Below are 68,602 nucleotides of genomic sequence, written 5' to 3'. Positions count from 1 at the left end.
AGGGTTATTATTGAGATATGATTTGTATTCACAGTCATTTTTATTTTTGATATTTAGCTTGACTTGTTTTCTCCTTTGGTTGGCTTTTCTTTTATGTAGTTCTTCCCTTTGCAGACTTTCACCGTTGTTTTTCATTTCCTCCTCGTGGAATATTTTGCTAAGAATGTTCTGTAGTGCGGGCTTTCATGCTGTAAATTCTTTTAGCTTTTGTTTATCAAGGAATATTTTTTATTTTATTGTCAAATTTGAAGGTTAATTTTGCTAGATATAAGATTCTTGGTTGGCATCCATTATCTTTTAGAGCTTGGTATATGTTTTTCCAGGATCACCTGGCTTTGAGTGTCTGAGTTGAAAAATCTACTGGGATGAGTTGGTGTTCCCTTATAGGTAATCTGATTTTTCTCTTATGACCTTTAAAATTCTTTCCTTGTTCTGTATGCTAGGCATTTTCATTATAATGTGTCTTGGTGTAGATCTGTTGTAATTTTGTACATTTGGTGTCTTATAGGCCTCTTGTATTTGATATTTCAACTCATTCTTTATACTTGGGAAATTTTCTGATATTATTTCATTGAAGAGATTCTATATTCCTTTGGTTTGAATCTCTGAACCTTCCTCTATCCCAATAAATCTTAAATTTGGTCTTTTGATGATATCACATAATTCTTAGATGTTCTGTTCATGGTTTCTTACTATCTTTACTATGAGGTCAACTTTATTTTCAAGATTGTATATTTTGTCTTCATTGTCTGAGGTTCTGTCTTCCAAGTGGTCTAGTCTATTGGTTATGCTGTCCATTGAGTTTTTTAATTGGCTTATTGTTTCTTTCATTTCAAGGATTTCTGGTTTTTTTTTTTTCCCCACTATCTCTATTTCTTTCTTCAAGTAATCTCTTGCAACCTGTATTTACTCTCAACTCTTGTTGGTGTGATCAATGGTTGCCTGAATTTGTTCTCATCTTTTTGTTGGAGTGATCAATTTTTGCCTGTATCTGCTCACTTAGGTCATTCTTTATTTCCCAGATCATTTTAGTTATGTGTATTCTGAACTCCTTCTCTGACATTTCATCTACTTCACTATGTATGAATTCTGTTGTTGTACTGTCTTGGTTTGTTTGGGGCACTTGTTTTTTCATGATGTCTATGTGTCTTCCTCTCTTGCATTGTAGATCTGAGGTATTACAGCTTCTTCCCTATTGTTTTATAGTGTGCCTTCAGGTTACCAGTACTTTTAAGGGAGAGATCAATATTATAGCACTCTATGTACGAAACATTAAGCCATATATCAGTTAGCTTCTAGTTTTACATTTACAGTTTTGTCACTATAAATAGAAATGATGAGTTTGGTTATATTCAACCATATAATCAATAGGCTTGTGTAATGTTTTACAGTTTCTGATGGTGGAAGGGAGGATGGGGGCGTTGGCTGAGATGTTTATGCGGTAGGATGTGAGAATATGGAGGTATTAGATTATATGACTAGTGAGAGGATAATCATAGGAAGTTGACTGTTAGTATGAGAAATAAGAGATAGGCAACCCTGTGCAAGACTCTCTGTTACCTCAGCAACAGGATATCTTTTAGCACCGCTAGTAGAGAAACCTCTGATGTAGCCAGGCCATAGGGACCTTGGCGATGTCTTACCAGGTCCTTATTTTTGTCTCTTGATAGAAATGGCAATATTCCAGTTTCTTGGTGGTGGCAGCCTCAAACCTGTATCTATCTATCTATCTATCTATCTATCTCTCTATCTTTCTTTAAAGAGAGAGGGGGAGAGAGAGAGAATTTTAATATTTATTTATTTAGTTTTTGGTGGACACAACATCTTTGTATGTGGTGCGGAGGATCGAACCCGGGCCGCACGCATGCCACACGCATGCCAGACGAGCGCGCTACCGCTTGAGCCACATCCCCAGCCCCGCCTGTATATTTCTTGATGATAGACTATGGAGCCACGCTTTGGTAAATAAGGAACCTCAGCGTGGGGTGGCTCTCAGTGTGGGCATGGGGTGGTTCTGCCCTGGATCTCTGGTCCGAGGGTGTGGGGCAGTTGGGTGGACTCTGCCTCCGGAACTCTAGGCCACAGTGACACGGACATTTCAAAAATTAGTACTTTAATTTTATTAATTTTCTTAGAAAATTCAAGGACCTTAAAATAACTTCAGTTGCATTGATTTTTGTATTGCTGTTTTCAGGTAGACTGTTTTCCTATATTTTAAATCCACAGGCCATTATTGTTGTTTTTAAAGTCTATGTGTTCACTAACATTTTCCTTCATTATTTACTCTATGTATTATTATTCTCCTTTTTGCATTTTTGGCAGTTCTTCTCTTTCATTACCTTTACAGCATCATTCTGTTGTTCTGTGGAGTTACATTGTTCCGTTGCAGAGTCAGCTCTAAGTCTTTTATTCTCTTTAAGAAAATGTGTCCTCACATCCCAACCTACCCTCACTGCTTTTATGTTTTTGTCTTTGCTTTTGGTATTGAACAGTTTTACTATGATGGTCCTAGGTATGGATTTTTTTATTCTTCCTGCTTGGGGTTGTAAAATTCTTTGGATTTATGATTTGATGTCTTTTTTCATTTTTGGAAAAAAATTCAGGCATGATCTCTAATAATACTGCTTTCATCCCGTTCTTCCCCTCCTTTCCTACTCAGTTGCATTCACCCTTAACCATTTATATCTTAATTTTACTTTTTCTGTTTTATTGCTGTACGCTTTTTTTTTTTTAAATCTTCAGGTTTAGTCTGAATTCTTTTTCTATTGACCTATCTTCTAATTCAGTGAACTTCCTTTCAACTGTGTAATCTATTTTTAGCTTATCTATTATAATTCTTCATCTTGTATGTTTTCTTGAGCATATTAATTATAGTTACTTGGAAGTTATGGTAATTGAGGAGGGACGGCAATTGAATCTAGGGGCACTCTATTTACATCCCCAGTCCTTTTTATTTATTTTTTTTTAAATTTTAGACAGGAGCTTGCTAAATTCTCAAGGATGGCCTCAAACTTGTGTTCCTCCTGCCTCAGCCTCCCAAGTTGCAGGGATTATAGTCATGTGCCTCTGTGACTGACATGTTTAGTAATTTTTAATACAGTTTCAGTTTCTCTTTTTCTCTTGACTTTCAGTCATTGCTTTTCTAATATGGTAGATATATTTTTTTCCTGAACATCTGACCTTATGAATGCAAAACTGAGTTGATATTAGTTTTTTTTTTTTTTAACTGGGAACTGAATCCAGGGGTGCTTAACTCTTTAAGTTCTACTATCTTATAGCTCTCCGACTTATAATAAGATATCTCTATCTCTATTTTTGCATCTATAAAAGTATATGTAATTTTGGTAGTATAGTATTTGGCCTGGTAAAAGTTTATTCTAGCCAAAATCAGAAGTTGCCACAATATTTTCCATGCCAAAATCTCCCATTGGAGTGAAGCAGTCACCTATCTAAGTGACTATTCTTCAACTATCATTTCCATTCTTTCTCTTTTTTGGGGGGTGAGGTGGGGTCAGGGTTATTACTTTTATAGCAATAACAAACGCATATACTATATTTTAGCATCTTGCATGAGGACTTTTTGGAAAGCTTTAACCTCTATGGCTTAAAACTAATTGTAGTACCTGTATAACTTAAAATTTTATCCAAACTATTAGTAGAAATAGTCCTATAGCTCTCAATTTGCACATGAACACTTCTTACTAACTGAACTACAAAATACTTACGCTGACAGTAAAGCAAAAAATATAAACAAAGCAATACTTCTTTTTCCTCTTTGCTGCCTGTCATAAATTGGATTTAAGATATATTTTTCTAACCTCTGAGTTTTGATTGCATCTTGTTAGCCCGATTGGAAGTTTTTAATAAATGAAAATGACATTTACTGTACTTAAAATGATATTTACTGTTAAATCTGTGTGTTTAGCAGATTTGCTATCTACTTCAAACATTCCTGATTATTAAAGTGGTGGTGTCTTAGATGGATGCTTGGATATTGGGACTCTTCCAATATGGTGCAAGACACTCTTAAATAAGTCTGTGCCGATGAATTGGAAGAATAATTGTACCAAATTTACCAAAGAGCAACTGAAAATTCTCATTAACACCTTCAACCAAGAGCCTTACTCAGGTTGTGCTACCAAACAAACTTGCTTTGGAAATCAACACTGAAGGGTCAAGAATACAGGTTTGATTTCAAAATTGAAGAGCTAGGCACTGATCCAGAAAAGACCAGAAACTTTAGAATCAAGCCAAGTTCCAGGCATGAGATCACAGTAAGAATACATTCAAAGTCAAGCCAGATGTTGTCAAACCACATACATCTCCTTTCAGGTACACAACTCTCTTCCAGGCATTCAGGAACAACCTCTACCCTGGAATTAATTTCAAAGAACAACCTGCTAGGGAAATTGGAGTTCCTAAGTCAAGAGTACAAATTTGGTTTTAAAATAGGTCTAGATTCTGTGTGCAGAGAAAGAGAACCTGATGAATCCTTAGAACATGGCCAGGGACAAGGTATAGAAGGCACAAAAAAAGGGCACCAACTTGAACCCTTTTGATCTAGTCACTTCCCTAAAGCCCATCCACCTCTGAATATTGCCACACTGGGGACCCAGCCTTTAACACATGAGCCTTTGGAGGACATTCCAGAACCAAACTACAATGGTAATATTTTTGGTCGTAACCAATTTCCTTTATAAATTGAAGAACACATTACTAGAAATAGGGGAGAATTAGGTCTGAGTCTTCATGATGTAAACATTGCCAAATATGCCTTATTCTGTGTCCTCTCAATTCTTGTTAATGGTTGGTCTCTGTGGAGTTTTTTTTTTTTTTTTTTTTTTTTTTTTTTTTTTAAGGTGTTACAAGACAGGAAAGAGCGAGGCTGACTCACCAACAAAAAGCTGCAAGTCAAGCAGCTTGCATTTGGAAAAACCTATGTGAAAAAGAAGAGTAACTTTTTCCAGTCTAGAAACAGAACACAACTCTGAATTCAATTTGGCTAAGACATCCTGCCACCTGCAGCAGTGGCCCACTGATGGAGGGTCAGCAGTCATCAACGTAGGAGCCTAGAGACACTCAGAACTTCTATGGAGGGGAGGTCTGAGAGTAGAAACTGGCACCACCTGTCACTTCTCTTTCTCTGAACCATTGGTTCAGGTACTCTTTTTTTCTAAGTCCAATGTTTGTTTACCTGGGGCCAGTTCAGGGCTAGCCCTTTACTTCTTAGTGTAAGTCTTTTCCCTTTTCCTCTGAGACGAGGGAGTTGTTCGTTTCTGCAGCATCACGGTACCTGTGAAAGGTGGAGGCAACCTTTTCTAATGTCTCCATTCTTGTGGTTTTTCACCCTGGCTGAATTTTAGGGTCATAGGGACTTTTGAAAAGACACCAATTTCCAATATTCATTCCGCCACATTTTGATTCAGTGGTATAAGATACAACTCTTGGCATCAGTATGTTTTGTAATATGTCCAGGGAGATAGAGTGTGCAGCCACAATCAAGAATCATTGCCCTATTTCTGATTAACTAGAACAAGGATTAGCAGCACACTTTTCTGTAAAGGGCTAGATAACTATTTTAGATTTTATGGACAATTACTCCACTCTGCCATTATATCACAAAAGCAAATGAATGAGTGTTGCTGTGGTCCAATAATATACTATTTACAAAAACATATTGTGGTCTGGATTTGGTTTGTGGGCTATAGTTGGCCCACCCTTGAATTAAACCAACACAACATAAATAATACCTTGAATATCTACAATAGAATCAGGGTCATGCTTCAGGAGTCTCACTAGTAAGTTCTAAATTCTAACAATGACAAATAGTTTGATTTCTCTGATCTTCAGCATTTGAAACTAGCTAGCTGCTCGGCATAGGCTTAGATATGATATGTAATTTGTCTTCAAGTTACTTGAAGTAACTTGAACTGCACCATTAAGAACTTCCTTTCTACCAGAATCCCCACTATTAACCTCATTGTGGCAAGTTCATGTTGGAGACAGTAACCTCTGAGCAACAGCCCTTGCCTATGGATTGCCACATGCTACAATATTTAGCCAAAAGCCATGTTCACATGCAATTTTGCTCCCAATTCTTGGTCTCCTTCCCCCATTTGGCAGAAGGTGCATGTTGGAAGACAATTCTCCATGGATTTTCTGTGTTCTTGTCTTGCCTGTGAAGCATGAACTGCCTTTTGTTCTGGACTGTATTTTCAAGAATGTTTGCATAGTGAACATCCTTGGGAGATATGGATAGTGTCCCAAAGGAAATAGACGCCTCTGGAGCAAAAAGTCATAATTCTTACTCTTCAGTCTAATAAACATACTTAGCAAAAGAAGACATGTTAATGTCCATAATGAAAGATTATTGTTCCCCCAAGTTTCAAGTTGGTCTCCTAGTACAAACCACTGTGTCGTATAGAATCTACCTGGGCCCATCCATGCTGTCCTGGATTTGATTTTTGGTCAAGATATCTGAGTGAAAACAACTCGGGCTTAGTTTCACCACTGTTCCCACAGATTTTAAATCCCAACCAGATTGATCCAGTTTGTTGACAGGAGCCCAGAATTGGCAGGGAAAAAACCCCCATGATTTCAGGGTTTTAGTGTGGAAGGGGTGATTTATAGACAAGTTCAGGAAAACTTGGCCTAAAGATGAAGAGAATGGTATTACTGTGAAATCCCAGAAAGATCAAAGTTAGTGCCTCAGAGTATTGTTGAGTCAGAAAAAAGAGACATATGCACTTCAGGTTCTTAAGCAATAGTGCTGCCTTATAATGGAACAAGCCTATATCTAGGGCTATAGGTTAAAAACAAGATTATTAGATTAAAGACTGAGCTGATGTCATAAGACTTTTGGGGTGGGAGGCCTAATTATGGCCAGTAGGATATCAAAGAAATGATGTTACATCACATGTAAGATAAAGTTATAAAAGAATGAGGCATCCATCTTGGGCTCTCTGTTGCTTATATAATCACTTGCTGTGGTACAAAACATTGTGAATAGTCGTATGAGGAGGCCTGCGTGCCAACAACTATGGGAATGAGCCAGAAAGTGGATCAGTAATCGTCATTTGAGACTTGAGATGATTATGGCCTTGGCTGACACCTTTATTGAAGCCTCAGAAACCTAAACCAGGGCGTCATAACTTACCAGATTTCCAACTCTCAGAAGTGTTGATGTTTATGCTGTCAATTTTGAGAGTAACTTGTTATGCAGAAATAGGTAACTAATGAAAACAGACAACAGTGCAATCACCAGTCATGTCAACTGAAAAAAATAACAATGTTTGAAAATCAGAACCTCAGGTGGTCCCTCTCTAGTCCAATCTGTATCTCTTGGACTCCAGATGGAAAAGTTTGTTTTTATGAGCTCTGGTGATTATATTAGATTAGGTCTTTAATCCAGGATAATATCTTTAAGGTTCATAGTCTTGATTACATCTGTAAAGTCCCCTTTGCCAAGTGTGCAACACACCCACAGGTTCCAGGGATTAGGACATGAACACTTTTCAGGGCACGACATTTTTCATTCTGCCTACCATATGCATGTATGTCTAAACGATATACTAATTACATTTTATACAACTAAATACCTTTTATGAATGTTCCCACTTGAGTATTCTGTTCAATATCTTTGTGCAATTAATTCATGTTGATGAATATTTCAATTTTCACTGATATAATCTACTACTTATCTATACATTGGCCGGTGAATTTTAGGTTGTCTCCAGTCAGTACTGCTCATTATAAACAATGTTGCTATAAACATTTCTGTACACAACTAGTACCAATAGCTATAAGTGGAGCTTCTAGATTATGTAGTATAATTATCTTTCACTTTACTCTTGATAGTGACAAATTGTTTCCCACAAAGACTGTGCTAGTTTACACTCTCACCAGCAGTCCTGTAAGAGTTCCTATTGCTCCACATCTTTACTAATACTTGGGATTAAAAGACTTCTTTGTTTTGCTAGTCTAAAAGGGTCTAAAGTGATATTGCTTTACAATTTCTTTCTTTCTTTTGGTATTGGAGATGTAACTTAGGAGTACTCTACCTCTGAGCTACATCCCCAGCCATTTTTATTTTTTTGAGACAGGTTCTCTCTTGCTAAATTGCAAGGCTGGACTGGAATTTGTGATCCTCCTGAGTTGCTAGGATTAGAGGCATCTACCACTATGCCTGCCTTGACTTGCATTTTCCTAATGAATTATATGGTTGTGATTTTCATATATTTTTTAGCCTTTTATATATTTTTCTCTATTGTCATTTAAGCATTTTTATAATGTATTTCTATTTTTTCATTTGTTGATTTGTAAGAATTCTTTATTATGGCTATTAAAATCTATGTGCAAACATCTTTTATGAATTATCTCTACTTTTTTAATGGTGCTTTTTTTCTAATTGATTTTTAAAATTTATTTATTCTAATTTGTTATATATGACAGCAGAATACATTTCAATTCATAGTACACATGTAAAGCACAAGTTTTCATGTTTCTGGTTGTACACAAATTGGAGTCACACCATTCTTGTCTTCATACATGTACTTAGGGTAATGGAGTCCATCTCATTCCGCTGTCTTTCCTCCCTCTACACCCTCCCATTCCCTCCCTCCCCTTTGCCCTAACTAAAGTTCCTCCATTCCTCCCATGCTCCCCAACATCCCCATTATGGATTAGCATCCTCACATCAGAGAAGACAAAACTGTTTCATTTTAACGTAGCTGGATTTATTGATCTTTTCCATTAGGGCCTGTGCTTTTTGTTATTGTTTGTTTTATAGAAATACTTTCTTCCGGAGGGCTGGGGTTGTGGTAGAGTGCTTGTCTAGCATGTATGAGGCACTGGGTTTGATTCTGAATACTGCAAAAAGTCCATGAACAACTTATAAAAATATTTAAAAAAGAGAAATACTTTCTTCCATGTAGTCATAAACATTTTCCTATGTTTCTTACAAAACTTAAAATTCAGCCTTTCTTATTTACTCCTTAATCCATTTTAGTAGGCATTTGTATATGAAGTGAGGTAGAAATCCAATTTCATTTTCAATATGTGTATTTTTTTAAAAGTTGGATCTAGAATGCCCTCAAAGGTTTATGTATTAAAGGCATGGCCCCCAAAGCAGCAATGTTCAGAGGTGGGGATGTGGGGAAGTGATTGGATCATAAGGGCTTTGACCTCATCAGTGGATCAATCCAGTGAGGGATATATAATTTGATGGCATTGAGGGATCATAGAAACTGTAGGAGGTGGGATCTAGTTAGAGGAAGTGGGTCACTGGGGGTGTGCCCTGGAGGGGTATATCTTGTCTGAGTCCCTTTGCTCACATTCTCTCTGCTTCCAGGCTACAATGAGGTGTACCAGCAAGATGATCTGCTCTCCATGCTTAGAATGAATGGACCCAGCCAACCATGGGCTGCAACCTTTGAAACTATGAGCTAAATAAATCTTTCCTCCTGTAAAAATTTTTTCTTCAGGTATCTTGTCCAGTTATGAAAAAGCTGACTCATTCTCTTTCTCTCTCACACACTCATATAAACATGTGTGTGTGAGAGATATATATATATACACATATGTATCTAAAATTACTTGTACCTGTACTAGTTAGAGAATATTCTATTTGATCTGCTGCCTCAGATGTGTTTCCATATATGTACATATTTATTTATTATTTTTTCTCTATCTTTAGGCCAAACTATCAGTTGTTGTTGTTTAATAATATATATTGGACATTTAACTAGTTCAAGCTCTTTCACTTACTATTTTGGAGTATCTTATATGTTCTTGGCCATTTGTTCTTGTTCCATGAAAAGCCCTTTTGGGATTTAGGATGGAATTGTACTATATTGGTGTGTTCATGATACTGAGTCTTCCTACTCATTAACATGGAATAAGTCTCTGTCTATTCAGTCTTAAAATACCCTTTAGTCAAATTTTAAATATTTATATGCATATTAGTTTTGTTCATACTAGATTTATTCCACAATGTCTTGTTTGTGCTATTATAAGTGGTATTATTACATACTTTTTTCTTCCATATTGATGTAATTGTCCTGTAATTTTCTTTTCTTACATGATCCTTATCTGGTTTTATTATTAAGGTTATTCTTGCTTGATACAATTATTTTGGGAAAGAATTAACCTTTTCTTGGGTTTACAGTTCAACTATATTGGTGTCATAAAAATACACATGATTTTTGAATATTGTTGTTACAACCACTTTCCTAAACTGCCATTCTTGCTCATATTTTTATGTATGTATTCTTGTAGTTTTCTTGGCAAAACTATCATATTATCTGTTAACATAATATTAACACTGTTAGTATTTGTGTGTGTGTATGTGTGTGTGTTGGTGGTCCTGGAAATAGAACTCATGTATACCAAGGAAGCACTCTACCACTAAGCTGTATCCCCTGACCCAAATTGTCAATTCTGCTCATGCTCTCCCTCTCCTTTTTCTCTCTAGGACTTCCTTTAAAAACACTGTACAGTTAGTTTTATTTTGTGGTGCTAGGCAAGTGCTCTATCACTAAGCCATAGCCCTACCCTATTTTACATTTTGATGCAAGGGGGAATATGAAGAATCACAAGATCCTACAATTTCAGGATTGTGAGTTTTGGGAAGGGACAAGCACATAATAGCTACACTCACTATTTCTTATGAGTGTAATCTGTGATGTAGGCACTTGAAAGCAACTATACTTTTCTTAAAATCAACTAGTTCAGAACTTGGACTCTGCTAGGGTGGGTTGATCACTGATTAATATTATAGGCTTTAAATACTGCATGTAATTGTTCACATATAAGGGCCTCTCTACTATTTCAGCTTACCCCTGCCAGGTGAACTTCTGTGCATGAGACTAACAGACTCAAAATCATGGTCATATTCAGGCATGTTAAAGAATATTTTTTTTCAGGTGTATTTTAAATAGTAAAACACTGCAGGATCTTCTGCCCAACATGAAAACTGGAATGTACCAGTACCTTTAAGGTCTAAATGGGCATCTTCTTTCCCCCAGCCTTTCTCTCTGCCTCCTTCATCCTACCCTTTTCTGTTTATTATGTTGCCTTTTATTATTATTGCAATTTTTTTTATCAAATTAACAGACATTTTAAATTTAGATTTACTGATGAGAATGCATAGTTTTCACAAATCTGGAATACCATGGTGTCCAATGATGAATAGCATGCAGGGAAGGCAAATCCATATCCAGAGTATCATTTTTTTTCCAGTAAAGAAAAAATGCTGTCCTTTTCATGATGGAAGTGAATCAGTGTAATCAATCTACTACCAGAAAGCTATCTGATCACCACAGGGAATGGTGCCTTATAGGAGGCTCAGTGTTGAATTTTTGCTCATTAGTAGTCTTGGACAGACAGGTCAGCCTTGGTGAGTAGAAGTCCATGTTGTTGAACTCATGCTTTACTTCAATCCCTGCATCACAGCCACTTGTTCACGATCACAGTGGGTGAAATCAGGGCCTTGGAAAGAGGACAAAAGCTAGCCACAGAATGGGTATTCTATTCACTTTATCATTAGTCTTCCTCTGCTTTTGTGAGCATTTACATGTGACACAAATATTTTCATGTCTTTTGCCTATTAAGAGATGTATTCACATACCTCCTCCCCAGATATCTTTGTCACCAATTTCTAATCATGGCCCTTTCCAATTCTGGACCCTCCAGCCAAACTCTAAGGATCACAGCTATGAAATATAATTGTATATGTGGCCATTTCCTCTTCCAAGAAAAGCCAACAGCCCGGTGCATTACTCCAAGCTTCACTGGAAGGATAGCCCTTCACCAGATGTTTTTCAGGGATGTTGTGGAGAGAGGTTATAGTTCTCCAGCTGACCAATTTGGGGTAGTGCCTGCAGAACCATCTGTAAGCCAGGCTCTAGTAATTTCCTCTGTCAGCAGATCACAGGGAGTTGCCCATAGGAGCAGGTAGGGAGAGAGAAGGCAGGAGTGAGGAAAATGGGCCATTTGAATACATCTTCATGTAACTTTCTTCAGCCTTCAGGATCTACTCGGTCTAATCATGGGTATGTCACTTCCATTTGATGATGGAGTGTTGCTGTACATGCCATGGTTTGGTGGGCAGCTCAGTTCCCAGTAGCAGGCCAAGAACTCTCTCTTAAAACAAGTTATTTATGGCATGACCAGTCTTGCTACAAAATTACCGGTTTCAGTCTTACAGGCCTGAAACTGGAACTCACCTGTAGGGGCCTGCCAAAGGCATTGTACAGCATTCCTATCTGACAATGACATTCCACCACTAGATCTGCTAGATCACAAGGCCTAATTGGCAGAGCAGCTTGTATGCAGCCTGAACAAGTTACAAAGCCTTTTCTTATTCTGGTCCCAACTCAAAGCTGATAACTTTTTGGTCACTTAGTAAATGAGCTGGAGTAACATACCCAAATAAGCATTTGTTGCCTCCAAATAACAATAAGATCCACTAAATGTGGATCTCTCTTTATTGGTTGTAGGCACATTTAATGCAACAATTTATCTCTCACATTAAAAGGGATGTTTTAAAATGCCCCAAACCACTGGATCCTATTAATTTCACTGAGGTGGAAGGTCCCTGAAGTGTATTTAGATTTCCTACCTTATTTTACTAGTAAGTCTATTGCATTTACTATTTCTTGATCACTTGGTTCAGTCAGTATCATGTCATCAATGCAATGATTAGTATAGTATCTTGTGGATAGGGAAGGTGATCGATATCCCTGAAAACTAAATTATGACATACGGCTGGAGAGTAGATAATACCCAAGGTAGGACAGTGAAGGTGTATAGCTGGCCCTGTTGGCTGAATGCAAACTACCTCTGGTGGGCTTTTATGCATAGGTATGGTGAACAAGGCATTTTCCAGATCAATATTGTGTAGCAAGTACCAAGTAATGTGTTAATTTGCTCCAGCAATAAAACCACATCTGCTACGCCAGCTGCAACCCTTTGGGAAGCGGGTATGGTTTATCATAATTTTAACCAACATTATTATTGTGAAAATGCAAATACCAATCCAAAATAGAAGTAGTTTCTTCATATACAGGTAGGATAAAGCTGTTCTATGGCTTGCTCTTCTCATTCTAATAGGACAGCACGGACATCTTCTGTTTAGTATATACAGACATGAGTCATGTTACATGGTTGCATGTTCAGTAAAATAGATATACTGTAATTTATTTTAACCAATCACCTTCCTGATGGACATTTAGGTTGATTCCACTGTTTTGCTAGTAGAACCAATGCTGAAATGAATATACATTCACATGTAATTAAATATAACCTTTACATATAAAATGCAAATTACAAATATACATACTTAACTGCACATGTATAAATACTTCTGTAAAGTTGATTCCCTGGTAAAAGAGAATGCTCTATCTTTCCACCTCTTTTTTTGTTTTAATGACAAATTTCTGATAAGATTTCTTAACCAAGGAATGACTTCAGTTTCAAAATACATTTAGTTCACAGTATCTCTCAGCATACTTCTGGTAGCTCTTGATATATCAGGACTTGGTGAACTTGAGGATGGAAAGGTTTTCTTGGCCTGCCTGTCTGGTAAGTACAGTGGTCCCTTGTAGGCCTTTTGTCTTCAATGTTTTCAAAATGTCTTCTAAAATGGGTTAAAAAAAAAAAAGGTAAACTCCAATTAAATAATTTGGTGATGTCACTAAACAGTTTAATAATATAAATACAGAATATTTACAAATTATATTTATCTGACAAAACATGTATTCCAAATAAATGTCTATTAAAGTGAATTTGGGACTTCAGATCACTTGGTACTTTCTAATCAGATTGAACAGCTTGATAGCAGTAGTAGTCTACTTTGGAAACATTAATTAACCACATTAATTAATAAACCAAACATTAACTAAACTTGTTACTATAGCAAGCAACCAATTTTTCAGTTGTGTGGCTGCAATTTGCCATATATCCTTCCCTTTGGATGAAAATGGTCAGCAAACATATGGGCAAATTGAATAGTGATATTGGCTAGTAAGAATAAAAGTAACTTATTTCTTTAAATGTATTAAAAAAAAGGGAAGCCTTCCTTTTATAAATAAATAAGACTGAAAAAACTAAGAAAATGGAAACACACAAAAACTAAATAAAGCTAGTAATCTTAATGTGATTTGAGGGGCTAAGGATATAAGATGTAAGATTAAAATCAAACTGGGATATTCAGAAAAAGAGAAAATAGATGAAGCAATTTAGTTATAAAGTAATCTGAAAACCAAGCTATAAACATCCATATAGTAAAACAACTTTGAGTATAAAATTTCAGATGAACTGAAGAGTATATGGGCTGGGGGTGTAGTACATGCCTATAATCCCACCAGCTCGAGAGGCTGAGACAGGAGGATCATGAGTTCAAAGCCAGCCTCAGCAATGGTGAGGTGCTAAGCAACTCAGTGAGACCCTGTCTCTAAATAAAATACAAAATAGGGCTGGGGATGTGGCTCAGTGGTTGAGTGTCTCTGAGTTCAAGTCCCAGAACCAAGGAAAAAAGAGTATATGGCAGAAATGTCAATGACTTGAAGACTAGAGGGTAGGGTAAAAGGAGAAATCAGAGGTTTTTGTATTCAAATATTAGCTAATGAGTAGGAGAAGAATTTCACTCTCCCAAATAAAATCATACTTAAAAGTTTACTTCTTAAAAATCTCTCCTCTTTCAACATTAATTTGTTATTAATTAATGATTAAATTAAAATTCATTAATAGCCTGTTACTTTATAAATTACAGTCTTCTATGTTATAAATTTTCGTTTCCAGCAAAGCAAATAGTTAGTAAGCTGATATGTATTACCTGGATTATTTTCTTTTATGGTAACTAAATAGAATAATCCTCTTGGGGAAAGGAGGTCTGATGCTAGGGGAAAGAATCTGTCCATAACTTCTCGGCCATTTCTGCCACCAGCCCAAGCTGCTGCTATTCCGTGGCTTCCCACCTGTGGCAAAGTAGAATTTTTTTATCGACTCAAGACTTTAATTAGATAACAAAGTGAATCTGTTTGACAGGTAACATCACCAAACAAGTCTATATTTTATATTTTACTGCTGGCAAACGGGAAGTGAAATTGAATCTAGATTTCACAGTTTCCTATTTTGTGTGAAGTTAGGCAAGGTGGTAATTTTCTTTGTGAATTACTTTCTTCCCTATCTGTAAAATTAGAAAAATACTAGTTTCATCAGTACAAATAGAAGAAATGATTAAAATATTTTTAAGGCTGGGGATGTAGTTCAGTGGTCCAATGCTTGCCTAGCATGCACAAGCTCCTGGTTTCAATTCCTAGCACCAAAAAAATACTTTTATCCACTATAAGAATAAATAATTTCGAGAGACATTGCTTTGCACATACTAAGTACTTAGTAATAATATGATAAAATGAGAGAAATGGTAATTCTTATACTTAACATAGAAGAATTCTTAGAAACCTGAAGGGAGAGCTTGTATTTTAAGAGAAACCTGAAGGGAGAGCTTGTATTTTAAGAGATATACTGTGTACAGACACAATTTCAAAATGTCCCAATGCATATAGATCTTTCCTATGCTACTAATGTATGAAATGTACAAACCTTTTTAGGAACCCATTTATTTTATAAAGGCACACTTAAGTATTTTTTCCTCTAAAAATCTAATGATATTCTAGAAAGAAACTGTGTTAATCAGTTTTTTGTTGCTGTGACAAATACCTGAGAAAAACAAAATAGGAAAAATTTATTTTGGCTTATGGTTTTAAAGGATTCAGTCCATGGTCAGCTGGCTCCCTGGCTCTGGGTCTGAGGTGAGGCAGAATATGGCAAAGGATGTGGCAGATAAAAGCTGCTCAGTGCCTAGCTGCCAGGAAGCAGAGAGAGACAGAAAGGAAAGGCCTGGGCACAAGAAATGCCCTTCCAGGGAACGTCCCACTCCCCAAACTTCTTCCTCTCACATCTTGCAGTTTCCATCACTTCCAATAGCCTATTCATATTTTAATCTATAAAATGGATTAATTCACTCAGAAGGTTAGACCTCATGATCCAATCATCTTCTAAAAGCCCCATCTCTGAACACTGCTATACTGGGAACCAAGCCTTCAACACATGAGTGATTGGAGAGTACTTCTTTATCCAAACTATAACAAACTCCATGAAAGTTTTAGTATTAGAAATCTTTAGATCCTTACCACTGTATATTGTTTTCAAAATCAAAGAATATTTTAAAAAGTTAGTCAAAAATTACTTCAACCTTGACACAACTGTTTTCTATTTCCTTCTATAGCCTTTGTCCATATTTTAATTTAAAATATTTACATATAGTCATACTTCTGTTTATATTCATTTAATATGGCACATACTACTCCTTTAAAAATTATTATTTTATATCTATAACCAAATGCATATATAATTTTACAAAGAAGAAAAATGTGTTCATATACCTCCTTTTAAAATAGCTGTACTTTCCCTTGCTGCTTTGCTTGCCTTTTTCTCCCTTATCTTTTATGTGTAACAGGGATTTTTTAAAATTATATTTTATAAAAAAAGAATCATATTCTATATTCTCACCTGTATCTTGCTTTTCTTACTCAATAATATCTTATGGAAACCTTTTCATCTGGTGTAGTTCTAATTTACTATTTTAATGGCTGTGTAATATGTTATTTAGTTATTTTAGTTATTATTCACTGTGTCTATTTGCATAATTTTCTTTGAATCTAAATCTGACTCTTTTCACACCTATGACACATTCCTTTCACTATAATTTTCCAAAAAGCTTATCATTTTAGGAAATTTACCAGTTCCTCTGTTTTTTGTCAACTCTTTCCTCTTGGGGACTTCTCTGTGCTGGTATTCCTTTGATTTCTCCTGGGCTCAACTACCTCCTCTTCTGGGACCCATGTCTTTCTCTTCCTCTATTTATTCCCTTATTTTGGAGGAACACAGCCTCTTGATGTTTCAAGAGGTAAGATGGTCTGTGGCTAGCCTCTGCAGAGCCAATCTCTTTGTCACTGTGTCACAATATGGGTTAGGATTATTAGAGTTTGGATATGAAGTGTTCTCCAATGGCTCATGAGTTGAAGGTGTGATCTTCAATTCAACAATGTTCAGAGGTGGGGCTTTTGGGAAGTGATTGGATCATGAGGGTTCAGACCCCATCAATGGATTAACCCATTGACAGATTAATAATTTGATGGCATTATTTGGACATGGTAGAAACTACAGGAGGAGGACCTAGTTGAAGGGAGTGGGTTCTTGGGGGCATGTCCTTAGTACTATATTCTGTCCCCAGACCTCTCCCACCTTTTATTTCTCTTTCTCTCTGCTTCCCAGCTGTCATGTGAACAGCTCTTGCTATACCTGGATTGCCATGTTCTGCTTCACCATAGGCCCATAAGCCACAGAGCTAAGTGACCATGGACTGAAACCTCTGATACTAAGAAAATCCTTCTTTAAGTTGATTTTCTTAGGCATTTGGTCACAGGAAGAAAAAGCTGACTCACCTTGGTTTATCAGCTTTGCAGAGAATTAAAAAAAAAAATAGGTAAAATAAAGAAAAACTAGTCTTAGTCTATTATAAAACTGTCTGCCTTGAACTTCCTGGAAAAAGGGTAATACAGTTTACCTCTTCATTATTGAGGTATTAAAAATCATACATTTCAATTCTTTTCCCTACTAAAAATGAGAATTTGCTCCACACTTCAGCTTTTTGGTAATACCTATAAAAGGAGGAAGGCAAAGACTTTCAGAAGGAATTCCTATGTGAATTTATTATTCATTAAAAATAATAAAAATTATTTTATTTCATAAACTTGTTATTCATGATAAAGGATAGACAGATATAGACATGAAAATATAAACTTAAGTACTGAGCTGGGGATATAGGTCAGTTGGCAGAGTGCTTGCCTTGCATACACAAGGCCCTGGGTTTAATCCCCAGCACCAAAAAAAAAAAAAAAAAAAAAGTTTTAAGTATTTATTTTAAAATATGATTTAGGGGAGAATTTAAGGATATACATTATAATGTGTATTTTCATTAGTTTTCACTTCTTTACTATTTAATAACAGTATCCAATTACTGACAATTAGGATAAAATCAAAGCATTGTATTTACAGCAGCTGACCGATGTCAGATAATGTTCATTTTACTTTGGAAACAGAATAGCCAAAAATATTCATAACTAAATTTTGTTGCACGTCTTACCTCTTCAGGTGGAGTCACAACGTAGGGGGGATTGAACACCAGAAGATCAACTTTTTCCTTCAGTCTTGGTAATAAGCCTTTAACCTAAATATATTCAACAACAGAGTTTTAATTAAGCTGAACTCTGATTTAAATAATTAGAAAAATGCTACTCTCCCAGGTTTGTGGAAAAAAGCAATGTTACAAGGCTTTACTTTTAGATAGAAACAAATAGTTTTACATTTTCAGATGAAGATTATATACACTTAACTAAAAACAATGATCAGAATGAACAAATGTTTAGTAAAGCCTCTGTTATTCAGAGCACATGTTTATACTCTGGGTTCCTTTTGAGACAATGAAATAAGAAGAAGGCAAGCTCTAATTCTGTAGCAGATATTCTGTATAGATTTGGACAAGAGTTTAGAATATGTCCACTGACTTAAACCTGTATTTCCTATAACCAAGAGAAATATTTGATGGAATGACAGAAAACACATCTGAGGTTCAGAAATGTAAGATGATGAACTTTTGCTGTTTTGAAAATCCTTATAGTGGATATAATTTTCCATGGAACAAGAAAAAAGTGTCCTTTTTATAGAAAGTATGTTTAGTACTTTCTTTAAAATTTTGTTTTTTTCTGAAATAGCCAAGTGCCACTTAGAGTATTCCTCTATTCAATTAAACAATTAAATACTTAAAAATCATAACTGATTATGTCATCTTGTGCCTTCATACACATAGTAGAGTAAAAACTATATATGGAAGAGCTCTTTACTCATTGATTCTGAGGCTATTTCTTCACAATATGCAAAACTTTATTTATTAACCTCTCATAATTGTCCCCATATCTGCATAAATATCTACTATATTTGTTGAATACCATTCTTTAAATAAATACCATTTTGTTCAATAAATTAAATGTAAAAGGAGACTTAACCATTTACTATTATAAATGGATAATCAATATGACTCTCTGGAAATAGAAATGTCTCAAGAATAAATGCAATACAAACAAAATGTTATTAAATTATAGTTACTGATGCCAGTTTCAGAGTAACCCAGGCTTGTTCTTTTCCTTAAAAGGCATTTGTCAGTGCTAAATAGGTGTTAAAGAAAAACACCAAACTGAGACCTTCTCCTTAATATCAGAATGGCTGAAAGAAAATTAAAGAAACCTTGTAATTCAAAGTCACTTAATGCCCAGGCTTATCACCTAAATACTGGGTATATTGCTGGGCTACTTACATATATTACTATGAAACAGTATCTTTGAATTTTCATTTTATCCAGGTTTATGCAGGCAATCCTATTTTAATTATCATATTAAGTCTGTTAACTATGCTGTTCAATGAGAATATTAAGTTGTACTTTTGAAGAAATGTTTATAGAGGTAAATTTTCTTTCTCTACTCATTTAAAAAGAGAAAAGATAACCAGTTTTTGGATGTAATTCAGATGTAGTCTTGTCTTCAGTCAAAAGATGAGCAATTTGTTGTCTTCCGCAGTAATAGCACTGGTGTGAGGAAATACATTTAAGTAACCAAAAGCTTTTCTGAGTCCCATAAGAAATTAAGTTTCTCATAATGTAAAGAACTCCACAATACAATTTTCCACAAATTCTGGGTAATGAAACTAGAAAAGTATGTGCTTTGCAACTGTTTATGACAGCCCCTGAGGTACTGCCATTATAATCACTGCAATAACTGAATTTTAAATAAAGAGAAAAATTGATATTAAAAATAGGAAATCTTATAGTTAAAATGAATTTAAATAAGTCATTATGGACTTGATAAAAAGTCTAAACTGTAGTTATCTCTTACCCATTCATATTCAGCTTTTTAATTTGCTAAATAACACAGCCTGGTAATTGGGAAATAAGCAAAATAGGCCTCCTAGCAAAACTCAGAGAATTTATTCATATGAGAGGCACTCATTCAGAATTCCTTAACTCTTGGTCTAAGTAACAATTCAACTAAATTGGTTGTTTGATTTTCTAGCATAAAACACATTAAAATGGAGAAACAAAAGTTTTGTCAATAAGTAGCAATGAAATATGACAAAATAAAGCAATTAATATGGCAGACTATAGCTACTTAGTGTAAAGGTGGATATACCTGAATAGACTTTAATCATCACCATACATAGCACAGACAATAATACTGAGTCAAAGGTGAAATATATTTGGTATGTTTTAAGCACATAAAGAAAAGTGTAATACACACTTTTAAAGACTTTTATAAAACTAAAAATGAAATATAGTGAAAGTGGTACTTTTTAAACAGGTAAATCAGCAATCCAAAACCATGAGTTTACCTGGAAATCTAAGCCCCATGTTCTGAAAAACGCTTTATAAATTCTGTAAAGGGTTTATAAATTGATCACAACATCTATGTTTAGGCCAGTCTCTTGTTTATTGCTTTGTATAGAGTGAATATTCAGTATCACGACTGGTCAACAAATACATGAAAAAATGTTCAACATCTCTAGCAATTAGAGAAATGCAAATTAAAACTACACTGAGATTTCATTCTAGTCAAAATGGCAATTGCCAAGTATACAAGTAACAATAAATGTTGGTGAGGATGTGGGGAAAAAGTACACTCATACTTTGCTGGTGGGACTACAAATTGGTGCAACCACTACGGAAAGCAGAATGGAGATTCCTTAGAAAACTTGGAATGGAACCACCATTTGACTCAGTTATCCTACTCCTTGGCATATACCCAAAGGACTTAAGATCAGCATACTATAGTGATTTGGACACATCTATGCTTATAGCAGCTCAATTCACAATAGTTAAGCTATGGAACCATCCTAGGTGCCATAAAGCCATAAAGAATGAAATTATGGCATTTGCAGGTAAATGGATGGAACTGGTGCTATCATGTTAAGTGAAATAAGCCAGTCCCCCAAAAAGCCAAAGGTCAAATGTTCTGATATACAGATGAAGACTCATAATAGGCAGGGGGAGGAAGGAGTTGAGGTTCACCGGATCGAAGCGGGTAGGTGGGGTAGAAAGGGGACAGGAACAGGGATGGGAATGGGAAAGAGAGTAGAATGAATCTGACATATAACTTTTCTATGTTCATATATGAATACATGACCAGTGTAACTCCACATCATATTCAGCCACAAAAATGGGATGTTACATTCCATGTATGTATGATATGTTAAAATGCTCTGTACTAATAAAATAAAAATATTTTCAAATTGAAAAAAAGTTTTGTACTGTCATGTATAACTAAAAAGAGCAACTAAAAAAAATTTAGTATTAGAGTCAATGTAACTGGAATACTGATTCTGGCATGGACACCCAGTAAGTTTAAGTCTTAAAAGAGCTAAGGGACTTCTAGATTTGGATTTGGATAATCTGGATTATCCAAATAATTTAATTTTGAATTTATGGTTAATACCATGTAGCTTCCAAAAATATAACCTGTTTAAAATATTCCCATGTCTATTTAACAATACAGATATTCTGAATTTCTTCTGTCTCTGAAGTTTCACTGATCTTTCAAAATCATATTTAAGCTAGGTATGGTATTATACCCCAGCTACTGAGGAGGCCAAGGCAGGAGGATAACAAGTTCTAGGCCAGTCAAAGACAACTTAGTAAAATTCTGACTTAAAAAATTAAAAAACAAAAAGAGCTAGGAATATCACTCAGTGGTTGAGTGGCCTTGGGTTCAAACCCTGTACCACAAACAAAAAACACCAAAAAAAAAAAACCATCAAAACATATATTTTGTATCAATTATGGATACACTAAGGAAACATTTAAAAAAGTTAAATCATCACATTGATCTAATGTAAATCTAATGTAAATCACCTAATATACCTTTTCTGATACTGTAGTTTTTATTAGCAATAATAACACTAGCAATCTGAAAAAAATTTGTGTCTTTGGCTTAATTCCTTCTGGACTGCAAAACCAAATTGTAAATTTGAAGAACAAGAAAGCTACCTATTATCATTAGCGTAAGACTAATAACACAGGTCAAGAAGCACAGAAAGCATTTTGCATTTTTTATGTCTAGCTGGGATGTGCTATTGATTTTTGCTGATTAAAAGGCATTTCATGTCTATAACTAAAAAAACTTATGAGTTAAAATTTATCCAAGTCTTAATATCAACTGCAACTTAAGAGTGCATGATGTTAACATCTTCTTTTTTGGACATAATATCTTCATTCATTTATTCATTTTTATGTGGTGCTAAGGATCAAACACAGTGCCTCACACCTGCAAGCCAAGCGTTCTACCACTGGGCTAAGCCCCAGCCCCTGATGTTAACTTCTTAAAAGAAAACAATGGCTCTACAGCTGTCATTTGTTGCTTTTGCCTGCCTAGGACCCATTCTACCTTTTTTTTAAATTACATCTCCTTGGCTGTTGTTGGAGAAACTCTACCTTCTGTCATTTTAAATCCAAGTGGCTCAGGTAGGGTCTAATCCAAGCCAGTTCTTGAAGTGAGACTATGAGCCAGTTCTAAACCATTAATCTACTCTTCCAATTCCCCTGGGATTCAGAGAAAGATAGAGATATAAGCACATAACCCAACACTCATTCTGGGTCTTTTGTTAAAACAACAGACTATAAAGGGTTTCTCTATTGGGGAGTTGCTGAGAAATATAATGCAGACATGCAAATGTCTTATTACTATGAAGGGAAAAACTACCTAAGAACAGAGTCACCAGAGAAAAGTTCAGAGCCAGGAAAAATATGCGTGTAACATCATTTGAGTTCCTGAAGTCAAGTGTGCATGATGCTATCCACTTTTAAAATTCAAACTAATGTGAATTTAGTTCACTGATACAGATGATGCCTGACTTATGCAAGCCAATATCAATTTCTTTTGAAATATGGAGAAGATGGATTCTATCAGCCAAGAATTTATATAAATTATACTGCTTAGAGTTAGTGGGTCATGAGTTAATTCACTACTAAAGTTTCTTTGAATAAAACATTGTGACTTTAATTTATTTGATTTTTTTAATTTTAATTTTTTGGTACTAGGTGGTGGGTGGGGGGGATTGAACTCAGAGATACTTTACCCAGAATTATACCCTTATCCCTTTTTATTTTTAATTTTGAGGTAGGGTCTCACTAAGATGCTTAGGCCTTGCTAAATTGCTGAGGCTGGCTTTGAACTGGGATTACAGGTGTGCACCACCACACTAAGCTTGACTTCAATTCATTTGAAAAGGAAATTGATATTGAACAAGGATTAACAGCTTACCAAATCTGTAATTACTGGTTGAATGTGGACATTATTACGGCGTCCTGTTTCCAGGGTGCAAACTGCTGCATCAGGGTTGATATCAGTGCACCTAATAATAATAATAATAAAAAAAGAATACTATTTCCTATGTCCATGAGGCAAATCTGATACGGAGTAATTCAAGGAATGAATTCTACATATAGCAGGTGTAGAAAAAAATTAGAATATTTTAATAATGGCAAAGAAGAACAAACATTGGTTAGATTGATGAAAAGATGATTATACTGATATAATTTATAAGAACAGAATAATAAACATACATGCATACACATCTGAAGAAAATTATTTAACTATAATACTATGCAGCTACCAAAAGTATGACTTAAGAAAATTCTGATATAGAAGTGCTCATGATACAATATTAAGTAAAAAATGAAAATAAAAAAAATGAAGGAACACACTTGGATGATATGGGGTAAAAATTTTTGGTGACTTATTTTCTTCATATTTTTCTATATTCTCAAATTTTCTATGAAAAACATTTAAGTCTAATCTCAGCAACTTGCGGGGTGGAGGCAGAAGGATCATAAGTTGGAGGCCAGATGCAGCAAATTAGCAAGATCCTGTCTCAAAATAAAAAATAAAAAGGACTGGGGATGTAAGGAACTGTTTGAGTATAAAGCTGGAATTCCTAGGGAAGCACAATTTGCAATCTTTGTCCTTATTATTCTTAAACACAATCAGATACAGACAAAAGTTTTTCATTCAAGCAGTCACACTCAGTGAATCTCACTGCAATATCTGGGTGAAATTATTATATACGTACATGTACAAAGCCTGAGGTCCTATCATAGAGGCTAGAAATGCAGATACCACACCAGACCCTGACCCAACTTCAAGGCAAATTTCCACTCTAAAAAATATACAACAAAGTAAATATTAGTACAGTAGTATTAAAATACACTTCACAGAAAATTCTCATTCTAGTTATATTTCTCCAACATCATTGCTCCCCTGCAAATATATGGAAATATAAATTATAATTTCTGACAATCATTTTGTGCTTTGACACTGTGCAACTCAAAACTAATGTTTTGCAGGTGTAACATATGGTAAATCCATAAAAGATACATATTACAACATATGGCTCTTAATTTCAACAAAGCATTACAAAAATTCATGGAATATTAACTTAGGGTTGGAAATACTAATATGAAAGATGCCATCCCTTTCTGGGATAGTATTTCCTAAAGTAATAGTGTTGGTATTACTACAAACTTTATTCATGAAAGACGTTACTCTACAATTTTTAAGTACTTAACCTTCATAAATTCAACAGCACATCCTAGGGGAAAAAAGGTCCTCCATTCTACTTGTAGAGACGTAGAGCAGCAAAGGAATTCTGCATTTGTATAGTTAAATGCTCAAATGGTAACATATCTGAATATTTGGTCTTAGAACATTGCTAAATATAATAACATCTTCATGTTATTGCATTTCCTCTTTAAATTTATTTCCTTGTTCACAATCTTATACATGCATCCAAAGCACCAATTATTCCCAGTTACAAAGATTGGCTTGATAGCATTTAAGGGAATTTCTAGCACTTAACTCCCCAAACAACTATCCAACAAGAAAGTATGATTCTCTGACTTTGGAACCAGTCCACACATGCCTTTAATGGGCTAGTATAATGGGCTATACTAAGGTCTGTGAATCTTTTCAGGCTTTTCTTTGAAAACAACTATCATGGTCTCATAATTAGAATTCCAAGAGTAGAAATATCCAAGATTATAATAAAATCAGATCCTTTTATAGCAGATTTTGCAATGCAATTTATGCTTGTAAACTTTCTAAGTTATTGAGAATAAAAGACAAGCTATAAAACAGTACTGTACCACTCTATTGTCCAGTATATCCAAAAGTTTCACCTATGATGAAAAATCAGTTTCAGGAGTTGGCACATTCTAAATGTGCAAAAAATATGACCCTGTTTAAGAGGGATAAACACGATATAAACCTTTGAAGCCTGACAGCTGTTTGTTTCATCCTGAGGAAAACCACTTCAAGTCTTGATCATTAAATAAATCTAGTGACCCCAAATCCTTTCATTGAAAAATTACAGGTATTAGTTCTTTTTCTTATTAATTTAAAATTGATGGCAAACACTTGAACAAATCAAGAGTAGATTCTGTAGACTGTTAAATCCATGCAACAACTTTCTACAATGAAACGAGAAATTCAGTGTGTCATTTGCATTAGTCACATTTCCAGTGTTCAACAATTACATGTGGCTAACAGCTGTCATTACAGAATATGTAGAGAGGGTTTACAAATTCTTTCGTGCTCCAGTATTTCACCACCTTTCTTCCTTTTGGTGCCCTTCTGTTGCACCAAAAGTGTCTTTTATGACCTAGGTAACCCCCGCCCCGCGCCCGCCCGCCACCCGCCAAAAAACATCAACATCAGCGTTTCAGGAATATTTTGTTGTTTCTGAGTGTGCTATCTATCGAGGCTCTTAGATTAACAGCTGGAAGGAATAATTACATCACAACGTGGTACAGCGACAAGGAGCTCAGGAGCCAAGATCAATACCTGGCTTAGAGATAAATTGCTTGCACATTAGCTGCGCGCATCTACAGGAAAACCCTCATATAAGGCACTCGCTCTGCTGTCAATCATCCACAGAAGGGCGGGCTAAGCCACCACCAGTTGAGGCCGGCGACAGTCCTTTCGCTGGCCGCTGCGGCCCCTCCGGGACACCCAAGCCCTCTCCCGCTAGGGCCCTCTCCCTCCTCGCACCCAGCCAAATCGGCTGCTGCCGCCTGGAGCGCGTCCAGCAGCAGGAACGTGTCTTCCGCGGGCTCGTACACGTCGCCGAAAGCGCCCCGACCCGCGTGACCGTGCAGCGGCGTGGGAAATTCCTGCGCCGCCATCTTTCACTCCTTCGTCCTCTGCGCATGCGTCAGGGTCGCGCATGCGCACGCGCACGCGCCTGGGCGCCGGCCCAGAGTGGGACTGAGGCTCAGGCGCCGGTGTTTTGATTAGTTGTAGCAGTCTGTGTGGATGCTGTTGGAATTTCTCAGTAGACAGTTACTTACTCTCTAGCTATTGCCATTTGCTTTTGCTTTTGAACATTTATTTCATTTTATGGGCTCACCTGATACTGGGCATCCTCAGTCGTTTTTTGATTAAGGTGAATGTTATATTCCTATGACATTTGGAGAATTTCTTCTATTTTTAGTTTGCAAGTATTTGGAAAAATAATGATAACTAAGTTTTATTATTGTCTCTTTTTCTTTACACGAGTTGAACTTTAAAGTTTGAACTGTACGATTAAGTTTTTTTTTTAGTCATTTTGATTTTTTTAAGTCAAATTAAACCATTGTGTATAAATGCCACATTTATTTTAATCCATTCATCCATTGAAGGGCATCTAGGTTGGCGCCACAGTCTAGCTATTGTGAATTGTGCTTCTATAAACATTGATGAGGTTGTGTCCCTGTAGTATGCTGTTTTTAGGTCCTTTGGGTATTACAGAAATTGCTTTTATGATGTTGAATAGTATGTGCACTCTTTTTATAAATCTTAAGATGATGCTGTTTTCATTTAATACATTGCTGGAATGATAATAAACTAGTTCTTTGTATTTCAGGATTATGCTGTGCTCCTAGAAGGAGATAGGACTCTGTTTCTGGAACATTTGGTACAACTCACCCATAAATCTACTTTGGTTTGGTGCCTTTTTCACTGGATGGTGAAGGGTTATGGAAAATAATTTTCCTACAAAATAGCCCCCAAGGAAAAGCGGAGAGACTGTGCAGCTCCAGAGGAGGGAGGGGAAACTAGGCAAGCATTAGCTTTCCAGTAAGTAAATCCTTTCCGGATATCAATGGGTCCTGAAGGCAGGAGGCAATACTAAATGTTAGGCTCTGGATTTTGACCTTCCTGCCATTGCAAATTAGCCCTAAAAGTACACACTGTAAGTACTAAACAGTGGGCCTTGGATGAAGGAGGCTATATTGAAACTCTAGGAGACAATAAATTCCAGAAAAAGAAATACCCATCCCTCACAATCTGGACTCCTAATGAAGCTAGAATTAGACAGGCAGTCATATTGATAGGCAAATCAAATCAGGTGGAGCAAGGAGGCCAATTTGAGTGAGTCCAGGAAGTTGAAAATTGCTACCTGAGGGATTGAAATGCCTTCAGAGCCTTTCCTCCAACCTATCAAGGTAACCTGCTAAGGTAACCTGTCCCTAGAATTGTCCCTCCTTACAGGGAGTTGTAAAAGTTGTTAATTAATGTGTTTTGGTTCCTTTTGGCTGTCCCACCATCCCACAGCAGAAAGAGAGATAAGGGGAAGGGAGCAGGAGAACAAACAAAGCCTAAGACCTATAAAAAAGGCAGAACACCTTCGCTTCTTGGGATACCAGGGTGTCCCGATGAGCAAAGGTGCAACATTTGCAGTTGAGGAGAGAAATAAAAAATGTCCATGAGCTAATGCCCTTTTCAATTCTTTATTCACTCGAAATCACTCAATACAATTTTACTCTATAGGTTCTTAAGAAATGACAGTCCTTAATGCTGGACACTACAAACAATAATTCAGACTGATAAAAGCAATAAATACAACTAATTCAAAACCAACAGATTCTAAGTTAACTCTAAGAACTGCAGACACACTTAATCATGATAGACCTATGACAGACATTCTCTCTGCATGCTAAGCTCAAGTGCCAGATTTAAAGTGTTAGGTCTTAAGTCCAGCAGATGCACCCTCACTCAGACTGCAGCAATCAGGTCAGGAACCGATGGAGGATTCTCCTCTTGTGGAGTTGAGGACTGGCTGAGGAGGCAGTCATATTGCCTTTCTCACCAGGGTCAAGAGATTGCTGTAGAGTTTGAGAGCGGTGAGAATGATGCAGGGTATCAGGCAGATGATGAGAAGAATTGGGATGTTAGTCCAGGTCCTCTTCAGGCTCTCTGGCATGTGGGCATCAGTGTTGGCTGGCTTGAATGTATGTTCATGTGTTCCATTATTTATACTAAATTTTGGGCTTCTGCATACCCTCTTGGTCCCTATCATCTGTTACCAGGTTTCTTAGTGACAGTTTACATTTTAGAGAAGACACTTGGTCTGGTGGTTTCCGGCCTGATATTACCCTTCTGGCTCTTATCAGGGTTAATCAAATGACATGTTTATATCAAGTGATTTCACTCTGACTCAATATGCCTGATGACATATTGGAGTGCTCTGTGGGGCTTACCTGGTGAGACTGAAGTTTTAAATGGAGTTTTAAAATGGAGTTGCTTAGGCTAAGGCTATCTTCACACAGGGTACCAGCTATGGCCCCCTGTTCCCTCCCTCTATGGTACCCCTTTTTAAATAAACCCTGCTTTGTATGCTTGCCTTGGTGTACTTCTCTAGTGTTATACTTCAACATATGAGGGAGCAGAACTGTCACTGCCTCTCCAAGTAACAATGAATCTCAGTCTTTTTATAGCTGCCCTCCTGAGTTAAAAGTTTCAACCTACATAACTAGCCCTTACTGTCCCAACAGTACAAGACAAGTTCTAATGATGAAATCACCCTAATTGTAGCCTGTAAACCCCAAATCCCCTCTGTAACCAGTGGCCATTATCACATTCAGAAAATAAGTCCTTACAGCGCCGAAGTACATGAAGAATGATAAATGGTTTCCCTGAATCTGTTGAGGTCTGCATCTGTCATTTTATGCTTACAGATGGATCTCTGACGTTTTGGGGCATCTTCTGTAGTTATTAAATTATTCAAGTATTTCTATTTTTTGGAATTAACTTCTGAATTTTGTTTCCCTGTAAAACATTTTCAAAGCTATTTTTTTTAAATTTGAGAAATAAAAATTCAGAAAAGTATCTGGATTATATTTTTAAAATGCTGCATATGTACCACTTAGAATTGACAAACATTAGCATTTTCTCACATTTCCTTAATATATTTTCAAAACACAAAATTGAAATATTATGAATGAAATGGGAGTTCTTTCTGGACTCAACCTGAACTTCATTTTGTGACCCTCATTTCAAAGTAACTTCTCTCAGATTTAGTGTATATATATCTAGCCCATGTTTTAATGCTTCCACATTAATATATTTATAAATAACAAATGGTTTATGTGTTTAAAATGGTATAACTGGCAAGAGGTTGCCATATTATTCTTCAAAATTCATTTTCACTCAACGTTATATGAGATCTATTTTCGATATACATAAAGTGAATTTATTCCTTTTAACTGCCATCAAGCATTTCACTGTATGAAAAATTTCTGTCTGGAATGGATAAATATCTATTGGTAAACTTTCCAGTTTTTCATTATTATGAATAACACTGTAATTAATTTTTGTATGCATGGTTTCTTCTGATATTATACATGAATTTCCTGGTATAAAACCCAAAGAGGGCCTGGTGTGGTGATGTATGCCTGTAATCTCAGTGACCTAGGAGGCTAAGGCAGGAGGATCACAAGTTCAAAAGTCAGCCTCAGTAAAAGAGAGGCACTAAGCAACTTGTTTAGATCCTGTCTCTAAACAAAATACAAATAGGGCTGGGGATGTGGCACAGTCCCTGGTACCAAAAGAAACAAACAAAACAAAACAAATAACTCAAAGTGGATCTGCTTAGTATATATACATTTTCAATTTTTCTAGGCATTGCTGAAGTTCTTTCTAAACTAATTGCATTTATTTTATTGTATTTATTATTTGATTTAGTACTCAGTCTTGTTTATTTTGGATTGAATTGGTCTTATTGCAAATTAAGGTTAGGCAGATGTTCATTTGTTCATCATTTGATTTTCTTCCTTGGTGAGTTGGCTTTCACTTCTGCTTATTTTTCCTTTGTGTGTATGCACACAAGATAGCCTCATCTTCACATCTTCATACTACTAAATTCAGTGAAAGAATCTTTCAGTTCTTTGCACACAGCTTCTGTCATTCACTTTCTTATTGGTCCCAAGTGGGCCATGTACTCATGCCTGAACAATCTTGTAGTCAGACAGATGAAATGATTCTTCTTCCTTCAGGGCTCGGGCAGGGGCCTCCCTCTACCTACATACCCCTGAACAAAATCCTAGTGTGGGAATGGGTGTCAGATAACAAAGAAAATGTCTCTGGCATGGAGTTTCTTATGTATGGTAATAGTTCTTTTCCTTCAGTTTGTTTTTGTTTCTTGGCTTTCCGTATTTTTTGTAGGTAGGTGTTTAACTTGTTTTTTTGTAGGAATATTTATTACATCTACTTTTGATGGAGGATTTGGGGGTCTTTCCCATTCTCTATTCTTGTAAAGAAAGCTTATTTTTTGGTTTCAAAGCAAGACTCTATTGATTGGATTAATATTATGAATTAGGGTTTTAGATTTCTAGCATTTTACTTCTTTCATATGTGTATTTGTTTCTGGTCTTAAAGTCTCAAAGTAGAAGATGCATATGCATATGAATATGTATATATATGTGTGTTGGTTAGTTGTACATATTAACTTGACTGGATCACATTATCCAGCATTATGATCAGATGTTATTTCTGTAAGGGTGTTAATTTGGAGGAGATTAACATTTAAATTAATGGGCTTTCAAAGAACTAAAGGCCAAATGTTTTCTATGATATGTGGTTGTTAATTCACAATAAGGGGTGGGGGAGAATAGAAGTACTTTGGATTAGACAAAGGGGAATGAAGAGAGAGGAGGGGAAACGGGGGTAGGAATGGTAGTAGAATGAATTGGACATTATTACCCTGTGTGCATATGTGATTACCTAACCTGTATAACTCTACATCATGTACAACCAGAAGAGTGAGCAGTTATACTCTATTTATGTATAATGTGTCAAAATGCATTCTACTGTCATATATAACTAATTAGAACAAATAACAAAGAGAGATCTAAAGAAATATCAGCCAAAAAATTATTAATGGGCTTTAAAGCAGATTGCTCTCTGAAATGTGGGTGGGCTTCATCCAATTAGGTGAAACTGAATACAAGAAAAAAGGGAAAAAGTAATTCTGTGGCTGTTGGCCTTTGACCTTGAACTACAATACTGGCTCTCCTGTATCTCCAGCCTTCCATGTCCCACCCTGAAGCTCTTAGAACTTGTCAGATTTTATAGGCAAGTTTAGTAATTCCTAAAAATAAATGTTTCTTTGTATATACACACACTATTGGTCCTCTTTTCCTGGAGAACCCTGAATAATACAATATGTATATTGTAGATATTTTTCTTTTCATCTTGTTTGATACTTGGAGGTCTAGCTGAATTCAATCATTCTCTTTTTGGGAATACTGTTTTATTTTTCCTTCCATTTTCTGTTCTTGTCTCCTGGAAATTCAATCAAATGGATGGAGAAAATTCTAGATGTCTTTAGGTCTACTGGTTTTCTTCTAGTTATCTTAAGTTGAGATATTGGTAAAATGACTTGGAGATGGAGAACTGCGTACAGGGGTCTAGAGGGAAGCAGGGAAGGGAGAGGGAGTTGAACTGGGATGTGGTTGCATTGAAGGCTTCAGCTGACACTTCAGGGAACTCTAAGTTGGGGTTGTCTTTCATATTGACCTGAATCCAAGCCCAGGTCTGGTATAGCTTTGGGAAGAGATATTAGCAAGAGCAAAGTACCTCTCTTTCCTGGGGACAGTTCTTGAGAAGGTCTTTATCAGCTGACACGTGAAAGAGTGTGTCCCTTGTTTCCTAAAGGGATCGTGGTGGTACACCAAGTACTCACTATACTGTTCCTGTCATTTTGAGGAAAATTTAGGTTTCCAGCTATTATGTTCTCTCTTTAGCATAATATATGCTACTTTCTGGTTTACTTATTTGGATTTTTATTTGATAAGCACTTTTTCCCCTAATTTTTTTTTCAGAAAAAATAACCATAAAAATCCATTTGTTCACTGTATGAATTCTAATTTATTAAGTGAAGTTTCCCTTATTAGGTTGTATGTCTCACTTTCATGATTTTATTTTCTTCCAATGTTCACTTCCTGGCTGCATGTTCATCTTTGTAGTTGAATTCTATCGACCCATATAGGGAGGCAGTAATTATACCACAAGCAGCTCCACTGGTTTTACTTATAATTATTGGTTTTTGTGATGCTGGGAACTGAACCCAGAGCCTTGCACGTGCTAAGCTAGCTCTCTACCACTGAACTGCCTCCCAGCCCAACCTCTAGTGATTTTAGAAGAGGAAGTGTTGTGCTTCCTTGCAGGAATACTAGTAGCTTCTCAGAGAACTGGAATTTCTCATTCTTATTGAGTCTGCCCTCTGACTCAGCTCTCTCACACCCAGTGTTTAGGTCTCCCTGTTCTCTGGTGTGGAATCCTATTGCTCTGATGTTGAAGGAATTAGTTATTCTCATGGTTGCTCCAGACTCCCTCCAACTCCTCAGACCAGAATATCTTTACTTGGAGTTCTCCTGGAACCATGTCCTATGTTCCTCGGACAGTCACATCCTTTCTCTTTTCTTTTCATGGTGGGTGTGACACTTTCACCTCACTCAGTGTCTAGTATGGCTTCTTGTATCATTGAGGCTGGAGCCCTTGAAACTACACTCTTTAAATTTGCTTGTACCTCTGGTTTTAGATGTGATTTAGGTTCCCATCAATCTTTTACAACCACACAAGTTTTGGAAGGTGGAAGTGCTGTTTCTGTTGGCAAGTATGATTGGTGTTCTGGCAAGGGCTGTGTTGGGATCATCAGTGTTACATCTCCTGCTTCGTGGGTGTTAAAAGACACCTAGGCAGATGGTGGCATAGGTAGTCTAGATCTGAAGTCAGCAGCTGTAGCATGAACTTTGTTTCCAGATCCAGAAGCTTAGTTCTGCAATATGGCTTTAAGATGTGCTTTTGGAAACTCAGCTCAAAGATGATCTTCAGACCTCCCAAGGATTATGACACTCTTTGGAGATCTTGTAATAAATGCCTTTTAGCTTAAACTAATTTAGTTTGTGTGCAGTAGATCCCTCACTGATATATGTTGGTTTCCTTCATTTTCTGGTATGTTGCAGTTTTGCCTTTTTATTTCAGAGAAGTTTTAAATTGATTATTGTAAGGGTATTTGATTCCTCATTGCTAATGATTTTTGGTGGGATTGTGGTAAGTGCTCAGTTAGCCACTTTTATTTCATCTTCCTTGTGAGAATTTCTTAGAGGCAACAGAGTCTAGTAATATACTGTAATAAAGTTTATTTATAATCTTAAGAAGGCTTTGTTCCAAGCCTATTTTAGCATGGGATAATACCCTTCCCCTTTTCTGGTAAGAAACATTTAGTGGATTCTTGTCCTACCTAAGCCTGGCTTGCATTTTAATCAAAACCACAAGTTGCAACTGATTATCTGAATGATATCTTGTGGCAGCATCAACCTTAACAAAATTTCACCTCCTCTTTATATAAAGAGATTCTGTAGGGATTCCACTTCATTCTACTATACTTCGGCCAGTGAAATAGTGCTTGAATAAAAATTAGAGCATTTAAAATGCATCTTCAAGAATGGTTCTAAACATTTATAATTGTAGAATTCTTTAAAAATATTTTTTATTTCAATAAAATGTTACTTTCCAAGGTTGATCATTGCACTTAAAACACGATACAGACTAGGGTTGGGGATATAGCTCAGTTGGTAGAGTGCTTGCCTCACATGCACAAGGTCTGAGGTTTCATCCCCAGCACCACAAAAACAAAACAAAACAAAACAAAAAAAATATGTCAATTGCAAATCTTTTCTTCAGACTGGAAGAAAAGATTTGCAATTGACATATCTGATTAAAAAAACAACTATTAGTCAGCTGCTGGCCAAAATATGAGAAGAACTCTTAAAACTCAACAAGAAAAGGAACTACCTGGTTAAAAAATGTGCAAAAGACCTGAAGGGATATCTTGTCAAAGATGAATGGATAAAAAAAAATGTGGCATTTATACACAATGGAGTATTACTCAGCACTAAAAAATGACAAAATCATGGCATTTGCAGGGAAATGGATGGCATTAGAGCAGATTATACTAAATGAAGCTAGCCAATCCCTAAAAAACAAATGCCAAATGTCTTCTTTGATATAAGGAGAGAAACTAAGAACAGAGTAGGGAGGAAGAGCATGAGAAGAAGATTAACATTAAACAGGGACGAGAGGTGGGAGGGAAAGGGAGAGAGATGGGAAATTGCATGGAAATAGAAGGAGACCCCCATCGATATACAAAATTACATATAAGAGGAAGTGAGGGAAAAGGGGGGAAAACAAGGGAGAGAAATGAACTACAGTAGATGGGGTAGAGAGAGAAGAGGGAGGGAAGGGGAGGGGAGGGGGGATAGTAGAGGATAGGAAAGGCAGCAGAATACAACAGACACTAGTATGGCAATATGTAAAAACGTGGATGTATAACCGATGTGATTCTGCAATCTGTATACGGGGTAAAAATGGGAGTTCATAACCCACTTGAATCAAATGTATGAAATATGATATGTCAAGAGCTATGTAATGTTTTGAACAACTAATAATAAAAAAAAGAAGATATACAAATGATTAGTAACATGAAAGGTGTTCAAATTGATATGTCATTAAAATTATAAATTATAACAACAATCAGAAACTATTACATTCTCATTATAATAATCCATATCCAAAACACTGACAACAGAAAATGCTGGTGAAGATGTGGAGCAATGGGAACTCTCATTCATTGCTGATAGCAGTGAAGAATGACACAGCCATTTTGAAGACAGTTTAGCAGATTCTTACAAAATTAAACAGTTTTACCATGGAATCCAGTAATAACATTACTTTGTATTTACCCAAATGAGTTGAAAACTTAGTTCATGCTAAAACCTGCACCAGATGATTATGGCATTTTGTTCATAATTACCAAAACATGGAAGCAACCTAGATGAATGGATATAAGGACAATGGAGTGTTATTCAGCACTAAAAAAAGTTGGTCTATGAAGCCATGAAAAGATATGGAGGAAATACATATTACTAAATGCATATTATGAAGTGAAAGAAGCTCATCTGAAAAGGCTACAAATGGTACAATTCCAATATATGCCAGCAAAACAGCAGGGGCAGTAAAAAGCCATAGTTGCCAGGGGTTAAGGAGGAGGAGATATGAATAGGTATTGCATGGGGATTCTTAAGGAAGCAGAACTATGTTTTTTATGATTCTATAATAGTGGATACATGTCATTATCATTTGTTCAAACCCATAGAATGTCTAACACTGAGAGTGAACAGTAAAATAAACTATGGAATTGGGGGTGATGTGGCAATGTAGTTTTATTAATTTTAATGAAGCATTTGGGTGTTTGTGTGGGGCAGGTTATATATAGGAATTGTCTTGTCACTCAGTTTTGCTGTGAATCTAAAACTGCTCTAAAAATGTTTCTTAAAAACACTATCATATACTAAAATTTTTTGATAGTAGTTGGTCATCAAATATGGACTAAAATATTTTATTAAATCTAAAAGTAGAGTCAAAAGATAAGTATATCTTAGTTAAAATGTCTTCTATTATTAAAATAGTTATTGAATTAAAATGATCAGTAGACCTTATGAATTCAGAGATAGGTAATGTTATACTGAATAATACATTTTATACACACACAAACACACACACACACACACATACACACACACACACACACACACACACACACACACACACACATATATATATATATATACTTGAAAACTTGTTTCTTGTTCTTCTAATATGACTGTAGTTAATATTCTCATGGTATATTGATCTCAGGCGAAAATAGTGAAAACAATTTCTAGCTAATGCACCAAGAAATATGGTTGGGTACCTGCCATATATCTTTGCTTGTATCAGCCAGTTGAATTGTTAAGATGGTTTCTCATCTAATAATTGTACAACTGCCTCTTAAATTTGGTGGCTTTGGACACATTCTGTCTATAAAGTCTGAGCTCCATAACACCTTCATAAATAGTCAATCCATGTCCTTTTTTCCAGCTGGTACTGGTAGTTACAAATCTGCTGCTGCACTGTAAGTATAGCTGCTTAAAAAGCTGAAGTGTGCATTTGATTCCATTACCTTGGCACAATAGAGAGTCATAAAAAGGGAGACTCTCTCAGCCTGTCCTTATTGGGAAAATTAATTCTTTAAAGTGCTTTTAAAAAATCTCTACAGGTGGTCAGTTCTTGTGAACTTAGGACCAGAAATTACATCATTACCTTCATCTGGTCTAAGAAGTTAGCTTTGGCTGCTGTACACTTCATGAAGTCTTGTTAATTGTGAATGTTTTTCCTAGTTATAAGTCCTTCTGGATAAATTTTTTATAAAACATTTATTTTTATCACTTATATAACTACATAAAATATTTTCATTGGTGTCAAAATGGCATGTCATTGCCAAACAGATTCCATTTCAATTTCTAGAAATTATTGGAAAGTTAATACAATTTAATAGCACCCTTGCTATAATATTAAATCATGCGTTACTGAAATTCACGAGTCATAATTACATTACATTGATCCAGAATGAAGCACTAGAATAGTTACTTTTGGACAAACTTTCCAGTTGATCAATATGGTAATGATTGCATTTTTCTTTAGACAAATGATAAATGAAATTGAGTGTCTTTCTGAAATTGAGTTTTCATGAACATGCTTATCATGGGTACTCATCATCCATTTCTCTTTTCACCACAGTGACATTTTAGTTCAAGAATCATTAAATTTACCTTTCTCCTGGCTTATAAAACTTTACCCTACCTCTATTTCAAGAAAACTAAAAATATTTTTTGTATGATTTTTCACATTTTTTATTGGTGCATTATAGTTGTATGTAATGATGAGATTATTGTTACATATCCATGCATGTACTACTTTTAAAGTTTGATTAGGCATGAGTCAACTTCCAAGAGTTATCTTCCTTACTGACATCATTAGGTAAATGTAATCTAAAATCATTTTAAGAATGTAATTATTTAGCTGTTAAGCTTTAGTTTTGAGTAGAAAATGCCCTTTGGGGGTTGCTCATTGAAGACACATTTAGAGAACCTGAGAGATGAGCTTTCTGGTTATCACATTTACTATTTTTTCCCCTTCTAGGGGGTATCTGGAAGAAGCCACCAGGAAGGGTAGAGAATGACTGAAGAGCTGACTTTGATCTAGTCTTCCAGAGAATATATACCACACTGAGGCTGTTTGTCCAGATCCTGCATATCCCTTACTATAGACTAAATTCTATCTTTGCAAAATTCATATCTTGAAGCCTTAACTATCACTGTCATGACATTTGGGGATGAGGCTTTTGGGAGATAATTAAGTTTAGATGAAATCTTTGAAGATATAGCTCTTATGATAGGATTAGTATTCTTGAAAGAAGAGACACTGGAGATCTTGATGTCTCTATGTCTCTGCCATAAGAGGGCACAGTGAGAAAGCAGCCATGTGCAAACCAAGAAGAGGGCTGTTGCTAGAATCTGACCATTCTTGCAACCTGTCCAGCTTCTGGTACCTTGAGAAATAAAAGTCTGTCGTTTTAGCCACCCAGTCTATGATATTTTGTTAAGGCAGCATGAACTGACTAATATATCAATTGAGGACAAGAGACTGGGATCCTGAGCACACATGAAAGATTCAGCAGGGAATTCAGACATGGACCCTTGCAGTTCAGGAATACATGTTTTAAAAATAAAATTATTGCTTTAATAATCTCTTTTAATATAACTAGAACCTTAGCATGTGGTTAAACTGAAGAGATAGCCTTAAAAGAGCAGTATTCCAGTGGAATCAATAACTTATAAGCCAAATTACCAGTTTGCCTGTACTAATTTGCTAAGGAAGGCAAATTTTAAAAGTAGTTACTGATTTAGTATAAAGATTCTGCAATAAAAAAGATTCTGCAATAAAACAAAACAAACAACAAAAATAGAGCTATTGTATGACCCACTACTGGACATATATCCAAAAGAGAAGAAATCATCATCCAAAAAGTTACTTGTTCTCTCATGTTTATTGCAGCACTGTTCACAATGTCCAAAATATGCAATCAATCCAGAGCCATTCAGTGACGAATGAATCAAGAAAATTTGGAATATTTATACAATGGAATAAATTATTCAGCCATAAAAAGAACAAAATCCAGTCATTTGCAACAACATGGATGGAACTAGAGGTCATTATGTTAAGTGAAATAAGTCAGAAACAGACAAATATCACATGCTTTCACTAATAAGTTGGTATAACTAATAAGCTAGTCTTGTAGGAGGATGAAATGGACTGGGCAGGTAGAAAGGGGAACAGGAAGGAGTTCAATAAGGGGCATCCCAACTCAGAGTGGTTATTCTTTAGCACCGTAGCGTAACTTGGTTAAAATAATTAATAATATATTTCAAAATGACTAGAAAAGAAGGGTCTAAAATTCCCAGCACATGAAAATGATTAATGTTGAAGAGATGGAAATACTTATTACTTTGAATTGATTATTATTTTTTAAATATATATATTTTTTAGTTGTAGATGAACACACAGTATCTTTATTTTTTTTCATTCAAAATATTTATTAATTCCTAGTTTTTTTAAATGTCTTTTTATTTTATTTTATTTTATTCTTTTTTTTATTGTTGATCGTTCAAAACATTACATCTTTCTTGATATATCATATTTCACAGTTTGATTCAAAAGGGTTATGAACTCCCATTTTTACCCCGTATACAGATTGCTGAATCACATCAGTTACATTTCCATTGATTTACATATTGCCATTCTAGTGTCTGATGTATTCTGCTCTCTATCCTATCCTCTACTATCCCTCCTCCCCTCCCCTCCCCTCCCCTCTTCTCTCTCAACCCCCTCTACTGTAAAACATTTCTTCCACTTGTATTATTCTTCCCTTACCTCTCACTTCCTCTTGTATGTAATTTTGTATAACCCTGAGGATCACCTTCCATTTCCATGCAATTTCCCTTCTCTCTCCCTTTCCCTCCCACCTCTCATCCCTATTTAATGTTAATCTTCTTCTCATGCTCTTCGTCCCTACTCTGTCCTTAGTTACTCCCCTTATATCAAAGAAGTCATTTGGCATTTGTTTTTTAAGGATTGGCTAGCTTCACTTAGCATAATCTGCTCTAATGCCATCCATTTCCCTCCAAATTCTATGATTTTGTCATTTCTTAATGCAGAGTAATACTCCATTGTGTATAAATGCCACATTTTTTTTTATCCATTCATCTATTGAAGGGCCTCTAGGTTGGTTCCACAATCTTGCTATCGTGATTGTGCTGCTATGAACATCGATGTAGCAGTGTCTCTGTAGCATGCTCTTATTAGGTCTTTAGGGAATAGACCAAGAAGGGGAATAGCTGGGTCAAATGGTGGTTCCATTCCCAGCTTTCCAAGAAATCTCCATACTGCTTTCCAAATTGGCTGCACCAATTTGCAGTCCCATCAACAATGAACCAGTGTACCCTTTTCCCCACATCCTCGCCAGCACTTGTTGTTGTTTGACTTCATAATGGCTGCCAATCTTACTGGAGTGAGATGGTATCTTAGGGTGGTTTTGATTTGCATTTCTCTGACTGCTAGTGATGGTGAATATTTTTTCATGTACTTATTGATTGTATGTCCTCCTCTGAGAAGTGTCTGTTCAGGTCCTTGGCCCATTTGTTGATTGGGTTATTTGTTATCTTATTGTCTAATTTTTTGAGTTCTTTGTATACTCTGGATATTAGGGCTCTATCTGAAGTGTGAGGAGTAAAGATTTGTTCCCAGGATGTAGGCTCCCTGTTTACCTCTCTTATTATTTCTTTTGATGAGAAAAAACTTTTTAGTTTGAGTAAGTCCCATTTGTTAATTCTAGTTGTTAACTCTTGCACTATGGGTGTCCTATTGAGGAATTTGGAGCCCGACCCCACAGTATGTAGATCATAGCCAACTTTTTCTTCTATCAGATGCCGTGTCTCTGATTTGATATCGAGCTCCTTGATCCATTTTGAGTTAACTTTTGTGCATGGCGAGAGAAAGGGATTCAGTTTCATTTTGATGCAAATGGATTTCCAGTTTTCCCAGCACCATTTGTTGAAGATGCTATCCTTCCTCCATTGCATGCTTTTAGGCCCTTTATCAAATATATGATAGTTGTAGTTTTGTGGATTGGTTACTGTATCCTCTATTCTGTACCATTGGTCCACCAACCTGTTTTGGTACCAGTACCATGCTGTTTTTGTTACTATTGCTCTGTAGTATAGTTTGAAGTCTGGTATCGCTATACCGCCTGATTCACACTTCCTGATTAGCATTGTTTTTGCTATTCTGGGTCTTTTATTAATTCCTAGTTTTGATCATTGTATTATATTGATATAAAATATAAACATTAGGGAAAATTAAGTGAAAGGAATGAAAAACCTTAAAAGAAAAGCATTTATTAAGCTACTAGTGTCTGCCAGGAACTATATGAGGCACTGGCAAACAGTAGTAATTAAGCAGAATTTCTCCCTCTCTTCACTTAGTTATAAAGTGATCATCCAAACAGACTCAAATCTCTTAAACTGCCATTGAAGCCTATTTGTGTCATATCTCTTTTAGAAGACCTTACTTTTATTTATTTATTTGTTTTTTATTTCTTACATAGTGGACTAGTGTAATGCATTACAATCATCAGTATCCATTCACAACACCATTTTCCATAACTCTGTATATAAAGTATGTTCACGCCAAATTATGCCATTATACAAGAGCTATTATTATTATATTATTATTATTATTATTTTGCATTACAATTCTTAATACACCTTATACCACAATTTATCATATCTGATTGTATATAAGGTATGTTGACAGCAAATTCACATCTTCATACATGTATTTTTTATAATGATGAGGGTCTCCTTCCACATCGATGCGATGCTATTCCCTTTCTCCCTCCTTTTCCCTTTTACCCCTATTCCCTATCTAGAGGTAATCTTCCTCTCTTTCTCTCCCTCCCAACCCCATTTTGAGTCACCCCCCTTATATCAGAGAAGACATTTGGCATTTGTTTTTTTGGGGATTGGCTAACTTCATTTAGCATTATCTTCTCTAATGCCATCCATTTACCTGCAAATGCCATGATTTTATATTCCATTGTGCATAAATGCCACATTTTTAAAATACATTCATCCACCAAAGGACATCTAGGTTGGCTCCACAGTTTAGCTATTGTGAATTGTGCTGCTATAAACATTGATGTGGCTGTGTCACTGTAGTATGCTGTTTTAAAGTCCTTTGGGTATAGTCCGAGAAGAGGAATAGCTGGGTCAAATGGTGGTTCCAATCCCAGATTTCCAGGGTATCTCCATACTGCTTTCCAAATTGGCTGTACCAATTTGCAGTCCCACCAGCAATGTATGAGTGTACCTTTTTCCCCACATCCTCGCCAACACTTGTTGTTTGTCTTCATAATAGCTGCCATTCTGACTGGGGTGAGATGATATCTTAGAGTGGTTTTGATTTGCATTTCTCTGATTGCTAGAGATGATGAGCATTTTTTCATATATTTGTTGATTGATTTTATATCCTCTTCTGAGAAATGTCTGTTCAGGTCCTTGACCCATTTATTGATTGGGTTATTTGTTTTTTTGGTGCTTAGCTTCTTGAGTTCTTTATATACGCTAGAGATTAGTGCTCTATCTGATGTGTGAGGAGTCAGTATCTTTATTTTTAATGTGGTGCTGAGTATCAAACCCAGTGCCTCACACATGTGAGGCAAGCAATTTACCCCTGAGCTACAGCCCAGTTCCAGCCCCTTGATTTGGTTATTATACATCAAATTCATATGTGTACAGAATTACCATAGTGTACTTTATAAATGTGCAAATATTATACCTCAATAAAAAAGAAAACAAAAGGGGTTATTATTTTTTTTAAAAAGTCGGACTTATAGTTTAAGTTATGGAATATTTTGATGGGGTACTGTGCTTCACTAAATATTAGTTGATTTGATTGGAAGTATTTTCTACTTCATGACAAATATTTACGAAAGAGTAGGGTTCTTAGCAAATATTTTATTTCCTACTGTGAGAACATGTACTCCATGCTAGATATGGCACTAGTTACTTGGGAGAAAGGGTGAAGATTTTCCATGAAACATTTGGAAAAGAGCTTAAATATAGGTAATAGATACCTGATGAATTTTATCTCTAGCCTCAATGCATCTACCTATTATATCTTGACCAAATAATCTGAATATACATTTGAATTACTTCTAGAAATTTCCAAATCCTACTTAGTAAAAGCAAATACCACTCATGTGTCTAGTATTTATTGTTACTTTTTAAAAAAATTTGAAATGGGGTCTCTTAAATTGCCCAGGCTGGCCTCAAGCTCCTGGGCTGAATCAGCCTTTCTGTCTTCAGCCTCTCATGTAGCTGGGACTACAGATACATACCATCAGCCTGGCTTACATTTTTATTTTTGGCACCAGGGATTGAATCCAGGGGCACGTATCCACTGAGTCACATCCCTAGCCCTTTTTTATTTTTTATTTTGAGAAGGGTTTCACTAAGTTGCTTAGGATCTTGCTTAGTTGCCGAGGATGCCTTTGGACTTGTGATCCTCCTGCCTCAGCCTCCCGAGTCACTGGGATTACAGGAGTGTAACGCCGCACCCAGCTGCATTTTAATTTTTATAAAATATTGCTTGAAACAAGTAAGGATTCATCTAGGATGTCATTAATTTTTGACACATGTAGATCTATGTCATTGCTAGAGGTGTTGGGACAGAATTTCACCTGCAAATCTGAGTGGGGCATATTTTATTATGGTAGACAGACTAATGATCCTCCAAAGAGTTCTGCATCCACATTTCCTGAACCCGTGAATACATTGCTACCATGGGAAAAGGGACTTTGCCTACATGATTAAATTAATAAGGCCTTGCTATGGGGAGGTTTTCCAGGTGCATTCAAAGCAAACACATGGCTTCTAAGACTGAGGCAGAAGGGTCAGAATACCAGTAGGAGATGTAATGACAGAAGGAGAGGAGTGGGGGGAAAGGAAGAGACAGAAGGAGAGAGATGAATTTTTTAGTTAGTTTTCAAGATGGTATGTTTTGGGCTTTGTTTTGAATGTGAAGGAAGGAGCTATGAGCCAAGGAAAGCAGGCCACGTCTAAAAGCTACAAAAGGCAAGGAAATGGATTCTCCCCTAGAGCCTTTGGAAGGAATGTAGTCCTGTCAACCCGCTTTAGACTTTTGATCTGAGGTAACTGTAGAAATAATAAATTTGTGTTGTTTTAAGCCATTATATTTGTGGTAATTTGTTATAGTAGCAGTAGGAAAAAAATATCTAAATTAACATGGATTTTATTTTTTTGATGTGGTTCAGATAATACCAACTGAAAAACAGTGTAAACCTTAGACACTTGTTTTTAAATCTCTAAGGGAACAAGGATGGTAGGTTTTAGAGATTGTCTAATTTAAAGTTCTAATGTGTTTTGGCACACCAAAAGCCAGGAGAACTGGTAGGAATCATAGGGTGCTTGTGCAGTACTTGGATAGCTGTCACTCTCCAGATCCACACTGTCCTCCCACCTGCCCTATTGAGCACTGGAAGTGCTTCTAGAATGTGATGTGATGTGCCTCAAGGGAAAGATACACCATGGATTTTGTAAATAATGCAAAATATCTCATTGATGATTTAAAAATATTGATCACATATTAATGCTGGATATATTGGTTACATAAAATATATTAAATTTCAATTTCTTTTTGCTTTTTGTATGTAGTTATGAGAAAAAGCAAGTGACACATGTGGTTCTTGTCATATTTCTACTGGACAGTGCTGCTGTAATTGATGGATTCTATGTAAGATGTAATGAATTAATATAGATGAATTGTTGTGTTAATTAATATACTATTGACTGATGTTTAGATAAGTGAAGTGGAGAGGCAATGCATCTATTTTCACAAACATTTAATGCATTTTAAGGCTAATGTCTCCAGTTCTTACAGTCATATCCTTTTAGAGTCTGATCATAAATCTCAAGTTAAATTGTCGTGAATTAAGTCAGACTTTGAAAAAAGATCTGGAGGGAAATCCTAAGGGATTGTGAAAAAAAAAAATTGGCAGCTGAGAGGTGGCATTTTTGGAAGGCGTAAGATAGGGTTTTCTGTGGTGGATGAAAGCGATCTTTGCACATGTTTTGTTGCTTTTTTTTTTCCCCCAAGGAAGGAAAGGTGGTCTATAACTATGAAGACATTATTATTATGAAAACATTAATTTAGGTAATGTTTCTTTGTAAAATCAAAAACATGTTTCCTGCTGGCATATAAATACTCACAGGGAAGGTGTAGAATTAAAAAAAGGGGGGAAGCTTGCCTGGATAAAATCATTCAAATCGAAGCCATTAGGAAAAGCCTAAGATTTCTGGATTCATTACCACAGATGTGTCTGGTTGGGAGCAGAACACATATGCTATCAAACAAGAGATTAGGTTTCAGCGGCCTGGACCACTGCTGGATTTCTGTATGGGTTAGGAATGTGAATAGAATGAGTATGACTTCGGCATTTGGGATACATATGCCTTTGAACTTGCAGGCCGTAAAGGTAGTTCTGAATCATTTAAGTTTTTGGTCTTTTCATAAAGGTTGCATGGACCTTGTACCTTTCCTTTCTTCCTGAAGGCTTCATGGCTACCACATCATTCCATTCTGAAGAAAAATAGTTTTTGAAATCCATCGAGTGTGTCATGAAGGCATCCAGCCAGTGTAATTCTTGGCCCAGATTAATGTTTATCTGATCGAGAAATCCTAGGAAACTAAAGAGGACGTGAAGGCAATTATATTTTTGCTGGGATTATATTTTTTCTGATTCAGTGTGGAAAAAGTATAGATGTATGTATTAGGGTGTGTGTGTGTGTGTGTGTGTGTGTGTGTGTGTGTGTGTATGATGAATGTTTAGTAAAAGACAACAACAAAAAATTGCCTTCTGAGCTTTCCATGAATGCCAGATATCACCCAGGACAGAGCCTCAAGGTTTGACACCCAGCATGAACAAATCTATATGTTAAGAAAATTTATACAAACTTTACAATTTCAAAAACTGAGTAAATGTTATAAATGATTCTTAGGGGAAGATTTCTCCTTAACTTACTTGGATCATCATCTTCCACCCCCAGTTCTTTATTTTTTAAGGCTGCCATGCTTAGCATATCCTAATTGGTGTAATTATTGACCAACGAGGATGTTCAGCAAGAAATGGTAACCCCTAAAGAGGTTCCTCACTTCCTGACAGTATCCCTGTGTGTATTTAGTATAGTGGTTTGTTTATGTACAGGGAAATTATCAGGAAATAGAGAAACCTTTTCTAAGAACAATTGCATTGGATGGAATTCAGCTATCAGAGGTCAGTATCCTAACTGGACTTCCATCTTCAAATGTCTCTTTCCCATCGGGCAGTGGAGTATGTATTTCATGGCTGTTGGAGAGTATAACAACATTCTATCTTTTACACTAGCTTAGCTTCCATGCTTTAAATATACAATCCCCCTGATTTTTTTGGATAAGATAAGGTTAGATACACATGCACACAGGCAGACCCATCCTTTGATTTTCCTAAATGCAGGCCTGGTTTTGTGTTTGCAGGCCAGGCACTCCATGTCTAAGGGCTCTTGGTTAAAGTTGTCAAGGCCTGAGGCTGAGTGAGGACACTCCAGCTTTACCTGCCTTGGGGCACTTCTGGGACTTGTTGGCTCCCTCAGAGCCATAAAACTTTTTATTATTCTTCTGCATATATCATGCCATGGAACCATGTGGCCTTCTGGGACTTGAGTTGCTTGTAAAATGGCACAACATTTTTGTTGGCTGAAGTGCAGGGTGAGAATTGCTCATCACCCTTGCAGAGCAACTGGAGTCCTTTTTCGGGGTCATTGGTTAACTTGCACCAGAGGGCAGTTAAAGAGCCAACGAAGGAAATGCTAACATTAGCTTCAAATATGTGAAGAAGGATTTCTCAAAGCATCAGATGAGCTGTACAGGGTAGGAGCACTGAGAGAATCGGGGAAAGAACCAAGTGCTTTGTTCTTTTCTGAGGCATGCGGAACTCATTACTGTTGATAAAAACAAAATCCCAACAAGACTGAGTGCCTTGAAACCTCTGCCTCAACTTCGTTAGGTGAGCAAAGGAGTCCCTCGCTGTGTGGTGGAACATTCATAGCTTTCATAAATAATCAGTACCATGTATTTCTACACATAGTTTCATCACCTTAAAAAAAACCCAACTTCTTGGTGGTGTAGAAGTTATGGATGAATTAAAACTAAATACTTAAAAATTCACCACCAGAGAATACGAAATTGGTCTTAGAAGAGCATACTCTTTGGGCTGAGAGTTGAGTTATGGTCTAGATGTCTTGTTAGTAAGTCCTTCTGAGTTCTCATGATTCTAAATGATTATACTTGAACCACTGCAAGTGGCTGAAAGAATGAGTGGCTGTGTTATGTAGTAATATAATTCCAATCAGGCCTTGGAATCAACAGATCAGGTACCAAATCCCTGTTAATTTCAACATTATTTGATAGAGGAGAATTATAGGATGTAGTATAACAAAATAGTTTTTTTTTGTTTGTGTTTTTGAGTACCGGGGGATTAAGCTCAAGGGCACTCAACCACTCAGCCACATTCCCCAGCCCTATTTTATTTAGAGAGTATTTTATTTAGAGACAGGTCTCACTGAATTGCTTAGTGCCTTGCCATTGCTGAGGCTGGAGTTGAACTCAGGATCCTCCTGTCTCAGCTTCCCAAGCCACTGGGAATATAAGTGTGTGCCACTGAGCCCAACTAACAAACTAGTTTAGCCAAGTTTTATTCGACTCTTTTAGTTGTAAAGAATACTCATCTATTCCAGTAATATCTCCATATATAGTTAAAAAACTCATGTGTCAGAAACCCAGGGGCAGGATTCATAGTAGAAGAATCCCAGTGGAAAATGGGATGGAAAGTAGGAAATGATTTGAAATCCAAGTCTGGGATGCTCAAAAATAGGAGTCTGTTATTTTCACTCTTGGTGATCAACTTTAATTTAAAAACATTATGTACCTGATATCTTTTACATACTTCCCTAGCTACCACATGGCTGACTTTTTCTATATTCTACAGTAATTCAGATTTCTACTGTAGGCATCCTGGATTGTTTGGTAAGCCTTTATTTGCTAGACCACATCTTTTTATATATATATATATTTATTTTTTAGGTGTAGATGGACACAACACAATGCCTTTATTTTTATGTGGTGCTGAGGATGGAACCTGGGTCCCACCCGTGCTAGGTGAGCGCTCTACGGCCATAATACCAGCCCTAGACACATCTTAGTATAATGTCCAGTCTGTGGTTTGTCTGGCTATGGACTAGTTCTTCATCTCTAACCTAATCAAGACTTGTCATTAAAAGTACTACTCTTAAACAAGGAAGACTGGTGAGCAGCTTTCTTTTATCTGTAGTTATGGGTGTAACTGGCACAGTGTCTGATTTGTCCAAGAGTACTTCAGAATTTGTTATGGTAAGGTTAGATCCTCATGCCATCCTATTTTCTGATTACATTTCTCTACAATCATTGGGACACAAGTGAAAGAAGACAGAATCCTTCGGTATTTGAGAACAAGTCTTGTGAATGTCCTTTGAATGAAACTCAGATTCCTCCTCTAGGTAAGACTCAACTTTTTAACTATTCGCATCAGAAATGTAAAACACAGGGTTTACTCTATAGGTAAGTGAATTGCAGAACCATTCTTTGACAAAAGGATTATGTATGCTAAGATTTTATTGTCAGGGTCATTCTTTTTTTCTCAAACCAAGAGCCATTTAATATTCTAGTAAATTAAATGTAGTTGAAGTTTGGTGAGAAGAGGATGTGAAGAATCAAGGAGATACCCTTAAAACACACATTTGCCCAGCATTCTAAGGCCTTGGGTAATAAATACATGATGTCCTCTGAGCCTTAATTTCCTCATTGTCAAATACCACTATATGCTATGGTCTGAATATGTGCCCTCAAAATCATGTGTTGGAAAGTTAATCCCCAGTGCAACAGTGATGAGAGTCAGGCCTTTTGGTTAGATTATGAAGGATCTACCTTCATGAGTGGATTAATGCTATCGTGTAAGGGCTCAAAGGAAAGAACTCACCCCTCTTGACCTTCTAACTTCTGACATGTGAGGGCACAGGGGTCTGTCCTCAGGAAGATAGGTTCTTACCTTCCATAAGAAGGTCCTCACCAGAAACCAAATGTAGGTGCCTTGACCTTGAACTTCTCAGCTTGTAGCGCTATGGAAAAATAATTTGTTTGTTATAAATTACCCAGTTCCGAGCATTTTGTTTTAGTTGTACTAAACAGATTGAGACACTAAAGACTGTATGAAGGCAATGAGCATATGGTGGATGATTATTTAATAAATCCTTTTAAAAAACAGACAAAAGGAGCATCTAAGCACACTCAATTTACAGATGTATAAACTGGGCCCAGAGGAGTGATTTCCCTTGTTTAAGTTCAACCAGCTGCTTAACTGAAGTCAAAACTAGAACTTAAGTCTCCTGAGCTTTCTGGCCAATGCTTTTGCAAACTCTCTCTAAATTTCTCCATAATTCTCCAGACTTGCTGATGAGGAAGACTGTGTGCATGTGTATGTGGAACGTTATAGTTTCCAGCTGCTTATAATGAACAAAACACATTTTATAATTAGAGTGAAAACTGCAGATTGTTTTATAAAAAAAGAAAATATCCTTATTTACTGTGAAAAGTAAATAAATGTTAATAGCCTAAATTAGTAACTGACATATATTCTGTTGGTAATATATTCTGCTAGTAACCTAAGTCTTCAAGGAGTGAAACTCTTAGCTAGGCGTCCTGGGCCTCCTTGGCCTCCTGCAATCACTCTGGACACATGGTTTCCTCCTGTGGCTCTAAGGCCAAGGAGCAAATCCAATGCTTCCAACTGGCATTTAGAGGTCCAAGACTAAATGGCCACAAAACAAGGTGATCTGGGCTCACCTGGCTGAACATCACAATCCAGAAATGCGCTCCATGCCTCGCATTCCTCTGCCACATGAGCAAAATATGGCATGGTATGGTGGAAACTTTGTGTAATCCATTTTATTTTAAATTACTTAGGAGTTTGACTTTTAAGAAATGTTAAATGACTAGATTCCAGAAGACTTTAGCAGAATACTATGTGTTGGTTCGCACAATTGTTATTTTCTTTGTCCAGGAGGTCATATTTTTATTCTTCCATCTATTATAATTCCTTCATGAATATCTGTTACCTATTTTATGTAGAGAACCAAGGAAGGTACAAAATAATATTTGTTGCTTTTTTTTTTTCTAGTGAGGCTTCTTTTTCTGGTTGAGACGAGAATGGAGGTGCCATGAAGTCTGGAACTTTTTTAAATTTTTAAAGTAAAAAATTCTTAAAAAATGCACGTATTGATGGGTGGCGTTTTGCCTACGTTATTCACAGCTGGGGTCCAGTGCCCAGAATATTATTTGGCCCAGAACAGGCATTAAGGAAATGACTGTGAAATGCCTAAGTGGTTATATTCATATCAAACATTAGTCATATCAACATGTATGCAGCTAGTGTTTATGCCCCTAGCATCCTAAGTACAATCGTGGTCTCAAAACTCTGTGAGATAGGAACTACTAATATTTCAATTTTGAGGATAGGGAATCAGGTTTAGAGAGCTCAAATAACTTTCTCAAAGTTTCCCAGTGGATCCGTGGATTTATACTAAAGTCATTTGACTTTGAAATATGTTCTCTTGGTCACTATTTTCTCTCACCTCTGTGTGCTACTCTATTTTCCTCTTCAATGCATGTTCTTAGAAAAAAAGCAAGAAGTGATTATACAAGTATCACATTTGTGGTCTAAACAACAGGCTGTAAAGTTCTATAGATTCTGAACCAGATGTGTGACTAAGGCTACCCTTGAGGCATAGGAAGGAATGAACAGGTAAGAAGTGGAGATCACCTTACTCTGATTTCTTTGATTTGGAAAATCCTTTCTATAATATTACCATGTTATTCTTATAAAATATTATAGTATTAGGTTTTATTTTTCATGTAATCTCATCATCTTTAATAGTTCATGTGGGTGAAAATCCAGTTTGTTCGTGTTTCTTTTTACCTAAGTACCTAGCACTGCCTCCTTTTCTTCATTCGGTGTGTAATTAAATTATTAGATGGCAAACATGTCAGGTTGGGGAAGGCTAATTGCACTGAAGGATCACTGCTGAAATTTAAATTCTGATAAGTTTTCCTTTTCCATGATTTTCCCCAACTCCTCCCCACTGGGAGAAGTCCTAAGAACATGTGGGCTGGTGCACTACTCCCCTCCCCAAAACTGTTCACGTAAAATCATTTTTGACGTCTGCAGAGATTTCTCTAAGTTCTTGCCCAAGGCTGACTGTTGTTCTAGTCCACCTACATTCTTCCTATACTTTAGGGATTTAAAAAAATGTACTTAATGATATGAACTTGTTTTAATTTTCTCTAACTTATTTATTTTTCTCTGAGGTTAAGAACATTTTATAAATTCACAAATACCAAAAGTATTTTGCACATATTGAAATAGCTTTTAAAAAAATCAGATCTGATTCAGATAATATTCCCAAGGAAAGGAAGTACACAAAATAGTCAAATGATTAACTGAGAAAATAAAGCAAGAGAACTAAAATATCTCCCTGAACGAGTTCCTAAATTATGCTCTTTTCCATTATGAAACATTGACTAATCTGCTCTGTTTGTTTTTGAAGTGAAACTTTGATGGGAAAATGTATAACTGAATCTTCTGTGTGCTTCACACTAACATTCTTTTTTTCTTGCCAGCGTTTTGCTATGAGCTCAGGCATTCATCCTTGATATATTTTCCAGTCTGTTCAGATAATGGTCTCTCGTTTCTGATAATACTAAATTTTCAAGTTAAGTTATTTGAAGGTCAAGTTATTTATAATCATATCATTATGATTATAAAGCAAATTTTCTGTTATTCTTCCATAACAAGAAACAAACTCCTGGTTTGAATTTTGCTCCATTACGTAGTATCTTCATAGTCTGAGGATCTGATAGTCATAAGTGTTTCGGAAATGTTTAACACCTGAAGAAGAGTGATAGACCATGAATGACCTAACTGATGTCAGTAACATGATTGAAATTACTAAACTGAGAAAATGACCAAAATTGACATATTGATAAATAAATATTTCTTGAGCACTGACCATATGCAAAATAAACTTTCCAATTGATAACTGTTATCTATTAAATATTGGAAAAGATGTAGCATCTTGGAGTGGGAAACTGGCTAGTGACACTCTGTCAGTAAATCACAGATGAGAATGATCCCTCCCCAGCTTGTTTCCTCTTTCTAATTTACTCTCACTGGGCAAGAATTTGGCTCTCACACTCAAATCTGTTTTTGTGACCAAGATTCTCCAATTCATTTTGTTCCATGTACTATTTTTTTTCTGGTTTACTTTGGGATTAATCTAGAATTCTTTTGATGGATTTCATCTTGTTAAGAAAAAAAAATCTCTATGCCTATAAGACTTAATCACATCTATTTGCATAAATCAAATTTAAAATGTTGATAGTTGATAGACTTAGTTTTGCCCCATGTCATCAGGTGCAAGGGATCTGGGAGACCATAAAGATACATGAATAATAATGTAGAAGTAGCAATAACAATAGTAGTGAAAGGAGTGAGAGTGATAAAAGTAGCAGATAATGTTTACTCAGTGTTTTCTACACGGGCATTGTTAAGTATTTTGTTATTTTAACAGTTTCACTTTACAGGAGAAACTTAGGTTCAGAATGATGAAATAACCTGTGCAGACCAGTGATAGAGCTGGGAAGTTCATTGTTTCCTAAAAGTTTAGCAGAACTCACTATTGAGCCATCTGGCTCTTATTTTGTTTTGCTTTCAGGAGGGGAAGTTTTTGACTATCATTGCAGTTTTCCCATCTTATGTGGGTAAACTGAATTGTCTTTGGCTTTTAGAGCCATACATTTGCTATAAGTTAGATCTTGAATGTCTTCTAAATGCCCACGTGTTGGAGTCTTGTTCCCTGGGAGGCACTGTTGAGAGGTGTGAAACCTTTAAGAAATGGAGCCTGGGGAGATGTCTTTAGGCCATTGGGGGCACATATTTGAAGGAGATTGTGGGACTTCTACTCCCTTCTCTTTCTCTTTTGCTCCCTGATCATGAGGTAAGCAGTTTTGCCCTGCAAAACACTTCTGCCCTGATGTGTTGCCTTCTCACTGGCCCCAAAGCAACAGGGTCAGACTGGATCATGAACCGAAACTTGCAGAACTGTGAGTCAAAATAACCTTTTTCTCTTTATAAGTTTATTTTCTCAGGTATTCATTATAGTCGCTGAAAACTGACTAACATAATATTTTATTTTTATTCTTATAATAGTCGCTATTTGTTTAAGTTCATTGTCATATTTGTTTTCTTCTATTGAGTTCTTTTCAATGTCTATATTTCTTCTGAACCAGCATGCCGCATGTCACCTAATTCTCTTCCCCAACACTATCCTACATCTTATGGTGATATTTTTCTGAAATGATTATGTATCATTAGGGGCATATATTATTTTTTCTTTTGCTTTGGTCCTACCCTTTCCAAAACTCCTCTAATGATTTTTAAATCTTCTATGCCCTTATTGATTTGTTTTTGAGCATTTGTTCTATCAGTTACAGAAAAATATGTGTTAAAGTTCTCCCAATATGATTAGGGATTACCTCTATCTCTTGATTTTTTTTCCCTTTGCATTATAGACTTGAACTTATGGCAGTAGATGATCAAATTTAATATAATTTTGTTTTTGTGGCAAATTGAATCTTTATCATTGTTAAATGTTGCTTTTAATTTTTAATAAAGCTTCTTATCTGAAAGTCTATTCTATGTGATATAGTATAGCTACACTAGATGTCTTTTTCAGTTAAGGTTGTTATTACCGTCTATCATAGATTTGGTAGTGTATAAATGTCAGAAATTTAGTTCTCACTGTCTTGGTGTTGTAGTACCAGCACCGTTGGGTTCTGGAGAGAGCCTTTTTATGGGTTGCATCTTCTCATTCTGTCCCCTCCAAAGAAAGAAGGCAGAAAGCTCTAGGAGGTCTCTTTTATAAGGGCACTAATCCTGTTCTTAAGTGCCCCATCCTCAGGACCTAAATCACCTCCCAAAGGCCCCATCTCCCAAACCATTACACGGTATGTGAAATTTTCAGCGTGAATTGGAGAGAGGGCATAAAAATTGAGTCTATCACACTAGGTTTTATTTAATTGGTGCTGAGCATGTTTTAGCTTTTTTCACCATTTTTACTTTCACTACTTCTGTAGTTTTTTAGTTATGATGCATGCTATGATCTAAATGTTTGGTTCCTCTCAAAATTCAAATGTTGAAACCCTAGATTCCAGTATTTGGAGATAGGTCCTGAAGGAAGTACTTAAGGTTAAATGAAGTCACAAGGTCCCTGATCTGATAATTGTCTTATAAGAAGAGAGATCAGAGTGTTCTCTCTTCTCACATGCATACAATGGGAAAAGGCCACATGAGGACATTGCTATGGTTTAAATCCGAAATATCCACCAAAGGCTCATGTATTGCAGGATTGTTCCCCAATGCAGCCATGTTCAGAGATGGGGCTCTTGGGAAGTGCTTGTGTTTTGAAGGGCTTATCCTTATAGGTGAATTAGTTCACTGATGGAGTTATAGCTTGAATGGACTGTTGGGAAGTACTGGGAACTATAGGAGGTAGGATCTAGTTGAAGGGAGTGAGTTCTTGGGTGTGTGACTTTTACAATTATATTTTGTTCCTGGCCCATTCCTCTTTTTTTTTTTTTTAGCTTCCCAGCCACCATGAGTTGAGCAGCTTTATTCCCCACACCTTCCCTGCCATGATGTTCTACCTCACCACAGGCCTAGAATCCAAGGAGCCAGCCATTCATGAACTGACATCTCAGAAGCCATGAGCCAAAAATAGATCTTTCTTTAAATTCTTTTTTCAAGGTATTTTGCAATAGTAACGAAATGCTGACTAACAAGCATAGAGAGAAGGGAGGGCATCTATATGCCAGGAAGAGGACCCGCATCAGACATGTAATTGATCAGAACCTTGATCTTGGACTTCTAGGCTCCAGATTGTGAGAAGATAAAATTTTGTTGTTTAAGCCACCCATTATATGATGTTTTGTTATGGCAATGTGATAGAGTATATTTCTCATAGTCAACTTACAAAATTGTTAAACTTTGATAGAACTTGTTTTGGTTATCCATTGCTGTATAACATACTGTCCCCAAACGTGGTGGGTTAAAACAATTACAACTATTTTGTTCATGTCTCAGAGGGTGAGTGATGTCTGTTCCACTTGGCAGCAGCTGGGGAAGCTTGAAGACTGGTGTTTGGAACTATCCAGGAGGTCATTTACTCACATGTCCAGCAGTGGAGGGTGGTTGTCAGCTGGGATCTCTGCTGGGGCTATGGCTGGAAAATCATTCGTGACTTTCCAAATGGTTGTTGGCTGCTTCTCAGTATGGGGGCTGGGTTCCAAGGGAGAGTGTCCCAAGAGGATGGGAGGAAGCTCTGTTGCTTTTTATGATGTGGCCTCAGAGGTCACATGAGATCTCTCCCCACCAGAGCCATACACACATCTGGGTTTAAGGAGAGAAAACAAACCCACCTCTTAATAGAGGCATACTAATCTCCAGAACTTATTCATAGTCTCTAACTGAAACTTTGTACCCTTTGACCTGGTTTCATTTTTAAGAACATGAGTTAGATCAGAATTCATCTCTTTCTAGCTCTGTGACCTTAATTTCCTTAAACTATCATTTTCTCATTGGTAAAATGAATTTTACGACAGCAGCCATCTCAGAGTAGTTCTAGGGATTAAATAAAATATTCATAGTTAAAATTTTGGCATATAGTAAGCACTAATGAGTGTTACCCACTTTTGGTGTTATTATTGTTTTAATAATTATTATTGGCATGCTAGGTTGATAAAAGAAAACTATATACCTTATAATAAGCCCTAACTAGACATTATCATTGACTCTAGTAGCTGTAAGTGTCAGCAATTTAATGAAGAACCAATTGTCGTGAAACTTAAATTATTCACATCTGGATCTAGTTTCTTTTTATAACAAAGTTGAGGTTTTTTCCAAGTCTGTTTGCTATAATCACAAGATTTGATTTAAGAGTTATAAGGGCCATTGACTCTGACTGTGCCAAATAATGTATCCTATGTGCCTGCCACTGTTTCTTGGTTCAAGAAAATTATATTTATTAGGATGTGTATATTGATTAAACTTCCTATCAAGCCTTGTGATGTAATACTTTGCTCTAATTCTGACTTGAACTTGTGACTCCACTAAAATATCAGAGGGCTTTGTCTCCCCTGGTATTTTGTAACTAGCTTAATTATTCTCAGTGATTTAACTGACAAATATAAATGCAAGACTTTTCCATCACTAGAAATGTACCTTTTACTCATACATTGCTGGTGGGACTGCAAGTTGGTGCAACCACTATGGATGGAAAGCAGTAAGGAGATTCTTCAGAAAACTTGGGATGGAACCTCCATTTGATTCAGTTATCCCACTCCTCTGCATATACTGAAAGGACTTAAAATCAGCATACTATATTGATATAGCCACATCAATGTTTCTAGCAGCTCAATTGCTCAATTCACCATAGCTAAGATATGGAACCAACCTAGATGCCCTTCAACAGATGAAAGGATAAAGAAAATGTGTTATGTTGGGAGTTGCCTGGCTCCAAACACTAACTTCCCCATTCCCCGAGAAGAGCCATCCAATGGTGAGCCCTGCTGGCTCACATAATCCTTGCCCACCAATCAGACTAGCCCTGCTGGCTCACATGATCCTTGCCCACCAATCAGACTAGCCCTGCTGGCTCACATGATCTTTACCCACCAATCAGAAAGCACTCCATGCCAACTGATAAACCGTTCAATCATTAAACTGTCATAACTGTCAAACCACCCTGGCTCTATAAATATGCAGAGCTGTTCCTCAAAAAACGGGCATTTTCTCTGACAATGAGCCTTGTTGGTTCTTTCATGTTATATATACACAATGGACTATTACTCAGCCATAAAGAAAAATTAAATTATGTCATTTGCTGATAAATGGATGGAACTGGAGACTATCATGCTAAGTAAAATGAGCCAATCCCCTAAAACCAAAAGCCAAATGTTCTCTCTGATATGTGGATGCTAACACACAATTAGCAGGGGTGGGAGAGAAGAATAGAAGTTCATTGGATTAGACAAAGGAGAATGAAAGGAAGGGAGGGGAATAGGAATAGGAAAGACAGTAGAATGAAGCTGACATAGCTTTTCTATGTTCATATATTAATACACTCCACATCCTGTACAATCACAAGAATGGGAAGTTATACTCCTTGTGTGTATAATATGTCAAAATAAACTCCATATTAAAAAAACACACCTTTTAGGAAAAATGTTATGTATGCTTATTATGTGTGAGGCCATGGATTGATTGATTTCTGGGCACTGAAAAAAAATCTTCATGTCATCAGAACTTTTCTGAAGTGGGAGGTTATTATTCTTATTTTGCCAAAAAGTATTAAGGGACTTCTTTAAGGTCAAAAGTTGCTTGCTGGTATGATCACAACCATAACCTAAATAATCTATTACAAATTCTGTTTTTGCTATATAACATTGATGTGCAAAATTGAAATAGTTTTGTCACACACACACACACACACACACAAACATATAATAAATAAAAACAGAAAAAAACCTAACACCAACCCCCTAATAAGTTCTATATCAAAGAAAAACTCTTTAATAGTCTATGAAAACTGCTCAAAAACGAATGAAGATATTTGCTTTGTTTGATATGTGAAGAAGCTATTTCCATTGGATTGTGAAAGTCCATTTAAGACTACATAAGAACAGTAATTGGTGTCTACTACCTATTAAAAAAGTCACCCATTTTCATATTTTGCTCACCATTTTCAGATGTGAACTTTGGCATTTCAACAAAATTGATGACCAGGTTATTTTGTCTCATCAGTTACTCACAGTTGATTATTATTCCCCAGTAATCCCCCTGGGTCATAATCTTTTAGCTAAAACAATCCTTTAACAAAAGCCATAATTGTGAATAGTTTTAATAACTCCATGAAGTCATATCAAGAAGACAGAGCTGCCAGTGTTCAACAAATAAAGAGGATAGATGAACAATTGATATTGAAGGAGCAGATGGATATCAGAAAGAAGAAGCACCCTCCTGCTTCCATCTTCCAGAAATAACTCTGTAGGTGGTTGTGGCAATGCCAATTATGGAAATAATTAGGTGAATGTGAAGAAACCCAGAGACTGACCTATTGAATAACCCGACACTGGGTTAATGTCTAGATATTATAAGCTTCTAGGCAGGAAGGACAACAGAACAGCAAAGGACAGTATCAGTGAAGCATTGGAAAATGACATTCTCTGTTATTTTAAAATTAATTTACTGAAAGTTCTGAGAGAGAGAGAGAGAGAGAGAGAGAGAGAGAGAGAGAGAGAGAGAGAGAGAGAGAGAAAGAGAGAGGAATGACATCAATGAAAAAGCTACAAACTAATGTGTTTTCAAATATGATATCACAAACCTGTCAGAGCAAAGAGATATGCAAAGACGAAAAATAATTCACAGAGTGTATCAACCTTTCACCTTATCAAAAAATTATTTGATAAAATAACTGAACATTAAATAGACCACACCTAATTTTTTTTTTTTGTGTGTGTGGCAGTACTGAGATAGAACCAAAGGATGCTTTAGCACTGATCTACAGTCCCAGTCCTTTATAATTTCTATTTTGACATAAGGTCTTGCTAATTGCTTAGGGCCTTGTTAAGTTGTTGATGCTGACTTTAAACTCGTGATCTTCCTGGGTCAGCTTCCTGAGTGACTGGGATTGCCAGCATGTGCCACCATGCTGGCCAGAAATCTCATGATAGAGAAAATAAAAGGGCAAGTTAACAAGGCAACAGTCGTGAGCAGCAATATATTTCTCCTTCCATCCTCTCTTTCCATTAATACAACTAGATGAATAAGAATATAATACCTCCAAATGTGATCCATAAGCACTATCAATGCAAGTCTCTTGAAATGGAAAAGACATGCTGTAAGGAAATTTCTAATTTGTACTATACTAACTCAGAAATATAAAGGGTTTGATAATTACGGAAACAATGTGAAGTGGAAGCACGTACGGTTCTCATTGGGCCAGGAGGTGAAAGAAGGGGTACAGAAAGAGAAAAGGTGAGCTTCATCTCATTTGGTTGGGTAAGAAGTAAAGCAGGGAATTGTGATGGGGGAAATGAATGGTTAGGAACATAGTCGCTGGAAACTATCGACTGGGATAAAAAAAAAAACAGAATGAAACCTCACTTAGGTTGCGTTAATGGCTAAAATTAAAGATTGAACAGAAGTCAGAGGCAAATTCAAATAAAGAAATAGAAGAAATGTGTGGTGGAATTTGCAGATGTGTTTTGTAGTTCAGTCACCTAAAGATAAGATTTATAAGAAATAAAATCTGAAATTAATGAATAACAAACAAAAGTTAGAAAAAAGATAAATATCAAAAATTTATTGTCAAAATATCCATAAAATAGATGAGCATCTTACAGTTTTGATTAAAGAATGAGAAAAAATCCATAATGATTAACAATGAGAAAAAAAAATCATCACAGCTTAGAAAGAAATTTACAATAACTATAAGATAAAAATGCATGCAACTCTAGGGTAATAAACTTGAAAAACTGATTTCATAACAAAATAAGTTACCAAAATTGGTTTAAGAGTAGATGAATTCATTGAATTAAAGGAAAGGTGATTATACTTACCATATTGAGAAATTCACTACCATCAGGCATTCTCACTGCAGAATCGTAGCTGATCTTTACAGAGCAGGTAATTGCAATATTAATTGAACTGTAGAGGAAGGAAGCCTTCTAAATGCATTTAATTTACACAGAATAACTTCAAGACAAAACCCAAAGAGGTCAAAAAATAAAACCATAAACTACTCTACCAAAGGAATGTACAGGATAACTCTTAATTAATTTTACCCAATAAATCTACAATGTTTCAAAAGAAGAATACATTTAACAGGGAAGATTTTTTTTTCCTCAGATTTTCAGGAGTTGTTTAATTCCAGGAAATCTGTCAGTGTTATTTTTATTTTATTTATTTTTTTATGTGGTGCTGAGGACCGAACCCAGTGCCTCACATATGTAAGGCAAGTGCTCAACCACTGAGCTACAATCCCAGCCCTGCCAGGGTTATTTTTATATCAACATATTTAAGGAAAAAATGTAGTGATATTAATAGATTTCTAAAGGCATTTGATAGAAATTAGTCATTTCTGATATAATTACTACTAAGCAACATAGAATAAATACAATTAAAAAACATAAAACCACCAAGAAAATACATTTTAAAACATTAAAACTATTTGAATTAAACTAGCTACTAGAAAGGGATACCAATTATCACCATTATATATTTTTTAAAATATTCGTTTAGTTATAGATGGACAAAATATCTTTATTTTACTTATTTATTTTTATGTGGTGCTGAGGATTGAACCCAGTGCTTCAGGCATGCAAGGCAAGCGCTCTACCACTGAGCTATAACCCTGGCCCTATCACCATTATATTTAACATTATCATGGAAGTGCTAACGATTGTAGTAAGATAAGGAAACAAGATCACTGAAACAAACTTTGAAAAAAAAAAGAGATCAAATTATTTCTTTTTGTGATTATTGTATACCTACAAAGTTCAGAAAACTCTAGTAACTGTTATAGGATTCAAAAAGGAAAATGTAGTAAGGGAATGGAATACAAGATAAGTTTTGAAAAAGCAATAGTTTTTCTCTTATAATTGGCTTTCTGTATTCACTAGATGCACATCTTCAGATTCAACCAACTGTTGATTGAAAGTATTTGGGAAAAAAAATCGCATCTGTACTGAACACTTATTAACTTTTCTCCTTGTCATTATTCCCTAATAATATGGAATAACACTATAAACACATCACCTACGCTATATTTGGTATTGTGTAATATTGTATAAAGTAAATTAGAGATGATTTAAAGTATACAAGCGGAGGTAAGTTATTTGCAGTACAGCACAATTTTATCTAAGGGTCTGAGTGTCTTGGATCCTAGGATGGTGAGCGGTCGTGGAACCAACCTCTTGAAGATTCCAAGGGGTATTATGTTCCTTAACATAATACTTCAAAATTAAAGTGGGAAAATTTCTATTTACAATTATTGGAAAAGTAAAAAATACTTAGGAATAAACTAAATAACAAAAGCAAGATGCCTACACAAAGAAAGATATAAAATCTTACTGAAAGAAATAAGATTTGAGCAAATCCAAAGGTGTACCATGTTCAATATTTACTAGCACAAACATTAGTGGATGTATAAACATAAAACACTAAAATTAAGATTGGTGCTTTTTGGAGATGACTGGTCAAAGATTAAAAGTTCACATTGAAGAAAAAATACCTCAGTAGCTAAGAAAGTATTAAAAGGGGAATAATGAGAAATCTTGTTTTACTGGATATATATATATATATAATAAAAGTATATATAATAAAAGTACTTCATCTTAATTGTGATATTGGTAAATGAATAAAAAACATAGCCTAGGATAGATGATAATTTAATGTATTTCCAAATTAGCAGTTTATTTTAGGGGGAAATGGATCAATTACTTAATAAATGGTGTTTGGACAAGTGATTGGCTATCTGGAAAAAAGAAAAGTGAATAATTTTCCAATTATTTAAATAAAAATTCCAGATGACTGAAAAGCTTACATGGTCAAAATTAAATTGTCAAAGTTTTGAAGGAAGATATAGATTACTTAAGTATACGAAATATATGGAATAATGTCTTTTTCAGAAGATATAAAAAGTGCAAATTTGAATTATTATTATTTTTAAAATATTTTAGTTGTCGATGGATTTTTTATTTTATTTATTTGTATATATGTGGTGCTGAGGATCGAACCCAGGGTCTCACGCATGCTAGACAACCGCTATACCACTAAGCCACAACTCCAGCCCACAAATTTGAATTACTAAAGCTAAAAACTTTGATATCACAAAGGATGCCATAAATAAAGCAATAGACAGATATTAAATCTAGAACAAAATATTCATAACAGATTTATCCATATAGCTTAATATTTAACAAAAGTAGAAATAACCAGATTGAAAAGTAGGCAGACAGCAGTGAATCCAAATGGTGAACAAATATATATATATATATATATATATATATATATATAAATTCTTGAATTCATTATTAGTAAGGATAACACAAATAAAAATAAAAATAAATATAATTGCATATCAATCAGAAAAAATTGAAAAGAGGCATGATAGCTATTGGTGGAGATGTAAGGAAAGGAGTATACTCATGGTTGGTAGAAATATGAAGTTTTATGGTTTTGGCTAAAGCATTTGTCTATGTCATTAAATTTTAAAAAATATCCTTTTTTTTTTTTTTTTTGCCCAGAAATTGCAGTCATCGATTTATTCCATAGAAAGTATATAAGGCCATGTTTTTTTTTAAACAGAGAGAATTTTTAATATTTCTTTTTCAGTTTTTGGTAGACAGAACATCTTTGTGTGTATGTGGTGCTGAGGATCGAACCCGGGCCGCACACATGCGAGGCGAGCGTGCTACCGCTTGAGCCACATCCCCAGCCCCAAAGGCCATGTGTTTGTAGTGGCAAAAATCTTACTAAAAATAATGAACTGGTGCTAAATTTCTTGACTGAATGATTTCTACAAGATATTTTTGTTTGAGAAGAGCCAAATGTAAAAATTGTAAGATCTCCTTTTGCAAAATAAACCATAATACTCGAATACATAGACTTATTTACATGTACAATTCTATATGGGATTACACAGAGAGAAGAAAAAGGAATAGACTGAAGTGGAGGAGGAAATTGGGTGGCTTTTCCTCTTTAAAAGGGTGACTACTAACTACTGTGGAAGGTATTTAAAATAATGGTATTGACTGTGAATGCCATTTTCCAGTGAGGAATCCAAACAATTAAAGCTTGCCAAGTCAATCACTTTGGATGATATGGATGTTTGATACTTGCACATATACATGTGTTATATATAGGTGTGTATATATAATTTTTATGTATATATGTTAAAACTTTATGTATTTATATAATTCTTCTGCCATTTTTTATTGTATCACTTTTTTGGAAGTAGTGTTATATAATTCATAAATAAACATTGATTTTTAAATTAATTTAAAAAACATTTTCTTAAAGAAACAGTTATACTTACAATAATACACTATAATAGTGCATAAAAATATTTATTTTACATTTTATTTATAAACACTTAAAAATTCAGTTTCCCTTAAAATTCTTTAAAAACATTAACTTCACATTATATTTGTTTCTCAGTCCCAAATTACATACTTTTTTATGTGCATCAGGAGATTTTTGAGAGAAATTGGCACAGAAGAATGGCATGTGCAATAATGTTCATCTCTCATTTTCTAACCATGAGCAGTATTACCACAATATAAATATAAAATACACTCAAAGTTCACATGGACAGAACTGACTTATTTGCACAGAGGATTTCATACTCAATGGAGAAGTCCTTTAAGCTGCAATGAAGCCCTGAGACTTTTTTAAAACAACAAAGAATTTTCGAGTTCTAATTCTACCTTTTTGCAAAATATTTAGGACCTCTTTGAAGATTGTTGTTACTGGGTCTAGCTTTCCTGGAAGAGCACCATTAAATGATAATTGTATATGTGTTACCTTTTTAGAATTCTCAAATAATGGCTGTGCAGTATTTGTTTCAAAAAAAGACATGTTGATGGATCAAGATGTACTGGTGTATCAAGATCCTGTTATCTATGAATACTAGAAGATGCTACCAGTAGTGACTAATTAAAATAAGCATTTATTTTTCTTATTTAAGGAAAATCTGAAGCTAAGTAGTTCCAGGATTAGTTTAGTGGCTCAATAATTTTATCAAGAACTCAAATGATCTTTCCATTCTTTCCTCTCCAGTAATTTGATGATGTCCCATCGTAGGCTTGGGATGGCAACTGCACACCAAACATCCAGTCTTCACATATACACATGCAAGGTAGGATCAAGGTGCTGCAGTCCGGCTGCAGCATCAAGGAGGGAGCAAAGGGATTTTCCTAGTGTCTATCTAACTGCTTCTATAAAATTAGAGTGTAAAATCTTTCCCTGTCACAGGGACATTCTGCCTGTGTCTCATCATTCATAACTAGGTCACATGATCACTCAAAACCAGTCAATGGCAACAGGGAATGGGACTTCCAGTCCTGACTTAGACCAGTCAAGATTCATCCTCTGAGACTTGGCACAGCGTTGCTGAACAAAACTTCTTTTAGGCAGATAGAAGGGGTAATGGCTAATGGGTAAGCAATCACATGAGCAAAACATTCCTGATGTCATCTTGGTCAGTACCGTAGCAGGCATCAGGAAGGAAACATAGGAAGCAGAGTCAAACACTATCAGTTTAATTGCTAACACATTTCCAATTATTTTATGGCATCTGTTGATAATCTTAGAAGTTATGATTTTAGTTCATGTGTTCAGTAGGAAAATAACTAAATCAACAAAGGATGAGGGAGGTAAGTAAATGTTTAAGGAACAATGAGACAAGAAAGAATTATTGCAGCTTTTTATTAATAATGTAAAGAACCTAACCATATTTTATATGATATGTTGTAAGATATGATTTTATATGAATACATAATATGTAGTTATAATATCAATAGCCCTCATTGAACACTCTTAGCTAGACAACGTGTCAAGTGTTGATGAGCTTGACCAAATAGTTAGGCCCTTGAAACTTCTAGGTCCACTTGTATACTTCCTCATAAATCTAGTTTTAGCAAAGAATACTGCTGAGTAAATTTAGCAAAACCCTTCACTCTTAATATCTGATCACCCTTGATGTCTGTTCTTGTTCTTAATCCTTCATCATCCCCTAGGTGATATCTGATCAACTTTGCCTGTAATTCATCAAAAATTCTGTTAGGTTAGTTTAGCCAGAATATCCTTTTGCCCTCATGTTTCCTCTTAGTAATTTTCTTTCCACTGACTTCCACTCTTCATTGGCTATAAATTCCCACTTGCTTATTCTATATCAGAGTAAGCCCAGTCTCTCTCCCCTACTGCTGATTTCCATTGCAATAGTTCCTATACCTACCACAAAGGCCCTAAATAGTCTTCCTTGACTGTTTTATTGCCACTGAATAATTTTTTTTCTTTAACACTCCCATTTTAACTTCATAATCATCCTTGGAAATAGTGTGTCAGACATCCCTAATACTATCCCAGGCCTAGAGATTCACTAGGAAGGCTCATAGGACACAGGAGAAACAGTACAGTTTACTGTAGTGAAAGGATACAAACAAAATCACCAAAGGGAAAAGGTGTGTGGGACTACAGACAGAGGAAACAAAACCAGACTTCCTGGAGTCTCTTCCCGGTGGAATAGCATAGGACATGTTTCATTCCCTCAGCAATGAGTTGTGGATAATAAATACAAGGTATGGTTTTCCTTAGTCTTCCTTAATCTAGGAGTCCAGGTTTTTATGGAAGGCCTTTCATGAGTGTGGTAACTGACCACAGCCATTGATACTGCAGACCCCCAGAAGACAAGCAGGTGTTTTCCATAAAGCACAACTGTTGCACAACCATCTAGACAAACTGGTACATCTGGATCATGGCTCTGAGTGTACAAAGCTCTTTCAATTCTTGGAACATTCTAACAGTTAAGTTCCCAGGAACTGGCCAAGAGCCAGTCATAAAAACAAGACCTTCTTTGGAATGTGCAAGACTTGAGCCATTTTGGTCTGCTGAATTAATGCTTTCCTGCACAGTAGATGTGATTGCTATACCCATTTTACAGATGAGGAAGAGATTAGCAACAGTCAAAAAAAGCATCTGGAAAGTGTATAGGAAAAAAGGATTCCTATACTTTGCTGGTGGGAATTTAAACTTGTTCAACTTTTCTGGGAAGCAGTTGGAAATATTCATAATAATTTAAAGTATATTGAATATTCAACCCATAATTCACTCCTCTGGGATTTTTTTCTCAGATAAAATTTCTACTCTCATTTGCATGCACTAAGATGTTAAAATATTGGAAACCATTTGTCTGCCAGAAGAGATGTGATTAAATAAATTATGGTACATCCACAAACTGTGTGTTTATAGAAGAATGTGACAGATCTGTACACGTCAATATAAATTATCTCCAAAATATTTCAATACTTAAAATATTTTTATTTTTAATTTAATTTATTTTTTATTAAATATATATTTTTAATAGTTCTGCCATTTAAAAAAATTGGGGGAGCTTTTATTTATTTTTCTTAAATTTTAATTTGTTTTATTTGTTTAATTTGACAGCAGAATGCATTACAATTCATATTACACATGTAGAGCACAATTTTTCATATCTCTGGTTGTACACAAAGTAGAGTCACACAATTCATGTCTTCATACATGTACTTAGGGTAATGATGTCCATCTCATTCTACTGTTTTTCCTACTCCCATGCCCCCTCCCTTCCCCACATATAGAATTCATCTAATCCTCCCATGCCCCCCTGTCCCCGCCCCAACCACATTATTAATCAGCATCCTTAAATCAGAGAAAATATTTGGCATTTGTTTTTTTGGAATTGGCTAACTTCACATATTCTCCAACTCCAACCATTTACCTACAAGTGCCATGATTTTTTTCTCTTTTAATGATGAATAATATTCCATTGTGTATATATACCACATTTTCCTCATCCATTCATCTACTGAAGGGCATCTAGGTTGGTTCCATAGTTTAGCTATTGTGAATTGGGCTGCTATAAACATTGATGTGGCTGTGTCACTGTAGTATTCTGTTTTTTAAGTCTTTTGGCTATAAACTGAGGAGTGGGATAGCTGGGTCAAATGATGGTTCCATTTCCAGTTTTCCAAGGATTCTCCATACTGTTTTTCATATTGGCTTCACCAATTTGCAGTCCCACCAGCAATGTATGAGTGTGCCTTCCCCCCTCACATCCTTGCCAACACTTATTGTTGTTTGTATTCTTAATAGCTGCCATTCTTGCTGGAGTGAGATGAAATCTAAGAGTAGTTTTGATTTGCATTTCTCTAATTGCTAGAGATGTTGGACATTTTTTCATATATTTGTTGATTGATTGTATATAATCTTCTGAGAAGTGTCTGTTCAACTCCTTTGCCCATTTATTGATTGGGTTATTTGTTTTTTTGATATTAAGATTTTTGAGTTCTTTATATCCTAGAGGTTAGTGCTCTATCTGATGTGCATGTGGTAAAATTTGTTCCCAAATTATAGACTTTCTATTCACCTCACTTATTGTTTATTTTGCTGAGAAGAAGCTTTTTAGCCTGAATCCATTCCATTTATTGATTCTTGATATTAATTCTTGCACCATAGGAGTTTTATTATGGAAGCTGGGGCCTAAGATGACATGATGAGATTTGGGCCTACTTTTTCTTCCATTAGGCACAAGGTCTCTGGTTAAATTCCTAGGTCCTTGATCCACTTTGAGTTGAGTTTTGTGCATGGTGAGAGATACAAGTTTAATTTCATTTTGTTGCATATGGACTTCCAGTTTTCCCAGTACCATTTGTTGAAGAGGCTATCTTTTCTCCAATATATGTTTTTGGCACCTTTGTGTAATATAAGATAACTGTAATTATGTGGGTTAAAAACTTAAAATATTTTAAACTAAAGATTTAAGTTAAAAACCTCACCAAGTTAGAAATTTAAAAATGGTAGAACTAGGAAAGAGGTCTAACTGAGTTCACACTTGTTTAATTGGGAAATGATTATTTTCATTTAAAGTGCTGGACTATACCTAATAAGTTATTCTGTCTTGGACATGTTCTAAGAGTAATTTAGAAGGATATTATTATTATGTAACTGCCATTTCTGGGATATGCCACATCTATCTATTTATGTGTTTATAAATCATTAGTAGTTCACCTGGGGCACACTGCTCCCAGGACTGAACATATGTGATGTCACGTCCTATGTCTCTCGAGCTATGGCCACTTGACCTGGTATGAACTAAGCTGTCAACCCAAAGACAAAGTTGGATCAGACTGAATGTGCTTTTATTTCTTCCTGATCAAACTAGGTGTGGCTTTATTTCTTCCGGACCAGACATTTTTTTTTTCCCATAGAATAGACAAATTAAGCCATGAACATAAGACAAAATATTATCTATTTTCCTTTCAGAAAGAGTTGGATGACTTAGGGCCAAAAGACCAATTTTAGATCTTGGCTAATCATATTACTTTGAACAAATCACTTAACTTTTCTGAGTTTGTTTCCTGTCTACCTACTAATGGAGCTGGAATAATCAGATGAGATAACGTGTTAAAGTAGCTTGCTCAATACTGAGTGCATGACAGGTAATAAATTATTTAGTTCAATACTTAGAATATAGTTGTCACTCAAAAAACGTGAGTTGAATCTGAATTTGACTTCCTTGAAAGGAAGCACTCAATTCATAGTTGCTCTTTGAATGTAATGATCAATAAATGAATGGTTATGATTAACAAAGTTGTCCATAGGTAGTGCAACATATGTTGAACCTTCTCATGGTGGATAAATGAGATAGGCCAAGGATCCAGAATGATATTCAAATTGTGAGAATGGGAGAGTTAATGGTTCCTAAATTTTCAGAGTTTTAACTCTGAATATGGTATCAAATTCAGGACAATCTTTTCAATTTATGTCATAATACAAGTTCTTTGGTGCAATGGAGTGTGCCTTCAACTTGGTGATTCACTCATTAGCTTACTACCGCTATAAAATTTGTGTTTAAGACAGCTCAAGTATTCCAATGCTTTTTGCTTCTGGCTCTTATTACTATTTTTTTTTTTCCATCAGTGGTAACTGAGACTTTTGAAGAGTCAGAGAGGGGAAAAGAACAGGAAGGCTGCAGGTAATGGGGGCACACACAAGACATCTCCCTATTGACATTTCCTCTCTCAACCCTGCTTTGTGATTATATCACCCTTGGCTGAAACCACATCCTGAAACATTACTGTGCCTCTTTGTACAGACTCAAGAA

The 68,602-nt window shown here is 35.8% G+C and overlaps 1 protein-coding gene across 1 annotated transcript; it reads right to left on the bottom strand.

Annotated features, from left to right (window-relative positions):
• Positions 1–13,164: 13,164 nt before the first annotated feature.
• Hemk2 (HemK methyltransferase 2, ETF1 glutamine and histone H4 lysine) lies at positions 13,165–26,378 on the bottom strand. Its single transcript, XM_005323571.4, has 6 exons — positions 26,211–26,378; positions 24,235–24,321; positions 23,427–23,517; positions 18,209–18,292; positions 14,834–14,975; positions 13,165–13,636 (listed from the first exon to the last, which is right to left on the bottom strand). Exons 1-6 carry the CDS (start codon positions 26,342–26,344, stop codon positions 13,530–13,532), a joined length of 645 nt encoding a protein of 214 aa, XP_005323628.1. The 5' UTR covers positions 26,345–26,378; the 3' UTR covers positions 13,165–13,529.
• Between the last annotated feature and the right edge of the window lie 42,224 nt (positions 26,379–68,602).

Source organism: Ictidomys tridecemlineatus, chromosome 3 (genome assembly GCF_052094955.1).
Source record: "Ictidomys tridecemlineatus isolate mIctTri1 chromosome 3, mIctTri1.hap1, whole genome shotgun sequence".
Lineage (NCBI taxonomy): Eukaryota > Metazoa > Chordata > Mammalia > Rodentia > Sciuridae > Ictidomys > Ictidomys tridecemlineatus.
Note: the sequence above shows the minus strand (reverse complement) of the source record. Positions and strands in the feature narration are given on the sequence as shown.

Excerpts from the sequence above, each read along its gene's own strand:
- Hemk2 (XM_005323571.4), bottom strand. The coding sequence starts at position 26,344 with ATGGCGGCGCAGGAATTTCCCACGCCGCTGCACGGTCACGCGGGTCGG. Across the intron at positions 18,293-23,426 it reads AACCAGTAATTACAGATTTG|GTTAAAGGCTTATTACCAAG; the intron begins GTAAGCTGTTAA and ends GAATATATTTAG. Across the intron at positions 14,976-18,208 it reads TTGTGACTCCACCTGAAGAG|GTGGGAAGCCACGGAATAGC; the intron begins GTAAGACGTGCA and ends ACTTTGCCACAG.